General features: G+C 48.0%; 4 protein-coding genes across 9 annotated transcripts; 1 reads left to right on the top strand and 3 right to left on the bottom strand.

Annotated features, from left to right (window-relative positions):
• Window positions 1-432: 432 nt before the first annotated feature.
• si:dkey-89b17.4 (zinc finger protein 646) lies at window positions 433-23,925 on the bottom strand. The gene is made up of 5 exons (XM_004556496.4): window positions 23,510-23,925; window positions 12,507-15,301; window positions 10,865-11,974; window positions 9,011-9,873; window positions 433-3,290 (listed from the first exon to the last, which is right to left on the bottom strand). Exons 2-5 carry the CDS (start codon window positions 15,080-15,082, stop codon window positions 2,866-2,868), a joined length of 4,974 nt encoding a protein of 1,657 aa, XP_004556553.2. The 5' UTR covers window positions 15,083-15,301; window positions 23,510-23,925; the 3' UTR covers window positions 433-2,865.
• Window positions 23,926-31,336: 7,411 nt separating this feature from the next.
• thoc6 (THO complex 6) lies at window positions 31,337-35,713 on the top strand. 3 transcript variants are annotated; one of them, XM_004556495.3, is made up of 13 exons: window positions 31,337-31,496; window positions 31,965-32,056; window positions 32,130-32,194; window positions 32,749-32,852; window positions 32,933-32,970; window positions 33,117-33,165; window positions 33,536-33,607; window positions 33,878-33,980; window positions 34,312-34,361; window positions 34,449-34,511; window positions 34,846-34,956; window positions 35,039-35,167; window positions 35,500-35,713. In XM_004556495.3, exons 1-13 carry the CDS (start codon window positions 31,482-31,484, stop codon window positions 35,578-35,580), a joined length of 972 nt encoding a protein of 323 aa, XP_004556552.1. In that variant the 5' UTR covers window positions 31,337-31,481; the 3' UTR covers window positions 35,581-35,713. The 3 variants fall into 3 exon arrangements, with proteins under 3 accessions (XP_004556552.1, XP_012776000.1, XP_076739616.1); XM_012920546.5 differs by lacking the exon at window positions 31,337-31,496 and adding an exon at window positions 31,590-31,831; XM_076883501.1 differs by lacking the exon at window positions 31,337-31,496 and adding an exon at window positions 31,853-31,876.
• A 361-nt stretch (window positions 35,714-36,074) lies between these two features.
• Window positions 36,075-45,294, bottom strand: med15 (mediator complex subunit 15). 4 transcript variants are annotated; one of them, XM_024802288.2, is made up of 18 exons: window positions 45,122-45,293; window positions 43,203-43,296; window positions 42,717-42,768; window positions 42,150-42,173; window positions 41,818-41,982; window positions 41,331-41,611; window positions 40,178-40,471; window positions 39,726-39,839; window positions 39,287-39,409; window positions 38,991-39,091; window positions 38,671-38,798; window positions 38,326-38,460; window positions 37,758-37,821; window positions 37,420-37,486; window positions 37,178-37,335; window positions 36,938-37,104; window positions 36,748-36,846; window positions 36,075-36,401 (listed from the first exon to the last, which is right to left on the bottom strand). In XM_024802288.2, exons 1-18 carry the CDS (start codon window positions 45,187-45,189, stop codon window positions 36,265-36,267), a joined length of 2,271 nt encoding a protein of 756 aa, XP_024658056.1. In that variant the 5' UTR covers window positions 45,190-45,293; the 3' UTR covers window positions 36,075-36,264. The 4 variants fall into 4 exon arrangements, with proteins under 4 accessions (XP_024658056.1, XP_024658058.1, XP_024658059.1 ...); XM_024802290.2 differs by lacking the exon at window positions 39,726-39,839 and having other exon boundaries at window positions 45,122-45,294; XM_024802291.2 differs by lacking the exon at window positions 41,818-41,982.
• Window positions 45,295-46,978: 1,684 nt separating this feature from the next.
• Window positions 46,979-54,521, bottom strand: casc3 (casc3 exon junction complex subunit). Its single transcript, XM_004556489.6, has 12 exons — window positions 54,317-54,521; window positions 52,949-52,973; window positions 52,807-52,862; window positions 52,484-52,714; window positions 52,218-52,366; window positions 51,837-52,010; window positions 50,806-51,686; window positions 50,248-50,421; window positions 49,996-50,094; window positions 49,715-49,881; window positions 49,360-49,567; window positions 46,979-48,804 (listed from the first exon to the last, which is right to left on the bottom strand). The coding sequence occupies exons 1-11, from the start codon at window positions 54,500-54,502 to the stop codon at window positions 49,421-49,423; spliced, it is 2,289 nt and encodes a 762-aa protein (XP_004556546.1). The 5' UTR covers window positions 54,503-54,521; the 3' UTR covers window positions 46,979-48,804; window positions 49,360-49,420.
• Between the last annotated feature and the right edge of the window lie 6,427 nt (window positions 54,522-60,948).

Genomic DNA, 60,948 nt, shown 5'->3' with positions numbered 1-60,948 from the left:
TGGGGTAAGAAAAAGTTAGAGTATATTTATACGAAACGTGTGTATACTTACTGCATTTGATGTTTTATAACAGTGTATAATTCATATTAAAGGATGTAACACCTGCAAGTGTGTAAAATAACGGCTTTGATTTTGCCACCCTAAGAAATGTCTCTAGATCCACCCCTGACGTCTGGGACAACAGGGCATCCCCAAAACATATACATATGACAGGGGTACAGCCCCTCGGCAGGCTTCCAGACGCTGACCAACCCGCTTTATCAAATGGGTGGAAGTGGCAACAACAGAAAAGTCTAAATCTAAACAAGTAATTAATCACACTAATACTTGGGTTGAACCAACCTGATCTCGCGTGTTCTCACGGCTCTCTGAGGTTACAGCAGCACGTTATTTCATGTCTCTCGAACATTAGAAAACGGGAGTTCCACAAGGTTCGGTTTTGGGTCCACTATGCTTTAATTAGACATGAACGAGTTACCAGACAGCTGTAAAGACGCAGAGGGTCAACTGTGAATGTAAAACTGTAAAAACCGTGAATAACACAGCGCTAACGGGAGGAAATAGACACAGAGATACAGAGATGAGCAGGAAGTCCCTAAAGAATCAGCTACAAACGCATCACATCAGTACCGTCAGTGTTCTCCATCTTAGTTTGTGTCTGACAGTCACAGGCTTGTGGTCCAAACTCCAGTTAGTCTGACTGAAGTCGAGGGTGCACTGTTGTCTCTGCTTGTCTGTTTTTTCACTGATTTTCCTCAGAGACAAAACTGCGTGGCTCCTGACACCAGCTTCGTCCACAGAGGAAACCCACAGTGGCGTCCAACCTCTGATGGACGCGTGCAGGGAAACATTTCTGCGTTTCATCCGTTTCTCTCAGATTTATCACAGAAAAAAACCTCAAAATCCAGACGAGGAGATAAATGAACCGATATAATCTCACAAATTACTCTCCAGATTATCACACAGTATGACGTCATTTATTTCTCTAATAGTAATCACCTAAGTACCTATCAGAGCTTTAGTTTACACACCAGAGCTCGTCTACAAACATCTAAACCTAAACAGTTACTTGATGTTATAATTACAAAGAAAAAAATAGAAAACTTCACATCATTATAAGAAAAAAATTATTATTATTACGAGATCAATTTTCTCCTTTGAAGTGACAGCACTGGGCCTCCATATTTAACTGGATTTTATTTTGGGGACCAGGTGAGGAGGAAGGTGAACAGAGGCCTCCAGAAAGTTCACAAACCACACGTCAGATTTCAGCCTCCCCTCGGGGGTACAGCAACAGCTGAGGAAGATGATGAGTTTTCATCCTTAGCAATAATCAGAAACACTGAGAAAATTTTTTAAAAAGACCCACAATCCCCCTGGTGTCTGCTGCCGAGGAGCCAGAACATGCCAACCGTCAGAGAGGTCTGTCTGAGGCGGGGTCAAAGACCTGAGCACCGTTAGTATCGCCGGGGAGGAACTCGAGTTCCCACCAGGAGCAAAAGTCCGGAGAGGTCCTCGTCACACAGCAAACCTGAACACCAGCTGTGAGGGTTTCAGTTTCCTCGGACTTGCTTAAATCTGCTGCAGTTGGTGGACATGATGAAATATTCTATCAAAGAAACGCTGGAAATGCTAAACATTTAGTTTTACACTTCCTGGGCAACGCAGGCGACCTGCACTTTCTCTAACATCCACTAGAGACAACTAAACAGCTGCATGGCTCCAGTTTTATGTGGTCTGCTATGTATGGGGGCGTGGCCTCTTTGACTGACAGATGGATGGTGACACAGGCGGCTGTGGCTGCTAGCTGTCTGTGAGGCTTCAGACCAATAATACGTCTGCTGCTAAGAGACGGTCTGAGGAGGCGGGGCAAGAGTTTAGGTGCACAGTGAAATCTGAGATTGTTCATTGGATGTTACTGAGCACTGGTTAGCAGGTAACTCCGTCTGTGCGACACTCCCCAAACAGTCTGTGATAACAACCCAGCTGTTATTCAAATATGGCCACTTCAAACCCAACACGGCGCCAACAACGAGGTTTCAAACATTCAGAAACCAACGGACGACATCCATCAGTTATACACTGGCTAACAAAGATCATCAGGTTGCCTGATAACTACACAAACTACAGGCCGCTGCTTCAACTCAGCCACTTCAAATGTCATCAGGTTGTTAAAAGATCATTGTAAGTCATCGTGTGTGAATGTGTGTGAATGGGTGAATGACTGAATGTGTAAAGCGCTTTGAGGTCCTTAAGGACTAGTAAAGCGCTATACAAACACAGGCCATTTACCATCGTCACCACCATATTTACGGCTTGGCCGAGCCACGTCGTCCATCCACCACAGGACATCTGTGTCTAGCTAATCTAAGCTGAACCTCAGCCTCATCAGGTTTTGGTGCCCTAATCTCACCAGACAGGAACTGAAAAAATCGAAACCAGATGTAAACCAAAAGTCTGACACGGTTAGTCCAGCCAATCAATGAGCACCAAGCTCTCCGTTAGTTTAATGTAAGGATAACAGCCGAGGCAGCTAACAGGTACGTGAGGATCTCTGCTGATTCGCCCTCTGAACTGTGACATCACAAAATGATTTGGGGAAACTTTCCTGAATGTGGATCTTAGTTCAGATTTCAGCCGGAAGGATTAAATTGAGGTTGAATTATACGGTCATATTGTTTGTTACGCCCCTAGCAAGCCCCTAATCTCCTCAATGTGCTCAGATGGTGCTAATTGGCCACACCTAGTCCGGTGTGGTATTCGTCGCCTTTTTTATGTTGCGGCTTTTGAGCATGTTGGAGGAGACGATGCTGTCCGGGTCTGTCAGACTGGACGAGCTCGGAGGAGAACTGCGAGGCCGGATGGTCAGAAAGGTCTGGAGGAGACGGCAAGGAAGGCCGAAGACCGGCTTCTGGACAGCAGCGGGCTCTTCCAGTGCACCTTCATGTGGTGCCTCAGGTTGGACTTGGAGGAGAAGCGCTTGTCGCACTGCTGGCAGGAGAACGGCTTCTCCTTGGTGTGGATGCGGCGGTGACAGATGAGTGCTGTGGAAACCCTGAAGGACTTCCCGCAGTCAGGGCACTGGTAGCGTTTGGGCTCAGTGTGGATGCGCCGGTGGTTCTTCAGGGACATCAGGTTGGGGAACTCCTTCTGGCATGAGCTGCAGAAGTAGGTCCCGGTCTTGTGGCTGTTCTTGTGGTTGAGCAGGGAGCTGGCGTGGCTGTACGAGCGACCGCATTGGCCGCAGACGAAGCTCCTGGAGCTGCTGCTCGAAACCACCGGCCTCAGATCTGGGAGGAGAGAAACACGAAGGTTTCAGTTCAGGGTAACCCACAAAGGGTCTGTCGGCTCTGAAGCTCACTGTCAGATCAGCCAATCACAGAGTCGGAATATTATGTTGTCACTCCAATTTTCCAACCAGGAAAAGCTGGAAAACACCCCCAAAGCCTCCAAACTTCTCTTTGGAATTTTGAAACGAGCGGCTCGAGTGTGTCATTTATCAAGTCAGTGACGAGAACGACCGGCCGAATACGAAGCAAAGCCGGAGGGTTTATTTTAGGGAGTGTGCTGTGCAACCATCTCGAGCTTCCTTCAGGTAACACTGATGGGAAATATCTGAACAGTAACACCTGTGTTACGCCTGTCACGCACTGCCTGCAGCTCCTGTGATTGGCTGCTTCCGTACCTCTTATCTTGTCTCCTCAGCTGTCAAAGCCCTGCACAGGTGTGAGCCACGTGAACACATACATGGGTTATATATGCAGGACCATAATGAACGGCATCACGTTTCTGACGCTCGTGAGATTTTTCTAAAAAAGGAATTAAAGTCACAGGATGTGAAGAGTTTCATTATAAACTGATAAACTACAAACGTGTCACACGACTACGTGACCGATAAACGCTAAAACACTTTAATTACGTGACTATGTTTTTTAGTGTGAATTAAAGATCAGATTGTCATCATCAACATTAGACTGCAGAAAATAAACACATGAATTAAATCCTCAGATAAACATCAGAAAATTACAAAATCATTTCATTTAACAAACATAATTACTGGTGCCTTAAATCAGGGGTGTCCAACTCCAGGCCTCGAGGGTCGATGTGCTCAGGTTTTAAACGTGTCCTCGATCCACACAGATGATTTACATGTGTTCTCCAGAGGCCTGTTAATGAACTCATTTAATTCAGGGTGATATCTGAAACCTGCAGGACACCGGCCCTGGAGTTCCCCACCCCTGCCTTAAAACAAAAAACCCATTTATACGTCAGCGACTCGATCGTCTTTTAACCGACAAAGCTGTATGTTTGCTCTTATTATGAACTAATGATAACTTAATGATAACACCTTCGGCTGTTTCCTGGGGGAGAAGTGTCCAAAGATCCAAAATCATCAGTGATGACACAGAAAAACCTTAAAGTTTCTGTCACACATTTCATAACTCTGTGCTGTCAGCTTTTACATTAACAACATAGTGATGCTGAATTATCATTGTGACTCAGAGTAACTTATTAATAGTAATTAAACACATCTAATAATGAGCAAACATCATTTATGGGATAAAAACTGCAGTTTTTCCTTCAGTGAGTGAAACCTGGATTTTTATTACCGTACTATCTGCACTATAAGGCGCACTTAAAATCCTTTATTTTCTCAAAAATTGACAGTGTGCCTTATGTATGAATTCTGGTTGTGCTTACTGACCTTGAACCGATTTTATGTGCTACACGGCGCTCAAAAATCTGTCAAAAAAATGTTTTAGTACGACTTTGGTAGCTACGAAGCCGCACTGCTTGATGGATTGTTGGAGCCTCACGGAGGAATCTGGGTCCTGGGTCCTTGGGCTAGCTGGTATATAATGATGTGCTACATGATCGCTAGTGAAACAGCTATGTTAGCATAAACACAGTGAAGCTGGAGGATGAACGCTAACTTCTTTCCACTCGATAAAAGTTAATGTGAGGGTTCCTGATGGTTAGAGACAAATGCAATCACATGGCAGGATGCTGTAAACGGACCAAACTTCAGTCAGAACAACTGAGATTATTCATCCACAATACGAGGTTAGTCATTAATTTACTGCAACAACACGGGAACAGAGCTGCTGTGATAGAATACAGCATTAATGAATCAATGGTACAGAAGTGGAGGAAGCAAGAAGAATGAGTCTGTTTTGTTTCGCTTAATGCGCCATATAATCCGGTGCGCCTTAAGGTCCAAAAAATAAATAAATAAATAAAAAATACGGTAATAGCAGCTGTGTGTGTCACAAACATTAGACTCATAGTCGTGTGAAAACAACTTTACTTCACTGACGCTGTAAAAACCTTCAGACCGTCTGCACTCTGATACTAAAAGCTGGAGATGCATTCAGCAGGTTCTGCACCAACTTCCTGCCAACACCAGTGAAGGTGCCGGGAGAGACGTCGATGTGGACGGAGTGAAAACACCGAGTGTCACTGTGTTTTTCAGCTATTTATTTTCAGTACTCAGCAGTAGGGTTATAGTTTATGGACAAGATCTTCTGTTACGAAATGAATTATCAAAACATAGTTTATAAAAGTGTATAGTAAGCATTACATATATATGCATGGAAACCAAAAGTTAGAACTCAAACAAAAGAAAAAAAAAAGGGGTGGGGGTTGGGGGGGGCGGGGAGTAGTAGTTGTGCCAAACCAGTCCTCTTCTTCTTCTCTACAAACTAGTTGAAATGCAGGCGGAAAGTGTGACACAGAGAAGAGCAGGCATGGCGAGGACAACCAGACGGAGGATGGACATTTATTACTTCTGTGTTCTAGATCACACGGACTCCTACAGCACTTGACGGTCACTGCACGGCTTCACTTTTAACTTTTCTTTTTAAACTAGCACCAGTGCTGAAAACACGCACACACACACGCTTCCCAAACAATTAAATAAAAAGGAACAAAACACCAATAAATACAGGAGGTTACCATAAAGAGGAACAGAAAGGTCGGCGAGCACACCGAGGCGTCCCTTTCAGTCTGATTTGATGAAGAGGAGGAGGAGATAAATATGGAAGAAGAGAGGGATGAAGGAGCGTCACATCATCACTCGTGAAAGAAGGCAAGAAGAGCGTCTCCGGCGTGTTTCAGGTCCTCAGTGGAGTCCACAGAGAGGGGCATTGTGGGTAAAAGGAGGGCGGGGTGTTTACATCAACACAGCTCTAAACTCACATCCTAAACACTAGCGCTGTCCATTACAAGTGTTAATAATAATGATAATATAAATAAATGAATTACTACATGATCTGTCATCTTTTTTCCTTCTTGCAGAAACGTCGAGTTCGTACAGCCGCTCGCCTCCCGCCGCTCAGGCCTCGCCTTTTTGTTTTATCATACTTACTGGGGCTGGAGAGAGGAGGGGAGGGGTCACTTCCTGTTCATACGTGTGGACGTAAAGCGCGAGAACGGACAGTTCAAGGTGGAGCTGTTGGTTTCCGGAAAGCTTTTTACGCTGCAGTTACACCTACTGAACACCGGGGGCAGGGGAGGGTCGTTTTCACTGCAAACAGCAAAGAGGTCTGAGTGTTGTCATGGAGATCGATCACAGGGGATTGTTTTCCCTCGTGTTTTTTTAATGAAAGTTGAAGGATTTTTATTGGTTTTTGCTGAGATTTCCACTTCCTGTGACCCGCAGGAATAAAAGCTGCTCGTAGCTTCTGAGTTTAAAAAGATGCCTTAAAACTGCGCTCTACATGATGACCACCAGGAGGCGACACCTGCAGACACCAATAAAACGTTCTTCTTTCCTTATTAAACACCTTCGGTTCAGATGGAGGCGAGGCAGCAAGAAAATGGGTGACATCACACCGGCTACGTTTGCTTCTGGCTCGTGGCGCTGTGACATCACACTCACAAAAATGTGTCTTACTAAAAGAACTGTAAAAATGGAAGTGAATCTACCGTCTCGAGGATTTCTGCCTAAAACCAGACGAGTGCTTTTCAGCTCCACAGTCTCATTTATTCTGGAAGAGCTCGAGAGCGCCCCTGTGAGACAGGAAGTCCATGGGTTTGTTGCGTTAATGCCATCTGTTAAAAACAAATCCTTCTGGGGTTGAAAGAGTGGATCTCGTGAACACGATTATTTAACACTAACTCGACATGTCTGTTTCCAAACAGCTGGATTCAGTTTCACTCTCTGACACGTTTATTTTAGCGTCCGTCGTGAGGTCGAAGGTCGTTTGGAAGCTCCGAGTCTTTTACTCACTTTGAACCGTTTGACGCATTCAACCACCAAAACGGTTTTTTTCCCCCTGCACTGAAAATGAAACGACGCCTAAAACGAGAAATAAGGGAAGCAGCCGTCATTCCTGCTGAGGTTCCTGAGTGTTTCCTCCAACCTCCTCCTTCAGGAAGTCTCTGATCTATAAATCTGTAGGAGCTCGAGCAAAGGAAGCAAACGTTTTAAAATACTGACAGTTAATTAACCTTTAATATTTAACAGTGAAAGGATAATTAACGATGTGTAGTGATCGGCTGTGTGTAGACCAACGTTCTTACACAATGACACAGCGGCACCATTAACCTTTGTTATATGATTTTTGTTAAACTACGCTAACTTTTTAACGGTTCGTGAGGCTGACGTGGAGGCAGACGAGACCCAAACTATAACCGAAACATAACGTATTACTCTCGACTTGGTGCAAATGTCTGAATACATTCAGTTAGTTTGGTGGACTTGGACTTCCTCCGTGTTGTTTTATACTTTGATCGGGTTGTTTCCTGTTAGTGTCATGCTGTCTGCTGATTGGTGAGGAAACGTAATGAAAGGAGGCGATTCTCTCTTTTCTTTTTTGTTGCTTCAAAGAGGTGAAATTAAATCAGGACACTTCGCTGCATGTACAGTTTCCTAAATGAAAGCTCGGACCAACCCACGAACATCCCCGTTTAAATAAAGTTTAAATAATATAAAAAACTGGATATAAAATCAGACTGAGGTATGAACTCTGCTGGTGTGATAAGACGGAGGCCTGAGGAAAAATATTTAAACGCCAATCAGCTGATGATCAGATTAAAAGGAGTCGTCTTGTGATTCTTCATCTTACACAGACGCCCTGTCGCTGCCCATTAGTGGGCGGTGAAATGGTCCACGACCACTCCAACAGTCATTTTCACATGAGAACGTTTGGTTTGAACATATGACACGTGTTCCGTTCACAGCATTAGCGTGTTCACAAACAGGACGCGCTACAGGAAGTCTGAAAACCCTCTTTTTAAAAACTGATCACGTCTTTAATCAAACTTCAGGCGCTACGGGAGAAGGGCCATTTTAAACCGCACGCAAGCCACAGCGGTCTCTCAGCTCCGGGTCCACACGTGTGAACAAGAAGTCAGGAAGTGGTCACCGCTGCAACACACAAGAAGACACGCACACATACACACACACGTTTAAAGCAGTCCCTCTGAGTCCAAAGTGTCCATGTTCAGTCCTAAAAGTTCCCACAAGTCCTTGCTGCCTCCAGGCCAAAAGGATAAAGGTACAAAACACGAATCTGGCCTGCACGCTGTTGATCAAAACAGTCTCTCCAGACCAGATTAGAAACACTGTGACGAAGGCCACGGGAAGAAAACGTCCTGTAAACACCATCAGAAACAGGACCAATCAGACTCCCGCGCTCCATCTGGGTGCAGCTTGATGGCTGCGGCCTCGTGGTGCACCAGTCCGTGGCAGGGAAACATAACAAGGCAACATGCAGCAGGGGGTCAGTCCAGTCTGCCTGTCAGTCAGCGTGCGGGGCAGCATATTGCTCTGTGAGGGTGTGTGCGTGTCTGTGTGTGCGTGCGTGTGTGTGGGGCGTCACGTCAGTCTGTCCTCCACACACACCACAGCCACACATGGTCAATGAGGAAGGCTACGCTACATTTTTGGCACCTCCACAATCTTCGGCATGTGACCCCCCCCTCCCCCAGCCCCACTAAGACCATCATCACCACCACCTCCCCCCCCCTCACCCTGCAGCTTATATGAAGGGGCCGCCAGGCATACCCAGGAAGTTGGGCGCTCTCATGGACATGGGTGGAGGCGCCGATGAGCCGCTCCAGTGCACCTTCATGTGGTGCCTCAGGTTGGACTTGGAGGAGAAGCGCTTGTCGCACTGCTGGCAGGAGAACGGCTTCTCCTTGGTGTGGATGCGGCGGTGACAGATGAGCTGAGTGGACACCCTGAAGGACTTCCCGCAGTCAGGGCACTGGTAGCGTTTGGGCTCAGTGTGGATGCGCCGGTGGTTCTTCAGGGACATCAGGTTGGGGAACTCCTTCTGGCATGAGCTGCAGAAGTAGGTCCCGGTCTTGTGGCTGTTCTTGTGGTTGAGCAGGGAGCTGGCGTGGCGGTACGAGCGACCGCACTGGTCACAGACATGGGACTTGACGACCTCGCTGTTGCTCCCTTGGCCGCGGACTTTGGCGACGTTGCTGGGATTGAGTCCTTGCTCTTGCATCAGGGTGAGGTCCAGGCCTGACCCCCAGCCCAGGTCCTGGGAGCCCCCTGGGCGGGGCTGCTGGGTTCTGGGCTGGCGGGGCTGCGGTGTCTGGCCATGAGTGATCTCCATGTGGAGCCTGAAGCTAGCCTGCGTGGGAAAGGCTCGCTGGCAGGACCGGCAGGTCAGCTCCCGCTGCTTCTGGTGTACACGCCGGTGGTTGTAGAGCTGGGAGGAAACTCGAAAGGCCTTTCCGCAGTCGTGGCATCGGTGGCGCCGCGTCTCAGAGTGGATACGGCGATGGTTCTTCAGGGCAAGCAGGTTGGAGTAGGTCTTGAGGCACACGGCGCAGTGGTAGATGCCGACAGTATGGGTGTTCTTGTGGTTGAGGAGGGAGCTGGCATGGCGGTAGGAACGGCCGCACTGATCACATCTGTGCAGGGACAAACAAAGAAGAGGGGTGGAGGAGAGAGGAAGGAGATTAGCAACGGAACATGGATGTCCGATTTCAATGCTGTAGCCAAATTCATCTGGTTACCACTTTTTCTGGAGAAGTATTTCAAGTATTTTTACTAGTCATCATCTAGGATGTTGCACATACAGGTATATGATCTGAAATCCGGCTCAAAGCTTTCAAAGAAGTCTACAAAGTGGTGTACCATTAATGATTTCTACACAGGTCATAGGGGAGAGGACTGCTGGGTGGGTGAGGGAGGGAGGGACATGGGAGACACTATGGAGAAACAAGTGTAGGGAACTGGAAGGTATCTGCTGCTCCCTGCACTGCACAAATAAAACAACCTTCTGTCTCAGCCTTCTTTGGATACTGAATGTAGTGATGAGAAACCATCAAACATGCCCAAAGAACCACTACCATGCATCAAGACTCCTGTAGGTGTTAAGACTGGTGACCTGTGGACATGTGCAGTGCAGCTAGCTCCAAATACTTCCTAATCTTCCCTTTCAGAACATCAAAATGCAACAGCCCCATCACATAACTGCAGTTCCTAATCTATTAGCTAACCAGTGTCAGAATAAACACAAAGACTGCAATCAAAATCAGAACAGAAGCAAGGAACACACAACATCAACACTTCAATATGCTGCACACAAAATACTACTTAAAGAGTTCGAAAAAAACAAAGCATGTAAACAGTACATCTGAACATGACATGTTTGACTGAGGCTAGCCTAAAAATGTCTGATATATGCTAACTGTAAGCAAACGGGGTTGACTTATCTGGTCTCTCCACTAATTCAATTTGTCCAAACTTCAGAAAAATCCGAATTCCGGCACGCGTATGGTCCCAAGGAAGCCGGATTGGAGATCATATACCTGTAATAGACATGTAGAGACCTAAATTTATCTTCACTATTTGTTTGTTTCAACTTCGAAGAATCACAAACAACTGACGAGAACTCACGTGTACCGACACTCTTCGCCCTCTCCCGTGGGTGCAGTGGCCTTCCTCCTGACTTCCATGCCTACCTGGTTGTCCCCGCAGCGGTGCCTGGCCAGACCGGACCTCCCCTGGAAACTCTTCCCACAGGTGGGGCAGCCAAACGGGGTGGCGCCTTCCTCGTGGACTTTCTGGTGGTTGCGGAGGAACCGGGCCAGTCGGAAGGCTTTCCCACATGTGTGGCAGATGTGCTTCTTCCGCTGCGTGTGGATGCGCATGTGGTTGCGTAGAGCCATGTAGTTGGTATAGGGCTTGTCGCAGAAGTTGCACCTGAAGTTTCCGGTCTTGTGGGTGTGCTTGTGGTTCAACAGGGAGCTGGCGTGTTTGTAGGCGCAGCTGCATAGGTCGCAGGCATAGGGCCTCTCGTCAGAGTCCATGTCTACAGAGTTCTTCTCGGTACTGATGGTTGTCGAGGTGTTGGTGGAGGACGATGAAGGCAGGTGCTGGGCTGGACAGTCATGAGCCGCGAGCTCGTCAGCTGTGGCAAAGCCTTCGCAGCAGCCGTCGCACTCGAAATCCATCTGAGCGCCAGGGCCTTGTGGGCCTTTGCACAGGCCGGCTGTAGTGTGGGTAGCGAGCTGCCTTTGGGTGCGGAAGCCCTTGCCACACTCTTGGCAGTTGTGCTTCTTTTGGGCAAAATGGAGACGAAGGTGGTTTTTCATTGCAAGCCTGTTCGGATATGTAGAGTTGCAAACATTGCAGTGGTACTCTCCAATTTTGTGAAGGTTCTTGTGATTGGCCAGGCTGCCCGCATGGCGGTAAGTCTTTCCACATTCTTCACAGGCAAACGGCCGCCGTGCACTTTCGGCAGGATCAAACTTCTGGGGTCTGGAAGTACCGGCTGACGAGTAGGGCTTTTTGAACCCTTGGTGGCTGTATTTGACCCCCATCACCTGGCCCTTCGATGGCTCCCCTCTCATAGTCTGCATTTGAGATGGGTCAGGCTGCTGGAAGCGGGAACCGTTTGGGCCGGTCCGAACAAGGCCTTTGGCTCGGTGTTCTTCATGGAGACGGAGATGGTTGATCAATTGCTTTTGGATCTTGAAGGCTTTGCCACATTCTTCACACTTGTGCCTGTAGCAAAAATAGGCAAAGGTAAAGAAAAAAAAAAACAAAAAACAGCAATATCTCTTTCAGTACATTTCAAAAGCAAAATGACACTTTGTAGGTATTTCTAGGGTGGCCTAAGTCAGATTCTTAATAAGGTTAGCAGTTCTCAGCAGTTTTACTAGCCTCAGACCCCTACCTACTTTGGCAACAATTCTCCTGTACTTCAAAGTTTAGATGAAAACCAATGAAAATGTTATCCATAAATCTTGCCAACTAAAGTCAAAAAACTCACTTTGACAGAATGAGATCTTTATTAGCCAAACAGTTTTAATTTGTCACATGCCTCAATTGGTGCTCAGTACCTATAACTGTAAAATAGCTACAAAATTTATATAAAAATAAACAAAACTTTATTAACGTCTTTACTTTATTTACAAAACAAGAGTAACATGATAATTTTGGATTTGACCTCCAGTAGGCACTACCATTAACTGTTTCTAATGTTAACTTTTTAAAGAATTTGTTGAGAGACATTCGAAACTGGCAGAAGACCTACCTCTTTAAGTCAAAGTGGGTCCTTTGGTGATTCTTGAGAGCCAGCAGGTTGTAGTAACGTTTTTGGCAGACAAGGCAACGGAAAACACCGGTCTTGTGGGACTTCTTGTGGTTAAGGAGAGAGCATGGGTGTCTGTATCCTCGCCCACATTGGTCACACTTGTGGGGCTTGTCACTCTGATCGACCATTGGCCTACGTCCATCTGCGCCAACGTCACAACTTCTTCCAGCGACACCACCGCCAACGCCCTCTCCTCCAGACATCCCTTTGGCTCCATTTAGGCCGGGCTTGTTCATCGAGTTACCTCGATTCTTCCCAGGGCACAGGTGGGTGATCAGATGGTGGCGATCGGCGAAAAACATGCCACAGTCAACACAAATGTGGCTCCGGCCATCCATCTTTTCGTTGCCGTTGGCTGAACTCCCTGCAATACCCTGTTGCTGACCATCTGGCCTTTGGGGCCCATGGATTAACTGATGATTCAGGAGATCCTGCTTTCTGGCAAAAGTCTGGCCACAGGTACAGCAGATCATCCTCCAGTCCTGCTGCAGGTTGGAGGGTCCTGGCCCTGTGGGGTTGTTGGCATGACTACGCAGGTGACTTCTGAGAGCTCTCAAACTAGCATAGTGGTTGCCACAAACTGAGCACTGATACACCTCTCCATCATCATCGTCATCTTTGTCATTGCTTCCCATTCTCTTGCCTCCACTTTGAGGATACTGTCGTTGACTGCCGCCTTCTTTCAGGCTGCTGGAGCTTCCAGCAGGCAGCGAGGTTCCACTGGAGCTATGGTAGTTCATATTCCCCATAAAACCATTGGACATATTGGCCTGCTGCTGCTGCTGGCCACGGCGGGGACACATGTGCGACTTGATGCCAGACACATCGCCATACATCTCACCACAGTCGGCACATACGTGTCGGTCGGCTTGCCGGTGAGCAGAGCTGCTCTGGGAGAGTGAGCTGCCATCAAAGCGATCATGGAACTCAAGAGAGTCTAGCCCACTGCTGTGGCCTCCATCTGGTACAAAGTGGGCAGCTTCGCCGAGATTTCCTGGCAGGGAGATTGGAGTGGTGGCACCACTACCTTCCTGGACGTAGCTCTGCTGCGAGTCCAGAGTCAGGGGCTCTGGGGATAGCCAGTCGTTGCTGTCATTGTTAATGGGCTGATTGGAAGGACGACCCTTGTGGCTTCGTAGGTGGCTATGTAGTGCTGCCAGGTGAGGGTACTGCTTACAGCAGATGGTGCACTGGTAGTGGCCCGTTTGGTGGCAGCGTTTGTGGTTGACCAGGCTTCCTGCATGCCGGTAACTTTTGCCACACTCCCCACACTTAAAGCGCCGCTCTTCATCATCTGGAGAATTAGCCTGGGGCACACGACCTCCTGACGGGGAGGCCACCGAGCTCTGGGATCCAGAACTTAGAGTCTCCGAGTTGAGGATGGAGCTGTCCTGACTATGGGAGGGAGGGTGGGGATCATGAGTTAGATAATGGACTTTCAGTGTCTCCAGATCTGGGTGTCCTGCGCCACAGTATGCACATGTATAGATGGGGTTGTTGACTGGAGGGCCCATAATGGGGTCATAGGGGCCCCTCTTCTCAGTCGGCACTGGTGGCAGAGGCAGAGGCAGAGGGTCCCCCAGCGCCGGCGTGTATGCCGGGGATCGAACAGCACTCAGATTATGAGGCATGATGCCTGGAAAACTCCGTGGCAGGCTGAGGGTAGGTGAAGCAGTGTTGTGCAGCAGAATGTGTTCTTGGAAATCTGCCTTATTTGGCAGCGCTACCTGGCAGAGGTGGCAGAAACAGGTGGTAGTGTCTTCACTTTGAGAGGACTGAGTGCCAGTGCTGCGCTCCGAGTCGTGGAGGCTGCTGCTGCTACTGCTGCTGCTCACCATTGAGGCCCCAGGGGTCTTGAACTTCGAGTGAGTTCTCTCGTGGCTGTTTAAGGCAGCCAGGTTGCCAAATAGTTTGAAACACACAGAGCACTTAAACGTTCCTTGTTGGTGACACTTCTTGTGGTTCACCAGGCTACCGTGGTGCCGGTAAGTTCTGTCACACTGATCACACTTGAAAGGTCTGTCCCAAGCGTCGTCAGATTCAGGGGAGCCTTTTTTTCCGTGTTCGTCTGTCTCGTGGCTTTGCAGGACACTATGTCCCATACCACTATTGTTCAAATGGGAGCGCCCAAACCCGTCCGAGAGGTCCTGGGTGAGACCGTAGTCCCTCTCGTCGTGGCCGGCTTCTTCGGGCACTTCCTCGCTTTCTTCCTCTGTGTGTGCACTACTAGGGGATAAAGTATGGATCCGTAAGTGATTTTTCAAAGCTACTGCGTTGGGCAGCGTACGTGTACAAACAGGACACTGGAATGATCCAACTTCGTGAGATTTTTTATGATTGGCTAGACTAGCTGCGTGTTTATAAATTCGTCCACACTGTTCACACTCAAAACGACCGGTCTCTTCTTGCTGATAATGTGCTTTCATATGTTCTAGAAGACTTGGAGTACTCGGGCAAACCATATCACATTCTTTACAGGGGAAACCCTTGGCACGACTCATATCATGCATTGCCATAGTACTCTAAAGCAAATCGTTTGGAGGGAATCACGGTTCACAACAGAGCAATGAACAGTGATGTTGAGGAGGTGGGGGAGGAAACTGTAGGGCTTAGCTCTTTAGCTGAAGGCAGCAGTGGAGGCCATTTTCTCCCTGGGAGCCGTCAGCGGAGGTCAATCAGGACCCACCCCGGGAGGTGGCAGGCCTGCGGGGGTCACACCGGCCAATGAGGTATCACTGTGGAGAAACAAAAGAAGAAGAAAAAGAAAACAGGTTACTCAAATACCTACTTATCTTTTGTTAAAATCTCGAAGTTCAGTCCAGGTCCCTCAGTTTAAGTTTCAGCTATTTGCTATTGATTATAACAGAATCTCAAAATGACTGGGATATTCAGGAAAGCCCTACAAAGATTATTTAATATAAATAGTTTGGTCCTAGGTTCTGTTATCATTTTAATTTTCTTTATTATGCTTTTGCATCACAAATTTTATAGCTGGATATAGAAATTGTGGATGGTGATCTTAAGGATCAGCAATAGTCCGAGTGATCACTAGCAGCTTGCTAACCACAACAATTAAGTAGCACAGTTGCACAAGCATCAGCTGTAGCTTTAATAAAGTGTCAGACCAAACATTTCAAATTAGTTTAACTGGAAGACTCTAGAAACAAAATATAATTTTTTTTTATTATACCAATAAATGACCATTAAATGGATGTAACTTCTTTGTCAGAAAAAAAACAAGGCAGTGGGTAAGTGCTTTAAATCTTCATGTTATCTGAAGGCCATCAGACAGCGATACCTGTGGTTGCAAAAACATTTCCCATCTTATAGAAACTAATTTCTTAGCTTATCTCTAAAAATGTCTTGTAGTTCATGGTCTCAGTTGTTTTGGGTCATACTGTTCAAAAGTGACTTCTATCTTGCGAATTTTGGACAGGACGATCCGACTTGTGAATGGATCGGCCCACGGTCAGGTAAACCTGATCCAGTCCTAGTCGCCACAGCAGGGTGAGAGCAGAAAACCACCTGATCTGCACGATGATAACGGAGCAGCAGGCCAAACTTTAGGAAACACGTCAGGTGTAATTCAACCTCCTGATTTATTTGAATGTGACAACTTGTTAAAACTTGTGTAACCCCTCCAATGTGTGAGGCAACTCCATTTATATTTTAAGAGAAATATTCTGAAACTATTTTGATATTTAAAACATCAATTTCCAGTTTGAAAAATGTGCTGCTTTTCCGTGTCAGTAACGGTTGGATCACTTTTATGTTCTGAGAAGGGAAAAAATGTAAAAGTTTATTTTTCACTCATTAGACAACAGTTTGATTAAAATCTGCCTCGATCAAATAGTTTGTGTTTTCTGTTAGGACCCCAGTGGGATGCAGTCTAACCGATCAGAGACCGAACCTCTAAAGTCCAGATTAGTTGGACTTTACATGTATGACTGAAAAACCAGAATATCAGTGATGCAGGACCTGATCCGCCTCACTGTGCATTGCACTGCCTATAAAACTACAAACGGGACCTCTGCATTGAGCACAATGCGAGTAAATACCCACAAATATTCACTGTTGTTTGGATTAAATTCAGACCCATCATGCAGGAGGAGGAGTGGATTTTGTGAAATATGGATGGATGGCAGCATGGCACAAACTCAATGCTTCTTTGGCCAAGTGTGAGAAGAAAATGAGACACTTAAAGAGGACAGGCTCAGTCGGTTAAAGACAAGAAAGCAGTCCAAGCGGACGTGCTGATGCTGCTGATGAATCGGTCCTGTTTGGGTTTGCTGGGACTGAAAATGCTCCGGTTTATTGTATGGTTCCAGGAGCAGTTGCTGTGTTTCTGCTGGTTGTGGAGGCGTGAGATTCAGGTTTGTCCAGACATCGCGTGACAGTGAGCGCTGCACCTGTCAGCGAGTTTCACTGGGAAATAGAGAATTCCCTTATTTTCCAGATTAAAGAAGCACAAGTGGAGGAAATGTCGGTCAGCTTGGCCTTCAGGTGTCGCGTTTTGTTCCACCGACAGCTCACCGACAGCTCAAACGTCCTCACTCTACAAAAGCCACAGCTCCACTTCAGAAACGACTGAAATTTAACTACAGCTCGTTAAAATGTGCTCTCCAAAACCACAACTCGCAGAAATATACAAAAGTATATCTTAAAAAATAGTTTAAAATGCTTGTGATTATTTTTCTGAGTGAGACATTTGGTGGAAGTCTGACACAAACTGATCAGGAATCAGTTCAACAGATCCTTCAGTGGGATTAAAGTGTCTGCGTCCTTTTTAACAGGCTCATGTGTAATCTGTAATCTGTGGCAGATTACAGCAGCCGTTCGTGTTCATCTTATTACACACAGCTGGGTTCAAACACTGGCTCGAGGCCCGCTCAAAGACTTTCCAGGTTTCTCCTGATAACACAGATCCCTATAAAACTCCAACACGAGCTCATCTCTGCAGGTTCAAGCCTCGGCCAGTGTTTGGCTTAAACACCGTTCATAACGTCGGTGACGTCAATAACCGAGCATATGAACAAATCTGAACATCATGAATCACAGCAGAGACGCACAGATTTAGATTTTCTACAACTGACGCCTCAAAGAATTATTCTTTTTTAAGAGTGAAAATGTAAAATATTGTTTCTTACGTTTTCTGGGGGAGTTAAAGAACTGTCACTTGGCTGTCACTTAAAATCTATGGGCTCAAATTGTGGTCAAAATTCGTACTTGTAACTTGAAACTTGAGTGCAGAGTTTCACACGTATTTTTTGGCTAAGTCCACACACAAATCTTTTTTACACATACAAATCCTGATTTACAAGTACAAAATATTTATGACCACAATTTGAGCCCATAAAAATCATTTAAAATAAAGTCCTCCAAAGCCACAGTCCAAACATCGTCTCCGTGTGCAGGACTTTATGAAAAGGAAATATATACATAAACCTACACAGTTTGTGTATCAGGCTGTTAACATGGGGGTCAATGGGTACGGGCTCTCTGCTGCCTCTGCTGGATGTCAGAGGAACTGAAGCGTTTAGAACACAAAGGGTCTCATGGGCAGATTTTCTGATGGCATTACAACTGAACCAGCCTTTGCTTACGATGGTTTTATAGAACAACGTCTATAACGACTGATCTGAGATTTCAGCTTAATTTAAATGTGAGCAAACCGAGAGGCTGAAACCTCCTGTTAGACATAGTAATGGACCGCCGAGCTGGGTCCTACGTAAACATCACCACCTCAGCTTCAAACTGCCGACTGTGATGCAGCAGCAGACAGTATAAATCTTAAAGCTTAACTTTATGGACCACAGCTCAGGCGTTTCGTGAAGAAGGAAACACCCAGATTTGTGTTAAATAACATATCACAGTTATGTGTGTAGTCTCCACTGGAGAATCTCTATGAGCAGGAAAAGGCCCGGAATACAGATGTTGGCTAACGGGAAAAGAGCGTTGACAGGAAGGAGGATCAAACGGTTTACAAGCCGTCACGGGCGATAGCGTCAGCACTACGAGGACACCACCTGGTCATCAGGTGGGATTTAAGGTCTCGGGTTTGTGTTTATGTTCTCTTTGGCTGAACAGAGAGGAATTATGGGAATTCAGCTAAACAAACTTGCTCTAAAACCCAACAGCACCCAGTCAGCAGCGAATATATCAGCGGTGAGGCTAAACTACAGGACTGATCAACACAAATATACCCAATCAACCACGGATGTTTGATCAGTGCATGTCTCATTAAAGGTGAGCTACCTGTGAGAGGACAGAGGTCACCCGGGTCTCAAATGTGGTGCTGCAGGTTGGAGCTTTAAGTGATTTAGTCGACAAGTTGTTGGATGTTTGTTAAATATAAAACATGAGCATGAAAACCTGAGCTGAGCAGCACAAATCGGTCCAGGAACTCAATTAAAACGATTCAAGAGGAAGCAGAGACGGATTGTCTGCGCAAGAAAAACATGCCAATCTCCACACAAAAATATTTACCGTCGTACCGTTATCACCACAGTCGTTTCATTAATGAGCAATTAACAGATTCACCGGTAATGAGCGAGAAACAGAAGAACAAAGAAAGAAAGGAAGGAAGCAGGAAACGAGGTGAGACACGAGGGGAGGCGTGGGGGAGGGGAAGGAATGAAGGAAGGGGAAAAACAGAAAGAGGGGGAAAAGGAGGGGTTGGGGTGGGGGGCTGCAGTGGAAAATAAAGGTGTGGAGGAGGATTTGATTGGCAGGAGAGGTAACCTGAGGAGGAGGAGGAGGAGGGGAGGCGCTGACGAGCTGCAGTCTGACAGGCAGGAAGGCAGCAAGGAAAATAAACAGCAGCAGGAGCGAGTGAAGGATGTGAGGGGAAACTTCCTCTACATCTCCCTGCAGAGCTTTTACCTGCAGAGCCCCCCACCTCAGCCCACAGGTGGCACGATGCCTTCACCAGCGGGGACACAAGAACCAGATCGGTGCCTTTTCCTGCACATAACCCAGCATCATCGCCTCAGAGCAGGCGAGTGCTGTGTTTATCAGAGCTGCGGTGCATCAACGTGTTCAGCTGACTTTGTTATCTTTATCATCCTTCTTGATCATTATGAAGCTTTTCGTTTGTGAACTCGGGCACTTTTCTGTTTTTTGCTTCTTGTTTTTTCTCCTTGCAGTTCCTCTGGGGTCCAGCAGAGGCAGTAGTGCCTCAGTCCCCATAGACTCCCATAGAAGTTAAAACTGTACAGCAGAACATAACATGTTTACTGCAGGATAAAGACGACAGCAGTAGCTGCTAATAAAGTTTGGCACATCTGTAAGGACCATTTACTGATGAGTCGTTACTCAAGAAAAAAAACAGCTGAAAAAAAGACGACTTTTTCAACGTATTTGTCAGACTCTCAGTAGGAAACGGAGCATCTGATACTGCATCGCTGACGACTTACTGTCCACTCTGTGTGAGGAAGTAAAACACATGACCGACATGTAAAGGAGAGATGGACTTGTTACCAGCCACGTGTTTAAAACCAGCCTGCCCATTACTTCCTGTCATGTGTCTCCTGCTCTACTGATGGATGTCCATTTTAAACACAGCCAAGTTAATAATGAGCCTACTGTATGTACAGTAATCCCTGAGAGCCCCAAGTTCAGGCTGCAGACTGATTGACACTCAGTTTATCAGTGTTTTCATGCCATTGCATCTCTACGAGGTCACAGAGCTGTCCAGCTGGGACAGCCAAACAGAAGATGTGGACGCATTTCTATTATTTATTTATTTTTTTAAACCTAATGAGGCAAAAATTTGCTTTCTAGAAATCGCTGAAAATTCCCCAGCTCATTTACATTAAGACTTTTCTCTTACAAATTTAATAAAATCTTTTATTCTAATATGGCAGCGAGACATTTTCTCTGCCTAAATATGTGCTGGTTAGGATGAACGCAGACACCTGAGCGTGTTCTGTTACTTTCATGTAAAGGAAACGATCGAGGAGAAGATAAGACATGAAAGCGTGAAGCCTCCCAGTGTGTTAAACAGGGACTCTGTGAATCGCGCTGCTGTAGCAGAGTCCAGGAATAAACGGAAACGAGCAGGTCGCCCTTAAATGCCAAGGTTATGTTCAGACCGCCACTGCGACGAGTTTTAATGATGGAGAGGAGGAGCGGGGGGAGTAAACAGGGAGGAGGTGCTGCATTCGGCCAGATGTTTGATGTGAGGACAAAGAAAGCCCACGGCAGTAGCAGAGGCGACAGGAGACGCCACCGGCGAGGGAAACAGGCCAGTCGTGATTTCATTACAGAGTAACCTGGCGTTCATTTCCTCGCTGTTCAGTCACACAGACCGCAGATTAAAGCGCTGCAAATTTATTTCTCCTTTACAAACAAGAACAAATCACACACTCCATTTAAATATCAGTGATTCGACTCTCCAACGCTCACAGAGTGCTCATGCTTTATTGGCTGCGGCTGAGTGTCGAGGCGAATCTGAAACACGAAGAGGGACCTGAAATTTAAACCGTCTTGTTAGCGCTCTGCCATCAGCCACAGGTAGGCGCAGCTCTACCTGTGGCTCGCATGAATCAAACAGCTGAAGTGTGTGCGGTCCACGGTGGATCTCAGATCCTCACTGAGCTTCAGTTTCTCTGACTAACTTAAAGGAGACGCTGGAATATTTCTGTAATACACTCAGATTACTTCAAACTGCGCATGATCGAGAATAAATTATTTCAGAATATCTGCATTTTATTTTTTAATGCATTCTGCACGTTTACCTCCGAGTGCTTCACAGAATAATCAGAGGACAAATTTACAGAGACTACACTGAAAATAATCACATTTAATCAAATTCCTGTAGAAAAAGTCAAATTCCCTCTCTGCTGCTTTTCCGTCTCATACATGATCAATAAAGTGAATATTTGGAGGCAAAGAAATTGATTTGAACACTTTCAGCTTTGAGGTTTTTTTTAATGAAGTAACAATGAACAACCTACCTAATGAGAATAACGGCTAATACAGCCCTCATGTTTGACCATGTGGCTTATCTTACAGTATTCAGATTTGCATATTATTAAATAACAGTTAAACACTGATTAGAGCTCAATTACTCAAAAGAAAAATCAGCAATTATTTTTACAATGCATCACTTCCTTTTTCAGACAAAAAGACTGTTTTTCTCTCGTATATGATCAATAAAGTGAATTTATGCAGGACCAAGTCAAGCAATCTGCTTCAAACCCTTTCAGTTCAACAAAATCCAATTAAAAGGAAGAAACTGTATAACAAAGAGAGAGAGAGTTATTTGAGATTTTAGTGTCCACATTTAATTTTCCTGCTTTTGCTTTGCGTCTCTGAACTTATAGTTGAACCAAAGATTTCACCTCCGTCCCACGAGCATCGCAGCTTTAGAAACTTGTGTTTTCATGTTACAGCAAATCAAAAATATCTGATATCTTCAGGAAAACGAAACCTTTTCCCCGCCCGAGTGACTCTCAACATTTCAGATCCTATTCAGTTTTTTTCCCCTGTGTGAAAAGAACAAACTCATTTTCTTCATGTTGAAACAGAAAATATCTGAATAATGACACAAATGAAAGTTTAAAAATATACCTGACACTCAGGCTCATACAGTTTTTCTACACATGGATTCATATGATGTCACACAGAGTGGACAGAAGCTCCACCCAACTTTGTATCATATCTAAACGTTTGTGTAGTTACACACCTCTCCACTAAAAGTAAAATAAACAACTGAATTTTTGTGGGCCACCCCCCTCTCACCCAGTTTGTACAAATAAATAAATAAATAGATAAACTCAGCGCCCATCTGGTGTTTCACTCTTTAAGGATTACTCTGAACTGCAACACATTGTTAACACTTAACAGAGCCGCTTTGTGGCTGGGAGCCCACGTACGGACCCGAGGCTGCTCACAGAGACGTCCACGGCGATAATGTGGGTCAGGTTTTCCACACGAAGGGTCTCATTCACACTGGGATGTGATCGGGCCCGGGAGCGGCAGCCAATCAGCAGCCTGTCACTTTTTCCTTCCATCATGTAAACAAACCGCCCTGCTTCGTTAAACTACCGCAGGATCAAAAGAGCCGCTGCGCTCGCTCCCGCCGCGGTGTTCCCCGCTCCTCTCTGCCCGGCGAAGGCAGGTCTGCCTCCAATGTGCGCAGCGGGGCTCCCTGACCTTGGCTTGTCTCCTCTCGGTCGGGATTTGCTGGGACAAAGCGGGGCATCTTCTCCTAGACACCCGGCCGACATTTCCTCCTCCAGACCGCAGCTTTCCGCCGCTGGAGGAGGACGGGGTGAGCGATGGGGGAGACGCCTGTGGCTGTTTTCCTATGTGATGCTCCCAACAGAGCTGGTAGATCACCGGCAGCCATCAGCCCACTTTCACTGAGACCCCATCTCACTCGGAAAATGGCTTTCGAGCAGCGAGCCATTTTCCCCCAGCTAACGGGGGTTAGCTCGCGTTTTAGCCCCGCAAACGGAGCCCGCTGGTGGTCTCCAGCTGCGGCCGAGCGGGGCTCACAGAGCGAAACACGACGCAGATTGACGGCGGAGTGAGTCCCGACCGTCTCCGTCTTTGTATAAGACGCATTTTGTAGAGAAGAGGCGCTGAAAGCACGCGCACGCACACACGCACACACGGCCGAGCTAACGCTAGCGTTAGCACGCGGCTAGCCCGTTAGCAACCCCCCGCTATGACAGAAAGGGGGTATAACGGAAGTTCAACACAAGAAAAGCACAAACAGACACACAAAAACACCGTGGCTGGGCCGCACACGCCACCGAGAGCCCGCACTTTACTCACAAGCGAGGAGAAGCTGCAGGAACTCGCAGGGGTTAGCGTCCCAGCTAGCCTTAGCAACCCCAGGCTAGTCCGGAGCGACACAAAGATCTCGACAAACACACCGCGGCCCCCTTTGATGGAAAACCGCGTTTTCGAGGCGTTTCGCAGCGCACACTTACCCCTCAAATGGCCTCTGCGCCCGCAGGGTGAACGATGCACGGCGCGGAGATGCAAAATGAGCCACTTTCACGGATTAGGCATGATTATTTTTCCTCCCCTGCTCATCACCGACTTTTGGTTGTTGGCTCGGTCCCCCTGCCGCCGCTTCAGCAGCGTACTTCCTGCCGCTGCTAGCCGAGCGCAGCGCCGCTCGGTCGCACGCGCGTCATCACACGCACAGTGAAGTCCTCGCGCCGCTGTAGCGGCACGGCGCGCTGGCGGCGCCGGGCTCTCAGGGCTCGGACTCTGCGGTGTCCATTTTGGCGCAGACACACCGACCGCAGCCCGGCCCGTCAGGGAAAAACAGAACCGAACCGAGGGACTCGTTCAGGCGCTCACACCTTGGGCCCTGCAGCCGCCTCTGTGTCGGTCCCTGTGCCCACTAATCAGCCGCCAATTATTATCCCACTCAGTGCGGCACCGATCACACAGGTGAAGGTGAGGCCGGTCTGCATGACGCACAGACTCGTGCTCAGGACTGGGAAGTCTGCAGTGTGACCATTAAATACTCACCTGTGCTGTTCTGTCCCCGCAGCAGGTTCACACACACCTGAAACATGCTACACTCTGCATCATAACGGTAACTTTGGGACTTTTACACACTGTAGTAAACCTTGCTCAACAAACCCAGGTGATATGATGTTATATATGGTGTATAATATGTGATACAGGTGTCACAGGTGTAATGGTTTCTGGAGATGTTGCTGCAGCACGTTCCTGCATTGCTGATTGTCTCCCAAAACAGGGATGGACAAAGAAGTCTAAACCAGCCTTCTCGGTACAGCACATCATTTTCAATCATTCATACATTGTAGCTGAGATGTTGTGTCTCTGGGGTATACAGATGGCTCTGAATCTCTGAGCTGACTCCCTTCAGTAAGAGCATGCTCACATTTCCCACAAACTGTGTTCGTCCTGCAGATCCTTCATAAAAACACAACATCAGACAGCACCGATGCTTTGGTGTCAAAGTTCTAACAAACAAACCAGTGTCGAGTCGTCATTTTAAGATGGAGCATTAATGCGATCCCGAGCCTGCTGTGAATGAAGTGGGCCAGCAGCTCTCCCCTCACAGACTCTGAGGAGGTCCTTCATTAAAGTTATACAACAGCTCCATGAAGCACCAATAAAACGTCATGAAATCAATAAACATATTGATCTGCAGAGCACGAGGATCAGACGAGTCCCTGCAGGAACAATCAGTGTGAATGCAAACCTCAGCTGGTCCATTCATCAGTCAGCTGACTGTCAGAAAAAACAAACTTATACCAGAATAAAAGAATATAAAGTAATCCCAAAAGTCCCATCAAGTAATACTTCACAATAAAAGTCTAATCAGATCTAATCGACATGTTTCAGTGTGAGATGGTGGAAAAACCAAAAAGTTTTAAACTGAAACAACATTTTATCAGCACTTTTTCCCTTTTTTGTACAAACTTTCCCGCATTATGAAGACTGAATACTGTTTATCTCCCTTTTGTTGTCTTATATTTATTATTTTCATAATATCACAATGTCTCTTAACCCAGCCACATGGGGACCACGAGCCAGTGTAGTCCTGGTTCAGATAAACTGGGAGGGTTTTATCAGGAAGTCCATCTGATGTCAGAGCAAACATGCACATCGTAAAGATGAGATGGTCAGGTTAACGAGCACCTGTGCTCTGTGTGGAGCTGATGGATGAAGAGCAGGATGGAGGAAGTGAGGTCAGCCGAGGTTATCACAGCTAACTGAAGCCAAGTGTGAAAAATCCTTTTAATCAACTCAAGTAAAAATTGAATTATTTTTGTAAACTTGCAAAACAAAATAAAACAAAATAAAATAATAATAGAAGGAAAGTTTGGTGAAGAGGAAATGTTACTATGTAAATATTGCAATGAATTCTGTCCTGACTGGTTTCTCTCTACATCCAAAATCCTGTTTTATTTTACCTGCACTGACTCATGCCAATAATAATACTTAGAAAGACTAAAAGTAAGAAAAACTTGAACTGAATTGAAAGTCTTTATTGTCATTATACATAGTATAATGAGATGCACTTAATATAAATATAAATACACAGTACAGTACTTGATGACAGAGACCGACAGGCAGAGAATTGATGATATTTCAGTGCAGATTACTTGTGTGCAAGCGAGGGCGTAGATTTGGTTTTGGCGTTGGTGGAGACGGATGATTCAACCACCGACCCCTGCCCCGTTTCTTCTTTTTTCCTTTTTGTTTTTGCTTCTTGATAAAATAAAGGAGAAATATACTTCCCTGCATATGCTATTCTACGTGCTTTTAGACCATTTAAAATTACAATTCATAGTTTTATATGTGAATTATAACTATGACTAAATGACTAAGTATTTTAGGCTACGTCCACACGTACCCGGGTATTTTTGAAAACGCAGATGTTTCTATGCGTTTGCATCTTTCGTCCACGCGTAAACGGCGTTTTCGGTCACTGAAAATGGAGATTTTTAAAAACGCCTGCCAGGGTGGATATTTTTGAAAACTCAGTTTTTGCATTTATGTGTGAGCGTCAAAGATGTGCGCCTTTTTTGACGTCACACTGTGCCCATGTTATTGTTGGGGTGAAATGAATTTCTACAATACTGTTACTGTTACTCTCTGCAGTGTTTAAATGCTTACATATACACACAGTTACTGTCCCTCCACACATACGACTCGGTTCTGCTTCTATGCCCCAGCTTTGTTTACTTTTTCCCACCGAGGCTTCTAGACTTCTGATTGGCCAACATTTCTGCACGGTTAGGAATCTAGCGCCACCTGCTGCTTTGGCATGTTCATAGCAGCGTTTTCCTTCGTTTCTGCCTTTATGTGTGGACGGGATTATTTTTTAAAACGAAAACGGAAAATCTCAGTTTTCAAAAATACCCGTGTACGTGTGGACGTAGCCAAAGACTAGTTTACTTCAGTCATATTCAATATAAATCAGGTGTCATACAAACATAAAAATAGAGTCATGACAATAAAAGAATATGACTTTAAGGACTTAACAACATTACTTCAGTTACACCAACATCTCTGACACATCAGCACTAAGGGAACACTGAATGACCTGCTGGGTTTTGTCCATAAAACTACTCATCTAAGATTACCACAAAAGATCTCTCAGCAAAATGATGCAACATTTTAGGCACTGTTGCCCCGATCAACTCAGTGAGCTGGGATTTTTTAATTCTAAACATGAACTACTGTTACAGCAACAGACATGGACTACATGTCCCACACAACAACTCAATGTCCACTATGTGAAGCAGCCAAACACAGGCCTGCTCCTCTCACTAACTGAGATAAACTGCTGGCATATTGGTTTTACATCTATACTGTCCAGTCTCTCCTGGTGGACAGAACAACAGTAAGACATTCCACATACATGCAGTCACACATGTGCTTCAAATACAGTCATGAACCAACAATTCAATTCAATTCAATTTTATTTATATAGCGCCAAATCACAACATAAGTCGCCTCAAGGCGCTTCATAGATACAGAGAAAAACCCAACAATCATATGACCCCCTATGAGCAGCACTTTGGTAACAGTGGGAAGGAAAAACTCCCTTTTAACAGGAAGAAACCTCCGGCAGAACCAGGCTCAGGGAGGGGCGGGGCCATCTGCTGTGATTGGTTGGTGTGAGAGAAGGAAGACAGGATAAAGACATGCTGTGGAAGAGAGACAGAGGTTAATAACAGATATGATTCAGTGCAGAGAGGTCTGTTAACACATAGTGAGTGAAGACGAAACACCCAGTGCATCATGGGAATCCCCGGCAGCCTACGTCTATTGCAGCATAACTAAGGGAGGATTCAGGGTCACCTGGTCCAGCCCTAACTATATGCTTTAGCAAAAAGGAAAGTTTGAAGCCTAATCTTGAAAGTAGAGATAGTGTCTGTCTCCTGAATCCAAACTGGAAGCTGGTTCCACAGAAGAGGGGCCTGAAAACTGAAGGCTCTGCCTCCCATTCTACTTTTAAATACTCTAGGAACAACAAGTAGGCCTGCAGAGCGAGAGCGAAGTGCTCTAATAGGGTGATATGGTACTACAAGGTCATTAAGATAAGATGGGGCCTGATCAAGTCATCATCCAATTCCACCTGTGATCTTCTGTCACCATTACTCTCTGAGCTCTGTGTTGGTTCTGTCACCTGACAAATAGGACATACATGACAATAAGAATAAAATGTGTTTCTGTCACTTTGTGCAGATCTTGACTCATCAGTAATGTTTGTAGCGTGAGTGCATTTTTAAAACAATTTGTGCACACTGCACTACAAGGTGGAATATTTGCAAAATCAGGACTACCTCATGACATTTTGTCTCAAAAATTAACCCTATGAATATGTCAGAGCCATTAGGATAAAATTATTGTGTCACCAACATTTTAACGTTAGACATATAATTTTAACAGCCTCTGTAAACTAATATCCTGGCTCGCTCGAGGCTGCTGTTTTCTCTGACAGTTTCAATCAAAATTAGAAATGCTGCTCTGAGACTGAGAGAACTAATAGTGCTGCATGTTTCCAAAACACGTTATTCATGGTTACATACAGTTTCAGACTGATGTGGGCCAAAGCCTAGCACTTGGCTTTAAGTGATTTACAGTAGAGCAGGGCGATATGATCAAAAATATTTATCACGATATACATTTGAAAATTTGCGATAACTGACGATATAATTGTCACAAGAAAAAATACTTTACAACTCCACAACTTTATTAGTGCAAAACCCCATCAATGTATTTTCACTTAAACAAGCAGCTGTTTTTTGTGCAAACTCCTCGCTGACAGTTTAACCAAAAGGCATTTCCAGTGGAAACTGGCCGACACATCCTCAGCATAACCATGTATAACATCCACAAAACTTAAAGAGGTTATACACACACACACACAACACTGTAATATTATGCTGAAGCACAGTACGTATCACTCCACGAGGCTCCGCCTACGACAGCCGTAACGCTCCGACAATCCATCAAGCGGTGCGGCTTCGTAGCTCAGCAAAGTCGTACTGAAACATTTGACAGATTTTCGAGCGCCGTGCACATAAAATCGTTTCGAGGTCAGTAAACACAACCAGAGTTCATACATAAGGCACACGGGATTATAAGGGGCTCTGTCGACTTTCAGAGAAATCAAAGGATTGATTTTAAGTGTGGCGTATTTTCCAAACAACACGGTAATAACGACGGCCCGCTAGCATGCGCTACCAAAAATAGTGCTTTGTTGTGTATCTGACGGACGAAAGCTAAACCAGTTCCACACCAGTGAAGCTGCAGCATTTTTACAAACCAGTTCTGGTTCATCGTTTCATTCAACGATCGGCTTTTGCTCTTCTCGTTCTCCGTCATACTTTTTCCGCCATGTGCGTATGAAAACAAAGGCACAGCGCATGCGTGTTTTATGGATTGCATTTATATAGCGCTTTTCAAGGCCCTCAAAGCGCTTTACAATGCCACTATTCATTCACTCTCACATTCACACACTGGTGGAGGCAGCTACAGTTGTAGCCACAGCTGCCCTGGGGCAGACTGACAGAAGCGAGGCTGCCATATCGCGCCATCGGCCCCTCTGGCCAAGTAGGGTAAAGCGTCTTGCCCAAGGACACAACGACCAGGACAGAGAGCCCAGGGATCGAACCGGCGACCTTCCGGTTACAGATGCGATTCCCAACCCCCTGAGCCACGGTCGCCATACTTCATTTTCTCATCGTTGCCCAACATCATACCGGTATTACCGTGAACGGTATGATGTGGCCCAGCACTAACTTACAGGTTTCTTTGAAAAATACTTTCTTATATCCAGGTTCTTCCTCTTTGCTGCCATCCTCGCAGCGCAGGTTTGCCGCTGCTAAAACTAAACAGAGCTCCCTGAAAGGCTCAGCCAATCATACTGGCCATATTTGTCACATGAGGTAGGACTCCAGTAGAGAACTAATTTCACTCTTTCTGCACCGCTGGGTGAATGAGACGTTGACAGATCTTTTTTTTCCTTTCTATCGGGTTTGATTTCTCTATTGGTGGGGACAATTCAATAATCTCTAAATCTACGCCCTTGTGTGCAAGTTTGAGTTGAGTATGGTGATAGCTTTGGGGAAGAAGCCTTCCCCGAGTCTGTTTGTTCTGGCCTGAATGGATTTGAAGCGCCTGCCAGAGGGCAGTAGGTTGAAAAGATGGTAGGCGGGGTGGGTAGTGTCCTTTGAGATGTTTCTGGCCCTGCTGAGACAACGGGAGTTGTAGACAGCAGACAAAGAGGGCAGGGGGCAGCCGATGATTTTTTGTGCTGTGGACTGAACCAAACCGAAACAAGAAAATGTGCTCTGGAAACTAAAGCGAATTAAAAACTCAAAATGAAATAAAAATAAAAAATCATTTGAGAGTATAAAACTATGATAACTTTGAGAGCAGCTAAGACGAGGGTGGAGAGTGGAAAGGCGACTGGTCCAGATGAGATCCACCGTTCTGCCATGAACTCCAGTGAATATGATGTCGGCCCACCGTGTGCAGCTGGACGTCTCCTGGAAGGATTTCCTCAGGTTCAGGAGTGTTTATGGGGAGTGTTGATCATTCTTCCAGAAGCACATGTGTGAGGTCACGCTGGTGTTGGAGGAGAAGGCCTGGCTCACAGTCTCCGCTCTGATTGGTCCCAAAGGTGTTGGATCAGGATGAGGTCAGGACTCTGTGCAGGCCGGTCCTCGTGATCGTGATCGGTCAGTCCGGCGAACATGCCGCAATTGTTCTAGAGTCCAGTAGTGGCGTGGTTTACACCACTGCATTAAACACTTGATGATGTAATGCTTGTATGCAGCTGGTCGCCATGGAAACCCATTCCAAAAAGCTCTCTGCGCACTGTTGTTGAGCTCAGCTGAAGGCCACGTGAGGTTTGGTGTCTGTAGTAACGTACTCCGCAGAGTCGGCGACCTCTGTGCACTCTGCGCCTCGCACCACGGTCGACCACTTCATAGCTGAGCTGCTGGCGTTCCCAGTTGTTTCCACTTTGTTATAATTCCACTAACAGCTGACTGTGGAATGTTAAGTTGTGAAGAAATTCCACAGCTGGACCTGTTGCACAGGAGGCATCCTATGGTAGCGCCACGAGGGAGTTCCCTGAGCTCCTGAGAGCGAGCCCTGCTTCCACACATTATTTCTGCATGCCTAGCTGCTGACTTTAAACACCTGCGGTCATGGAGGTCATGGAGGTGACTGGGACACCTGAATTCAATGATTTGGATGGGCGAGTGAATACTTTTGGCAGTACAGTGTACCTCTGTGGGTGTGGAGAAGTCTAGGAGAGAGGATGACGCTGGTGAGCCACACCACCAACATGTGGCTTTATGCTGAGGAAGAGCTGTGACGTTAGACCTGATGGAGAAATGTAGATGAGAAGGAGCTTCTGTGTGTTTGTGGATCAGAGGAAGCAGATGACTGACGGTACTGCACGAGGAACCATGAAGGAGTATGTGAGGGTGGTGCAGCATACGTATGAGGACAGCGCTGAGGTGGCTGAAGGTTTTGGTGGGAGTACATCAGGGATCTGCTCTGAGCCCCTGCTTTTTTGCAGTACTGATCGACGGGATGGCTGATGAGGCCAGGCAGGCGACTCTGTGATCTGCAGGAGGAAGGAGGGAGGATGAGACGGTCCAGAGGAGGGAGGATGATGATTAATCTGATGGCAGGAAGAGAAGAGGAAGAGCTCAGAGAAACTTCGTGGATGCAGTGAAGGAGGACGAGCCGCTGAGGAAAAGAAGCGTCTTGCCGCTTCTACACTACATCTCCCAGAATCCTCTGGGCTGGTGTTGGTGACGTCACATTCCCTCGCCCCGGTCCGCTCTTTCCCTCCTCTGTTTAAGTTTTGGTTCCTTTGCTTCTGTTTGGGTGTTTGTGCCTGTTCGTTTTAAAGGAGCTCGGTGTGTTTGTGGGAGCGGCATGGGTCCCGTGGAGGTGAGGCTTGCTCCGTTTATCTCACCGGAAACAGGAAATAGAGAAACCGGCTGATGTTTGAGAGTAAAGCGAGCTTCGTGCTGAACGATAGAAACAAAGAAGTGAACGAGCTCGGATTAGTTCCAGGTTTTACCGGAAAACAAACTCCGTTAAAAATTCCACTGAATTTAAATTCGAGTCTTTAAAAAGTTTCAGGCTGAGGTGAATGTGATGTGCGATAGATTTACTGACCGGAAGTGATCAGTATTAATAACAACCTTTGTTCCGAGTCATCTGTTTATAGAGACATGCACGTTCATTCACAAACTGTTTATTTAAAGCTGATTTACACTCAGGTGAATAAAGGTGACGTCACATGACTGAATGTCCTACAGCACGTGGTAACTAAGTGTCCAGATGTCCCTGCACAGGTGTGGCTGCTCACCTGTGTTGTGGCGCTTGGACTAACGCACCTGTCTGTGTCTGCAGCTGCTGCACATGTCCGTGTTCTCTCAGAGTTTCTCTCCCTGCGGCCGCTTCCTGGCAGCTGGAAACAACTACGGCGAGATCGCAGTGTTCAGGTGAGTCAAACGCACCTGGTTCGACTCGGCTGCGAGGGCCACACCTCTTATTTGTCACTGCTGTTTTTTTCAGTTTGTCTGCAGCTCTGAGTCCAGACGCCACCGCGCTCAACCAGAAACCTGTTCTGACCTTCACGGGTGAGTGTTCGGGCCAAAGGTCGCCCTAAACCATCCGAGCCTCTGCAGTATGGCGAGGGCGTCACAGGTGTACCTGCTGGTGTTTTACACCTGCAGACTCGAACAGTGGCATAAAAAAATAACAACGTGATGAGAACCCAGGAAGTCTGAGCTCACTCACATGAAAACACACTCACCTTTCCAGCCTTTTGTTTGATAGATCCAGACATTTGTCTGTTTCCCGTCACACTGGACGCTCTTGTGAGGCGCTAAAGCGTCAGTGTGTTTGGTGACAAACATCTGCGTCATGCTGAAAACACGCTGGAAATAAAGAATCAGTGAAAACGTGAAGGTTCCAGCTGATTTTAAACCAAAACTCTGGATTTAGCCTGCAGGTGGAGTTCCAGGTGTGTTTGTGAGTCAATATTTTTGAGGCTCATTTTATTGTGATTTTTTATTTGCTGCCCTGTGACGAGTTCTGGTTTCATTGGGACTTTAGTGGCCGTTTATTGTGTCCGTGTTGATGTTGGACACACTGTCCTCACAGATTCCTTTTTGGTCTTTTTGTCCTGCAGCTCATGAGGGACCGGTCTTTTCCCTTCTGTCCACTGACTGCCACCTGCTGAGCGCGGGAAATGGCGAGATCAGCGCCTGGAGCTGGAGCGAGCTCACCAAGAAGGTAACCTGGAACGTCTTCAGGGACACATAGATGGAGAGGGAAAACGAGTTTGCCTGATTTTTGTGTCTCTGCTTCCTCAGAACGTCAAACCTCTGTGGACCCGAAGACCGAACTACAAGTGAGAACCAGTCTTCCACCCCTGCCTCCTGTCTGCCTCCTGTCTGCCTCCTGTCTGCCTCCTGTCTGCTTCCTGTCTGCCTCCTGTCTGCCTCCTGTCTGCTTCCTGTCTGCTTCCTCACTCACGCATCTGCTGTCTCCTTACAGATCCAGCCTGGAGATCCCAGAGATCAACTCCATGACCATCAACCCCAGAGTGAGTACAGCTCCACCTGTCTGCTCTGCTTCTCTTCATCGCGTTAAAGCTGGCCCGCCTCTACAAGCAGAAAACACTCGAACCTGAAATAAAACACAAACCTGTGACAGTATGAAGAATATTCTCCTCCTCATCATCCTCGTCGTCAGAGCCACCCTTTTACTAAACCTTTATTTGTTTTTGGATGTTTTATTGAGGTCCTTTTATTATTCTGACTTCTTTTCATTCTTTTTGAATGTTATTTAATTTTTTGCTTGTAGAAGGGATGCAGCTGCAGTCGGGGCCTTTTCTCCGATGATAATGAGGATAGTTGTCTTTCTGTCGGACGTGTCGCTCCGACGTGTAATGAGGAGTTGTGTTTGTGTGTCAGGATAACAGCCTGGTGGTTGGAGGAGGCGATAACAACATCCATGTCATGGACCTGGAAAACGGTGTGTTCAAGGTGAGTGGGGAACAACGTTGACTCCATGTTTTCTCCTTACAGCACGTCGCTGTCGTGTGTGTGTGTGTGTAAATGCTGACTTCTGCTGTTAACGTGTGAGTCTGTGGGGAACGACTCACTGCTGGAGCCTCTGCTGGATGTCAGAGGAACTGCAGGTTTTATGCCTGGACGTCCGTGTGTGCACTGAACTGTTTCAATCTGATTTTCATGGCAGCGTCTGTTGGGGGAGTTCTGTGTTTCCATGGTGACAGGTTTGTGTTTTGTCTTCAGACGGTGCTTCAGGGTCACTCGGACTACGTCCATTGCGTGACTGTAAGAGAGAGGGAGGCGGAGATCCTGTCCGGGGGAGAGGACGGAGCAGTGAGGCTGTGGGGTGAGTTCACAGGAAACATGGGGCTGTCGGGAGGATGATGATGGTGAAGATGGTGGCGAGGAGTAGGGGTGGGCGGTATAAACAATATACAGTAGAAACGATATGAATTTGGCCAACGTGGGGTTTTGACTATACCGCTCTACCGTGATGGCGCATGTTGATGATCTCATCAAGCTGCGCCTATATATCGTTACCGCACATGCTTCAAATTATACCGCAATATGGATTTTAGGCCTTATCGCTCAGCCCTAGTGAGGATGATGATGATATTAGTGACGATGAGGATTTTGGTGATGGAGGTGATGATGAAGGTGATGTGTTGCTGTTGCAGACAGCAGGACGGGTCAGTGTGTTCACTGCATCGAGGTCTACAAGTACGAGGTGAGTGCCAGAAAGCGTCGCAGACTTCCTGTGATGATGTCACTTCCTCTTTATCTGAGGATAAACACAGGTGTGTGTGTGTTTCAGGTGTGTGCGCGTCCTCAGTACGGTAAATGGATCAGCTGCGTGACCACCGACTCCGACTGGATGGTGAGAAAACGTTTCCTCGCATCGCTGTGACTCCTCCCCCTCCTTTCATCAAAGTTCACTTTGATGAAAATGATGTCATCTTTGATCTTTGATCACAGCTTTAACCGTGAAAACCTCTAAAGATGAAAGTCTTATTTCTGAGTCAGACTGACTCTGTGAGGACTCGTGTTGTGTTAGAAACAGGTGATGGACTCCAGGTGAGTTCAGGTGATGTTAAACTGCGAGATGAAACGTTCTCCTTCGTTCTTGTTCTGAGGTTTGTTGTTTTTACAGATGTTTCCTTAGATTCCAGATGTGTAAGATTCTGAACATGTCTGACTTCCTGTTCTCACAGCTGTGCGGCGGCGGACCGTCTCTGTCTCTGTGGCACCTCCGCTCGCTGTCACCGACCTCCATCTTTAACCTGAGCGGGTGCCAACGACAGTCCACCTTCCATCAGGACTTGGTGAGGAAGACGCTTCAGTCAGTGTTTGTCCATCTGTGCCGGTGCTCGCTCTGGTTCACTTCCTGTGATGCATTTCCTGTAGATCCTAACGGTGGGTGAAGGTGCGTTCGTGTCGCACTGCCTGCTGGGCGGCGAGGTCAAAGCTCAGATTCCCTGCACGCCACAGAGCCTGAACACGCTGCAGCTCAACAACAACAGCACCGAGCACCGGGTGAGACCCTGAATGCAGCACGCACATCCTCACGCAAACACGGAGGTCACATGACACGACAGGTTCACGAGTGAAGTTTAACGCGTTTCACACTTCGCTATTTCAAAAGTCCACATATCACACCTGAGCCGTGACAAACTGAGCGTGTGCAAACACGGCGGGACAGTACAATGTGGCTCAGTGCTGATTGGTTGAAGCTGGAGAAGACAACCGGAACATCCTACACATTAAAAGTCAGCAAGGGGTGTGGCCAGAAGAGAGAGGATGTGAATGAAGACAGAGCGACGTCAGGTTTTTCCCCCCAGTGTTAGTGAACGTGTCGTGTGTTTCAGGTGCTGACGGTCGGCGGCAGCAGCGACCGTATCGACGTGTTCACCAACCTGTCCTACAGAGCGTTCTCCCTCAGATTCTGAACTCTGAACTTCATGAGACCCCACGCACGATAAACTGTCTGTTCATTTTCCATGTTTTTATTTGTTTTTGGGCGTTTTGTATCAGCTGTCTGTGAGCTTCTTTAAAGAATAAACATATGAAAATAAAAGCACACCACGCTTCACTCTTCTTCACCAGCTGAGCTCTGATTGGTTAAACCAACCAGCGAAGAGCCCACCCTGTGATGAACAATTGAACTTTGATGTTCTGATCACAGGTGTGCGCTCATGAAAGTGTTCCCAACTGAAATCAGCGCTGTGACGCTCCTACGAAAGCTTTTAGATAAACTTTATTAACACAGCACACACGCACACTCTGCTGTCAGTTCACCGGTTTGTTTCTGATTAGTCACATGCTGGAAACTCCGCCTCTTTCACTGACACAGATGAACCTGTGAGTGAACAGGAAGTAAACGGCTGATTGACAGGTGTGTGTTCACACCTGCAGCAGGTAAACAGAAAACAGCTGATTGGACTGAAGTGAACACATTTTATTTAATACAAAAAGACGTCATACAAAACAGGGACTAAAACTTTATTTAAACTAACAGAAACAGACTCATGACGCATTCAAGGAGCAGCAGAGAAATCGGTAATGGGTTTCGGCTCTGATGACGCCCATCTGCAGGTCTTACCCAGCATGCACGGGGAGCAGTGGGCGGGGTCTCAGGCTGCAGACAGGCAGGCCTGCTGGACGCTGCGAGCCCAGGTGTTGAGCAGCTCGGTCACCGAGTGTTTGTCGGGCAGCTGCAGCAGTTTGGACGTCATGTTCCTGTGAACTGTCTGCAGGAAGCTGTTCGCACCTGAAACGCACGCAGTCGATGATGTCATCACCACACGTTCCCAGATTTAAGTTTGAAGACAAAAACACTTTAAATGTCCGACGGCCATCTGATAGAAACGTTTCTACTCTGACTCTATCCTCCCTCTTCAAGGCCACGCCTCTGTGTGGCATCCTGATTGGCTGCCCCTCACAAACGCTCTTATTTCCTGCTCTAATTTAGACTTTTGTGAATTTATGCTTTTAAGAGTGTTTTCACCTATTTATCTGCATTTTGTTTATTAATACTTTTATTGAGCCTGTGGACGTCTCTGTGGATGTGCGGCTCTATTGGGTGATGAAAGATGGCGGTGGTGGGCGTGTCTTACCGTATTGCTCTCCGTCATCGGCCCAGTGCGGACTCTGGTCGGGATAATCGGCGGGAACACTGAGCTGCAGCGGAGGAACGCTGGGAAGGTTTTTATCGTCTGAAAGAAAAATCAAACACCAATAAGGTTTCACTGTGTGATCTGAAGTGGGCGGAGCAGTGGGCGGAGCAGTGGGGGGCGGCGTTCTCACCCAGCTTGCAGATGAGGTGCACGGTGCCGTTGTTGCTGCAGTACGCGGGGTCGAGGTTGACGAGGAACTTGACGTCGAGGCGCGCCACCTCGCCCTGCAGGATGTTGGGGATCGTCTGCCGCTCGTCGTCCTCGTGCTTCCTCTTGCGCCCGGAGATGTTCGGCCCCCTGAGGAGGACGCGACGCTGTGAATATGACCTCTGACCTGTAAAGTGTAGCGCGACGTGTGTGTGGTACCTACATGATGGGTGGTCCGTGGATGGCACTCATGGCGGGGGCGAAGGATCGGTAGAGGGAGTGGTTGAAGACGGGCGAGCGGATGTTGGCCATGACGGCGTCCAGCAGCGGCTGACACAGGTACTGTTTGTTGGTGGCCACGGGCGGGGGAGGGGGCGTCGGCTGAAAGGACAGGAAACACAAACAGAGGCTCAGACTGGCGTCGACCCTCTGAAGATTAGAAATGAGAGGAGGCGCTCGCCTTACCACCGCCATGTCGTTCTTCAGCTTCTCCAAAGCGATCTCACATTTCTGCAGCGTCTTCAGGGGACACCTATAGGTCAAAGGTCAGGAAAAGGAGGTCAGGAAGTGTAGCGAGGAGCAGCAGCTTCAGCTGTGAGCTTGGAGGCGTGGCTGACATCACTTCCCATATCTACAGTGTTTGTGTTTTCCAGCTGTGATCACGCGACCACAGCTGGAAAACGCCGGACTCCTAGTGTCTGATGCGAAGACGTGGAGCAGGCTCTGGGTGGAGGCGGCTAACCACGTCAGCCGAGTTTGGATTGTTTCACGCACAAATCGAACCTGAAAGGAATGAATCCCACCTGGTGCTGGGGTCGGTCAGGATGTTCAGCAAGCTCTTCATCTTACTCAGGTCCTTCTTCCTGTCTGAAAACACAGAAGAAAGCAGCTGAACTTTAACCACGCGTGGATGCGTTCAGGACGGGCACCGGATCAAACCTAAACGATACGCATCCCTGTTTAGGAGCAGAAGTTTCCCTTCTTTCGAGCGATCTGCTGATTCTGTGACTTTGCAGTGGACTCGTGTTTGAACATCATCAACATGAACGACTTGATCATGTGTTTCTTCTTCTCCTCACTTCGTGTCACATGACTGCCCTTCTAATCATGAGCTCCTCGCTTCCCCTCCACTTCCTACCTCGACATCGTCTTCCTGTTCATGTTTCCTATCAGAACATTTTTCCTTTCCGACTCTTCCAGTCATGATCATCGTGCTTTCGTTTCTTTAGTAAGAAGAGGAGTTATCCTTTAAATCTCCAAGTGTACCATTACCAAAGATGAACTCCACGAACCTCAGTTTGGGAACCCGTGCATGTGTGTGCTGTGGCGCCTCGGAAGGAGGTTGTGATGTCAGCGAGGCGAGCGGCTCACCTTCGTTTTTGTCGATCTTGTTGATCATGCGGCGCAGCGGCTCGATGTACTTGGAGAGCTGTTTGAGCTTCTCCATGTACTGCTGGTCCTCCAGAGACGTGGGCCCCGCCGGACTCATCACCGAGCTCGGGTTCACTGAAAGTTTCACAATAAAAGCCGGTGAAACTCTGAGGAGGGAAAACAGACGTGTGTTTCACCTTCTCTGACCTCAGTGTGTGTGTAGCTGTGATCGAGGTGCACACGACTGCGCCGCTCAGCGGCGTGGTCAGCGAGCGTGACGGAGCTGCTGCGTTCACGTTATTCTGAGCTCTGTGAAAAGTTCCTTCCAGATGTTTGTGGGGTTACCTGGAGTACTGAGTGGCCCGGGGGAGGGCACGCCGTAGTTCTGGGGGGTTCTGGAGTTGGCGGGGCTCGGCGACGGCTGAGGAGACGGGCTGGGCTGGAAACCCCCCGGAGACGGAGTGGGACCGGAGCTGTGGGAGGAGCCAGAAGGAGTTAGACTCGCTGACAGACATGTAACCTGCGCCGATTCTGTCCTGTGACACCGAGCGGGTCAGAAACCAGACGCAGACGTGAATCTGAACTCGCCTCAGCCAGAGGCTGACGACTGGCTGACCCACTGCTGTCCTGAAAGGTCAGCGGTGTGGTCTATTTACTGGACGTACCTGGCCGAGTTGGGCTGTGAGGTCGGGGGTTGGGGTGACGGCTGCGGAGGAGGCGGCATCGACTGAGGAGTCGGGACCTGCACCGGTGAGGGCGATGACATCTGCTCGAGGTGATTGGACAGACAAGGAAAGACAAACTAGCCAATCAGAGCACAGAGGGGAAGGCACGATGTTTGTGTGCGTGAAGCAGCTCCATGAGGTCGTTAGAAACTGTCTCCACCTCATGAAGCTGCTTCAGACTGAAGAAACATGAGGACGAGCAGGTGAAGGTCAGAGGTCACACTGGGGATAAATACCTGCGGTGTCATGGCCTGCACTCCCACCACGCCAGCTGCAGCGGTGGTGGCGTTTTGAGGAGGGATGGGGTTCAGAGGTGCTCGAGGTAGCCGGGCTGGAATCTGCATCCCAGGACGAACCAGCTTCAGAAGAAACAAAGCACAGGTGAGCAGAGAGGACAGGTGAGACCTCCGTCTTTCTACACCTGTGAGGACCAGCTCAGATGTTCCTGCAGGTTCAGCTTTGTGACTTGAGCAGTGAGAATATCAGGTGTGGACAGTTTAACCTACAGTTAACAGGAAGCGGTCGCCCCGGAGCAGGCGAACCTGTCATTTTGAGTTTCCTGTTTCTGCTGCCGTGAAGCGTACTCCCGACACCTGCTCTACAATCTCCTGCCGTTTGTCTGATCGTCTAAATAACTCAGAGCTGATGAACCTGAGTTTGTGGCGGCGTCCTCACCTGTCCCGGCATGGCGGCTGCAGCGGCGGCTGCGTTGAGCTGTGCTTGCGCTGCGGCCTGCTGAGCTTGCTGCGCTGCCTGCTGCTGCTGCTGCTGCTGCAAGGCTGCACGGGCCTGTTCTCACACACACACACATAGCAAAGCATGCAAGCAGAGGAAGGGAGCACTGAGAAAATTCAGACCACTGGAGCAGGAACTGCAGACTGATCACAGCCTCTGGTCGGATTTTCATTACAGACTTCCTGTTTTACTTTGAAAATCTGATTCGCTGCTTTTTCAGGCGTCCAGTTTTTTAAATGACAGCACTGAGTGAAACTGTGCTAACTTATGTTATGAATTACAATCTTAAAAACAATTTCTCTGACTCGATTTGGACTTTGAACGCTGAGACACCGACTGTCTGGCTGTGATTCAGTCGGAGTTACAGAACCAAACCTGCAGTTCTGTCTCACCTGGAAGGCCTGCAGCCTCTGCTGCTGCTGGTTCAGAGAGACGTGCTGGGATGGCATCTGTCCGGCCAGAGACTGAGACACCATGCCCGACTGCTGCTGCTGCTGCTGGGAGTGAGGAGGCATCTGAACCGGCTGAGTCTGAGCCTGGACCTGCTGCTGCTGCACCATCTGCTGGATGGACTGGGCCTGGGCCTGAGCCTGGGCCTGAGCCTGGGCTTGGGCTTGAGCTTGGGCTTGAGCCTGGGCCTGAGCGTGCTGCTGGAGCTGCATAAGCTGCAGCCTGGACTGGTGCATCTGTAATCAGACAAACACAGCTGATGAGTAATGAGAGGAAAGCCACTCGTCTCCCCTCACAGCCACTAGCGATCAGAGCGGTGGTTTCAGGGTGGCCAGATCGCAGCTGTGAGCTCGGGGCACTAAACTTATCCTCTGTAAGGCAACTTAAGGCACCGCTGGAAGGTTAGCTTTAAGTTGATTTTGCAGAAACTGTTGATCACTGAAAGTCAGATTATTTCTTTATGTCTTTAAGACATTCCTGCAGTTTAACTCATTGGTGTGTGTTATCTGGCTTCATGGACAGATAGAGCTGAGTGTCATCTGCATAGCAGTGTAAATGTATGCTATGTCTTCTAATGATACTGCCTAAGGGAAGCATGTATAATGTAAACAGAATTGGTCCTAGCACTGAACCCTGTGGAACTCCATAATTAACCTCAGTGTGTGAAGAGGACTCTCCATTTACATGCACAAACTGGAGTCTATTAGATAGATATGATACAAACCACTGCAGCACAGTACCTGTAATACCTACAGCATGTTCTAATCGCTCTAATAGGATATTATGGTCGACAGTATCGAACGCTGCACTGAGGTCTAGCAGGACAAGCACAGAGATGAGTCCACTGTCAGAGGCCATAAGAAGATCATTTGTAACCTTCACTAAAGCTGTTTCTGTGCTGTGATGAGCTCTGAAACCTGACTGAAACTCTTCAAATAAGCCTCTGCAGATGATCTGTTAGCTGTTTATTTGCTCTCACAGTTTACAACTCATCCCGTCTCTGGATAGAGCTGATTTATGCAGAGAGGATCGGACTTTAATCCCGGCACCTACGCAGCATTTACTCCGCCTGCAGGGAGTATGACCTGGTCTCACCTGGTTCTGCTGCTGCTGGTTCTGGGCCTGCTGTTGCTGCTGCTGCTGCTGTTGGAGCTGCTGCTGCATCTGCTGCTGCTGTGCCCTCAGCTGTTGCTGCACCTGGAACTGCTGCTGCTGCTGCTGGATGGCGTTCTGCTGCTGCTGCTGCTGTTGGATGGCGTTCTGCTGCTGCTGCATGGCGTTCTGCTGCTGTTGTTGGAACTGCTGGAACTGCATGGCGTTCTGCTGCTGCTGCTGCTGCTGCTGCACCAACTGCTGCATAGATCCCGGTCCGCCGACTGCAGGGGGAGAGAGAGGGGGAGATGAAGCAGCGGGCCAGCGTGCGAGGCCAGCTCTGGACTCTCAGACACACACCGTGCTAAAGCAGAGACTGAAAATCAGGCCGGCTCTGACGCCGAAACGTGGCATGTAGACGCAGCCAGCCTCCACCGAACACTCGGAAGATGTGCATTTACAGCAAACACCACATGGAGGAAACACTCACTGGCTTGTGGGTTTCCAGCCACCCCTGCCATGGCATGCTGGCCTATCTGCATCGGCCCCATGGCCCCCATGCCACCCACTGGAGCACCGGCAGGGCGAGGCCCCATGCCAATGGCGCCAGGACCCCCTCCAACCCCTGTCAGGGTATTCAGGGCATTCATGGGATCTAGCAGAAGGGTAGACAACAGACCATATTAAGCAGCTCCAACATGCACAGCAGAAATCATGAACGCCATGAGTCCGGTACAGACCGGTCCAGCAGAGGACAGAACACAGCAAAGAAAACAAATGGGGCGGGGGAGGGGAGACCAGAGAGACACGAAGCCCACCTACCTGAACCTCCATGAGCCTTCTTATCTGCAGAGAGGACACAGCCGTCAATAACTCTGATCAAGGATTCAGGGCTGAGCAGCAGATCCACTCAGCTAAATACACAAACAACTCCTCTATATGAATGTGGAGACAAGCTCCGCCCCTCTCTGAACAGCACAGGTGTGAATAAACAGCAGACATTTACAGGTTGCTGTATGAGCGATGTGAGTCAAAGTCACGTTTGCTGATTTGAAAAAGCGTTTGTACCCACAGGAACGAGACTTCCTGCTCACTCTGCTTTTGTGGATGGAGTCTGTAAAGACTCACTTCCTGCCCGCCGGCAGGTAAATCAGTGAGGGTGCGTTCTGCTCTCAGACCGACTGCTGAGCACATTGTCTTTCTAACATGAAATATAAAATTGTGTTTCTTGTTTTTCCTGAATTTGATGCTCAAATGAATCAAAAGCAACAAACGACCAGATTAGTGCGTGACTGTGACCTGCAGTCCAACGCCAGCTTCACCCATAAGATCGGCGACAGGTCATTGATCTGCGATCACTAAGGCACGATGCGCTCCTCGGATACTCACGGATGTCTCTGAAGTGAATGATCAGCCGGGCCACCAGAGATAAATACTCCTCCTGAGGAAAAACCAGACACATGGTGCAGAATTTACATTCACTGAACGACGTTCGAGGACATTTCAGGAGAACGGCGACATTCACGGCTTCATTTAAATACTTCAGTGTGCATTAAACCTGCTTCTGTTATTCTGCATTTTATCGTGATATAAAAAATGCAGCTCTCTAGCTTCAAACAACCTCTAAAACCAGTGATCTGCTTCCACAAATAAGGCTGATCAAATAACTCATAAACGGTCCCAGTTTGTAGTTTAATAACCAGTCTGCTGGTGCGATCTGGCTCTCCTGTGTTTGTTTTGTCCCCTCAAACCTGCCCAGCAGGTGGCGTTAACACTGGTCAGTAACAACTTTCACTTCTTTTGTAAGCCAATCATTTTCAGAAAGCAGCGTCAGCAGTAACTAATCCAGACGCGGCGGCGGTGGGCGGGACTCACCCTGGATTTGGCTTTGACGTAGACGTGGTTCTCCATGTCCGTGCCCGACTTGTGCGTGGTGTTCGAGGTTCCTGCCTTCCTTATGGCCTCTTCGCTGCAGGAATCACACTCATCGTCACAAACACACCTTGATATCTTCATTGGTCTCTGCATTCACCCCCACCTCCCCAGTTACACTCATTCATTCACCGTGAGCATCACATGCATAATTTAAAACCACGACGCTGCACATGAACCGGACCTGTGAGAAGACAACACAGAAACGACTCTAAGCAGCGAACACGTTAAGTTAACACGGCTCAAATCGCAACGCTGAACCAATCCTGGAACACCACAGTCTGCATGTGGATAAGGATCCTGACGGATAAAGACTGTACGGGGACGTCAGGATCGCTGAGCCGGGGAAACGTAGCTGAACGGGAAAGGTGTTTTACAGGAAGTTATTAATGTATTAAAATGTGTTTATTTTGTTACAACTGCGAGGGCAGGTTTTATATCTTCTTTATTGAAATAAAAGCACTTGTTATCCAAATCTTCTTCTACAACAGTTAAACTAGTCACACGTGCCAGCTGTTTGCTGTAATCTTTGTATATTACAGGTTCTGATACCTAATAATGAAAAAAAGTCTAAATCATGATGAAAAATAACGACGTAGCTTCTATAAATGACCTGTTTGCTGCTGCTGCTGTGGGACAGAGTGGAGGTTCCTATGCTCGTATATTTTGGTCCGACGTTACATGTTCGGATGCTTTCAGACCTCGCTAACTTTTTGATTATTGGCAGAAAGGACATGTCACGTCTTTCCTAAATGCAACAAAAGCTTTTGGATCTTTCCCACCGTCAACAATAATGTTCCCTGTTCTGCATAAAGGAAAAACGGCACAGGTGGAAAACAGCAGTGGACCTAAAGCAGAGCCTTGTGGTACACCGCGAGGAGCTGTTGTTTACATCGACATACAGATTTCTTTCCACTAGAAATGACACGAACGACCTCACAGACTCCACAGCACTGAGTTTGGATGAAGACTATGATCTGCTGCTCTGCTGAGCTCTATTGCTTCTGTTTTTACTCGGACAGTACATCAATGCACTGTATCAGAAGCCTTTGGAGGACAGTTCAAACAGTGTGCCCACTTTAAACCTAATCTGAACCCAGGATCAACAGAGTATCCTGACTCAAACTTTCATAACACCTCTTTCAGATTATTTAGATTCAGGTCTGCCTTTTTTCAGCGTTCCTTATAGGAGTGAATGGAACATTGTGACAGTGGATTTGAACCCATTCAGCCTGATGAGCAGCATTTCTCTCTATAAAGATGGGGACACTCTAATCTTTATTAAAAGGACCTCACTGCTGTAATCCGCTGCTTTCAGGAATTAATCCACACATGTTCACGACCCACCTGAAGAAATCCTCCGGTTTCGAACCGGCGACCTTTCCCGTGTTAAACCAAAGCAGCCCTGAGCTGCTTGTTTTTTACTTTCCTGACTGTGTACGAGCAGAAGAGCGGGAGCGTCACGTGATCTCACGCTGACTGTAGCCGCTTATTCACACTACACAGCCTGACTTTCAGTCATGCAGGTGAACGTTCTCACAGCGCAGATAACTGTAACTCATTAGCTTCAGCAGCTAATGGTGCTAACAATGAAAGTTGACAGAAATGATCTGTTAGCGTCATTTTGTCCATTTTCTCTTCGCCGAATAGAAGCCACCATCCGGACCTTTCGTCCTCTGTGTCCCGTCGTGTCATCAGATCCGAGCTCGCTTTGCTTTTTTACCGGTTTTTCTTAATTTAACGTTTTCTAAACGCCTGCTCAGACATGACGCATTTTCTAACAGCGCCGCCTTTAGCTTAGCCTGAGCGGCTAACACAAACCAAAACAGTGACATTAAACAGAACAACAGAGACTTTCTCACATCTGAGCCACGACTTTCTGTCGGAACTGTGGGCTCCTCCAGTCGCTGTCCGCTCCCGACATTTCCATGGCGCCGAGGAGGTTTTTCAGGAGAACTGTGGCAGAATTCCTGGATGCTTCCCCTCTGTTCTTCCTCCTTCTACTACGGGATAATGGCGGCTTGAGTCAATACGCGCTGCCGCCGCCTGCTGGACGGAATAGTTACTGCACCGAGGAAAACTGGGGCGGCCACGAGGACACAAAGGGCCCAACGAGACCCCCCAAACTCCCACTGAGGAGCCTGAACCCCAGACTGCAGAGGGACAGCTGTGATGTCCATTTTGATCATTTTTCACATTCACTTGCTTCTGTCTGAGATGTTTACCTCTTTACAGGTGCTGATTGACACCTGACTCACTGCATTGCTCTCATCATCACTGTTATTCATGGAAAACAAAAATCTAAATAAATGAAACAAAATATGTGAATGCTGGCTGCAGCAAACAAAAGACAAACACTGAGGCTTCAGAATAATTAGTGCAGAGTCAAACACTGACAGCACGCTGGCTACTTTTTATATAAGTCTGTGATTTTATGATTCTGCCTCATTGTGGCTCTGCCCATCAGCCGCTCTGTCCTGAACACCTCAGCGACACCTGATGACACCAGAGTGGACCGACAGGATGTGAGCAGACTGTTCTGGATCCACCGGGCTCGCCCAGGAGGCGTCCTGCTCAGATGCTGGATGATTGATTTGAATACATCTGAAGAGCTGCTGGTGCTGAACCCAAATCCCTCCTGAAGCTTCTGCTGGATTTAAAATTATTTAAAAAATAAATAAATCTAAACAGTGAGCAGAAACATGTTTTAGGTTCTTTATTGACCCTCTGCGTGGACGACGACGTTCTCCACATAGAAACAGAACCAAATCAATGCAGTCATCATCATCACTGTAAAACAACTGCGGTCACAAGGTATGTCCCGATTCATAGGCCGATTACATCACAGCCAGGTGACAAAGGCTGTCCCGATTCGAAGACTCCTCCAAACGAGTCCTCCTTTTCCCCAGATTTGAAGGATGGATCGGGTGTGTCCTTCGTGGCCCACCTATCCCAGAATTCAGTGTGGCCCAGCCAATTCCAGTTTCCAACAATGGCGGCAGCCTTTAGCGTTAATGTTACTCTTATTAATCTTTCTGGGTCACAAAATAAACATTTAACATATTTCCTGGTGAGAACGTAGCTGTGTAAACTTCAAATGTCTGCTCTGTTTATCAAGACACCACATATTTGCAAAAGTGCTGCGACGTTTTCAGGGATGTCTGTTACCCACCAGCTCGATCGCTGACCGGGAGCTCGAGGGTCACTGGAGCCGCCCAGACTCCCGGCACATCGCTTTCAAACCCCCCGCGGTCTTTTTTCTGCTCAGGTTAAACGTGATGTATGAGTCACTTAAACAACCTAAAAATGTTGTTTGTTTTTTTCAGTGTTTCATTTGTTTGTGAGTAAATCGGTGTGGCTGAGATTAAAGTTCTAGTTTTCACACAGCTGAATAAACGTCAAACGGAAAACTGATAAACAGGAGTGTGAGACGGTCGAGTTTCCTCCGGTGTCCTGTTATATTTTAGACAGCAAGGAGCAGACGGCGAGTTTATTAAACTCCACCCAGACAGCGGTGACGCTGATCTGAAGGTTCGACCGTCCCGTTTCACAGCCGCTCACTTCAGGCTTTCTCTGAAGGATGCAGCCTATGAATTGGGACATAGCTACAGTGAGCAGTGTGGGCGGCTCGGGTCAAAGGTCACAGCAGTCAGCCCAACTCCAGCTCTGCAGGATTTATTTGAGAGAAGAAAACAAAGAGAAAGACCCAGAGAACAGGAGACGTCTCTAAACTTTATTGAAACATCTGTGGACATTAACGGTTGGAGCTGAAGCTACCGTCACAGCCGAAGGCCTCCTCTTCCTCCTCCGATGAAGGTGAACGAAGATCAGAGCGGTGTCGTTTCTGATGCAAGCACCAAAACCCCGACTTCCTCCCACTGAATCCGAGCCCCGCCATCAGAGGAATCCCCCCAATCAAACATCAGCACGGGGATCAGGAACGATTAATGTTCCTGTTAAATTCAACCTGTTTTCTCCTGACGACCCTGCTAACGGGCTGAACGGCAGGCGTTTCTAACGGCAACTCGCTTCTGTCCTCACCCATCAGTCAAACAACTCCCCGAGTTTAACGAGAGGAGGAACGCTAACGTCCGACCACGAGCTCCCAGAACACGGAGCGCAAACAAACAGAAACATGACAGCCTGGCGTTCATCATCAAGTTTTAGCTCGAGCTTCCTGTGTGCAGAAAACAAAGAGACGAGGCGGCACGCACCCCCAACAACAACGATAATAAACCCAAAAAAACAGACGTGAGAACAGAGGAAACCAAACCCACACGGCCGCTCTCCATCATCCATCGATTCGCTCGAGGTCCCTGCCGAAGCTCCTCTAAGCCTATTAGAATGTTTCTACTCTGCAGCTTCTATTTACACGTGCGCCTGCACAGCAACACGAACCGCCTCCACCTGCCCCAACTCCCCATCACAACAGGAAGTGACACGTGTACGCTCAGGAGGGCAGACAGCCGCACGTTAAAGGGACGCGGCGCCGTTACAGGACTCGAGGCCTTCATAAAGGATGAAGGAAAGTTCAGCTTAATTCAACTTAAACTATCTGATGTTTAATCTGCTAATTATTCTCTTCATTTATCACAAAGTACATAACTCTTCTTTTAATGCTGGACCCTAAACCCCGCCCCCATCACAGGTCTGCAGTTTGAATCTTTACGATAAGGAAAAACGAGAAGCTGGAATTATTTTCCTGAAGCTCAAAAACACTCAGAAATGTCAAAACCATCCGTTTAAACAGAAACAAGTCGCTAAACTCAGTTTATTCACGAGTCTCACGCGTCTGCGTCGCACGTGTGAGACTGTTCTGATGGAACACAGCAAAATATCCGGATTATAAACATTCAGGAATGTTTGAGTGCGTTTAGCTGCAGTGATGCTGTCAGAGAGAAGCTCTGGATTTGATTCTAGCTGTTTTTGTTTCCTCCAGGTTTGAAGTCTCGTTTAAAGTTTGAACTGCAGTTTCACTGAACGCTGAAACACACGCGACGTCTCGCTAAACTACGGCCGTCCGAACACGGAGGAAGCGATCTTTGCTCTACCTGCACCTCTGAGCGCCCACGTGAGTTACCGCACCTTTATAAAGTGTTATTAACCGTTTATTACATGTTTATCTGCTGATTACACGTTAAAGTTAGAGGAATGAGCACTGAGCAGAAGCCAAAACAAGCCGAGCTGTCTTCAAACTCTGTAACTGCGACGGATGGACCACGACGCGTCCTCCTGCAGGAGGAGCGCCTGACGCAGAAATCCGTTTCCAAGATTCAACAGAAAACAAATAAAAATACTCTGAGAGCACCGACAGCGCCGAGGTCGACTCCTCGTCAACTCGTCAGTCCCATTTTGCTCAAAGATACAGCATCGAACCGCCGACCCGCCCGACTGCTACACGGGCTAAACAAAACAAAAAAAAGGGGAGAAAGTCTGAATCCACCAGTGATGCTGTGGGCGGAGCCTGTCTCCATCCCGCCCTCCCTCCTTTACCATGGTGGATGTTTTTGGACCGCAGCTCCTCACCGACCCGCCCACCTCGCTCCTGCGGACAGAGGGACACACGAACATCAAAGAAACAAGAATCATGTTTGTTTTTGTTTAAACGACTTGATTAGTTTAAAGCATGAAACTTTGATAACGAGTCCTGGATCAGTTCTGTGCCTGCGCATCGTTTCGCTCGTTTCTCCTCCGTCACAGTTCTTACTGAGGCTACGTCCACACGTACAGTTGGGGAAAAAAAAAAAAAAAAAAAAAAAGGATCTGCGTCCACATCTAAACACAAAAAACGAAGTCAAACGCTGTGAAGAACACGCCACAGCAGCCGGTGGCGATATAATGCAAACCGTGTCAACACGTTGGCCAATCAGAAGTCTGTAAATTTGACCTGAATCAGTGGTGCACATGTTTGACGATGTGCGGCTAACCCTACGTTTTCCTCGTCAACACGTGAACCCAAAACGCTGTTTACGTGTGGACGTAGCCTGAGCCTACAAAGAATGACCTGTGCACTTCCTGCGCCCACCTGTAGGGGGCGGCGTTCCTCGTTCGCATTAGCCTCCTAAAAACACCCACTACTCCCCCCTCAGGTGTTACTCACCTACAGTTTTTGGACCAGAGCGAGGCTGAGATGGAGTGGCAGGGAGGGGTGAGGGGCAGAGTCACTCTGAGGCAAAGGGCACCTCTGGAGGGGGGGGCTTGACGGTGACGGGCTGGGATGTGCGGCGGGGGGGCGAAGGCTTGGGCTGGGCCTGCTGCTGCACCGTGTCGTAGTACGTCACGCCTCCGTAGGTCACCTGGGTCTGACCCTGCAACCAATCAGAGAGCTCCTGGATCAAACTTTCACTCTATTGTTCCTGCACAGAACACGACACTGGCCACAAACTGAGGCTCAAAGACAGGAAGACAGCCAATCAGAGTGAATTCCACGCCACCTTTTAAACTGACATCAGTACCTGTGGGTTTGGGTACATGGTGGGGTAGGGGAAGGTCATGACCCCCGGTGGAGGGTAGAAAGGCGGTGGCAGCAGTTGCTGTGGTTGCCCTGGTGAAAGAGACACTGGTGGGCCTCCGTATAGGGCGGGGTTAGCGATGGGGCCTCCTGATTGGTGGGGATGGAGACCTTAACAGAGACGAAGACATGAGGTCACTGCGTGACAACATCCATTGACCTCCTAAGACCCGAACTCTTTCATGCATGTTTCATTTCTCTTTGCTATTTGCAAACTCCACCTACCGGGATGCGGGATGTGCATCTCAGGCTGCACCAGCATGCCCTGTGGCGGCATGGGGGCGGGGCTATCCCCGTGGGCATAGATTGGTCCCTGGTACGACACTGAGACAGAAAATGACAGCAGGTTAATCACAGCGAGGCGACGTTTTCTTCTCCAGCAGCTCGTTTTCATAAAAGGACGCTGCGGTGTTTCACAACAGCTGGAAACTGATGTGACGTAGCCATGTGGTGCTGGTCACGTGATCTTAGGCTTACTGGGCTCATAGTAGTGTCCCTCCATCACTCCCAGGTGCATGGGCGGCGCCGGCTCGGGCACGGCTCTCTGTCGCTGGGAGGAGTAGCGTTTGGCCCGGTTGTTGCCGACACCCATCTCCTCGATGCTGGAGAACTGCGGCGGGCCGCTGGGCATGTGCAGGGGGTTAGGAAGGCCTGCGGTCAGAGAGACTGGTTTAACGACAGACAACCACACGCGCTCAGGGGGCGCCAAATAACAGGGCCCAACATGGAGCCACATTCATCATCAACAACATTCAAATGTTGACTTTTATGGAACACGTAAGATTTAGTCTGCATGAGAATTCAGAACAATGACAAAGTTAGAAAAAGCCAAACATCTACAGAGAGAAGAAGAATGTGAGACATCAGGAAGCTGCAGGTGTTTCAGCCTCACAGGGACCAGAGATCACTGAGGTGTAAGACTGCTGTAGATATTTGTTTTGGCGCCGCCTCAGGTGAAGCTGTTCAGTCAACATTTAGCATGAACCACCTGACTCGTGAGCGCCACCTGTGAGGTGACGGTGTAAAAGCGCTCACCTCTCATCTCAGACCGCACGTACGAGGTCGGGCTCCAGCTCTGCCTGGCCAGATTGAGTCGAGCCACGTCCTGGTCCAGCTCCGTCACACCTCCTCCCGCCTGGCTCGGCGCGTCGCCTCCACCCGACCAGCTCTTTCCCCCCACGTTGCTGGGAGAAGAGGTGTTGCCCCCGGCAACGGACTCCTCCACAGACGCCTGTTTACTGCCCAGGTCTGCGGGACGCGAGCGAGTCCTGCGAGCCAGCGAGTAAGACTTGCGCTCCACTGGCCGCTCGGCGGGAGGGGAAGCTTCCCGATTGGTCGCTGCTGCCGACTGAAGGGAGGGGTCGGAGCCGGAAGAGGAAGCGGCCAATCCTGATGCAGATCTGTCCGTGCCGCCTCGCTGCTCCTGCTGGCGTCTCGGCGATGTGGACTGGTAACCGCCCGGCTGTGGCGACGCTGCCGGCGTTACGGCGCCAACGCTCAAGTCCTGCTCCGTGGCCCCTCCCTGACTGACTGTAATGTCCTCAATGACCACAGAGGGCGCCCTTCCTCCTCGCCCTCCTCTGACACCTCCCCTTTCCCCTGTAGGCTCCGCCTCAGCCCGAGGACCCGGCCGCTCTCGGTGGTGCACCAGGGGTGCGTTTGATTCATTGTTCCTGTAGTGAGACGAAGGTGGGGGGTGCAGGTTACTCTGGGGTGGTCTGCTACGGGAGGGAGGCGGTCTGGAGGGGACGCCGCTTCGCTGTGCAGAGGATGGCGACGAAGAGGAGGGGTGGACAGATGAAGGTGGAGGAGCTCCTCCTCGGTTCAGACCTCCTCCCCTGTTCTGCCAGGACCGGACGGGCCGCTCGCCGCCTCCATCTCGCCACCGTTTGTCTCTGCTGGGAGACAAAGTCGGTCTGCAGGAGACAGAGACGGAGGTGAAACATCAAACCAACAGCGGCTACGCTCGTTACAGGAAGTGTGATGACCTCACTCAAAGTGACCCGCGGACGTCCCAAAGCTCGCAGCTCTGGAGACGTTCAACGTTCAGCCGACACGCCGCTCACCTGGGCCTCCGCTGTCTGTACCCTCGGTCTCCGGGGCCGCCGCCGTTTCGGATGTCGTAACCATAGATTGCGATCAGCTCCTCGCGGCTCTTGGGCGCCTGCTCCTCCTCCCTGAACTTGTCGTGCTCCCAGCGGCCCTCGTCTTTCCACAACTTCCTGTTTCTGCCTTTCGGCCTGAAGACAGACGGAGAGGACATAAATGACATCACATCGATGAGGTAACAGCAGAGAGGCTTTAAAAACGAGCCCTAACCTGCGCAGAGTTACGACTGACCCGTGCAAGCAGTGACGCAAATCTGTGGGCGGAGCGTTCCAGCCCGTCTAACTCCTCCCTAAACTCTCAGCGCTTCAGTTTGTCAGCGTGCAGCACGTAGCTATTACCTCTCCTCCTCCTGAGCGTGCCCTCTGACGTCGTGTTCGAAGAACAGACCCTTCCTCGGGATGTACGCCGGGTTCTTCCTGTCCTCGTCGTCGTCCAGCTGCTGCCCCGGTTTGTCCCCCGCCTTCGTCTCCGGGTCGTCCGTCGACTCCTGTATGAAAGTTCAGATCAGACCAATCAGATGGCAGCAGGTACCGTCTTTAATCCCTCCCCTCGCTCTTGTTACCCTTCTGCCTGAGCAGAGGCTCACTTCCTGTTCCTGTCTCACCTGTCCGTCTCCGCTCTGTCGCTCTCCTGCTAGGTTTCCCTTCTCCTCTGCTTTGCTCTCCTCTTTGCTCCGCCCTCCAGCCTCTTCTTCCTCCTCAGCTTCTCCGCCCTCCTCCTCCTCTCCCTGCGCTCCCTCCACAGGCCCGTCTGTAGTGGGGGGCTGGGGCTCGCTGGCTGCTGCTGGAGCTTCCTCGTCGCTGTACTGCTCTGCTTCCTCTTCCTCCTCCACTCCCTGAGGAGGACACAGTTTTAGGAGAAACACTCCCTAAAGAGGCTAAAACGTGACGTCACAGCCGAGAGGAAGCGGCGAGTCGGCGGTCGTACCTCTGAATGCGAGCCGTTGTCCTCGGGGTCGGCGCTGTCGTAATCTGAGAGGACGGCTGAAAAACAAAGAGGAGTGAAATCACCCGACAGCGGCCTGATTTCCCAGATTGTGACTTCAGAGTGGTGCAAAGAAGCAGCTTACCTTCTCCAACGCCGTCTTCACTCTCCTGCAACGACAAACAAGAAAACCAACGTTAAGCTCCAAAGCGCCGAGGATCAGACGCGGCTTTGTGTCAGAGCTCTGCTGCGAGTGCGTCACAGAGCGCCGGGCACGTTATTCAGCCGTACAGACCACCAACAGCACAGCTCGGATTACTTCAGCAGAGTCTGAACGCAGCTCAAAGATCAAACGTCTCACAGAGTCAGTCTCTTCAAACCGGCGCTCGGTCTGATCTCACGCCAACAGCCAGATTCACTTTGTGTCTGTGCATCCGGATAAAAAACAGGATTTACCAGAGTGAAGAGGAAGGTTTATGAGAAGGTGGTGAGACCTGCTGTGATGTTTGATTTGTAGAAGGCAACTGAGCGTCAGAAATGAGCGACAGCTCGGAGTCAGAGAGCGTCTGAGCATGTGCAGAGGAGGGAGGGCGGATGATGAAAATGGAGCTGCCAGGCAGGAGGAGACGAGGTTCATGGATGTAGTTAAGGAGGACATGCAGAGGGGTGGAGTGACAGAGGAGGATGCTGGGAAAGGAGGAGGTGGAGGCAGAGCTGCCGTGGCGACCCGAAGGAGAGCAGAGATCAGATGAAGCAGAAGCCCGGAAACTGGGAACCAAAGTAACAGCGCTTAAACACAGCAAAGGTCTGAAATCACAGGCAGGACTCACATTTCACTTCAGCACACTCATCAACAAGCCTGCTGCTGATTGGTTCTTACTAATCTGCTGTTTGTTGTCATGTAAACATCCTGGAGCCAGTAAACCCGCCTCAGGCTGCACTGCGCTCGGACTGAATCGGTCATGTTTCCCCTCGCTGCGGGGACCAAAAACGGCAGCCAAACACCACCACAGGGGCCCGGGATGATCTCAGACAGACCCACGGCCACAAAATGGAGGCTCAGCCCAGAGCCTCTCTCAGACCTCGGGTCACGCGGAGGTGCGTGATGCAGCCAGCCCGGGGGTCCCGGACATCACTCTCACACCTTGGTGTTGTGTCACGTTTGGTGTCCGTGTTAGTTTGAGCCTTTCCGGTTCGGACACAAGCGCTAAAGCGAGCTACTCTGTCTGTTCCAGCCCGAACCGCCAGGCTGCCCGAGGTCATGGACCAGAACCGTCAGACGGAGCCGTTACCCGTTTCCTTCGAGCTAACGCCGAACAAACACCGAGCTGTCTGTGGGACTCGAACACGTCACCTGCTGTTTTATCCAGGGTTCATTTCCCACAGTGACCCGGGCCCGGAGCGGGTCTCTGGCCCGGAATAAATGCTCTAACGCCGGAAAGCTCGGCTCTGATCTCCCGCCCGGGACCGGGCGAGCCCTGGGAGCTAACATTAGCCGCTAGCTGGTACTCACACACTCGGACTCCACGTCGCTCTTCGCCGGGACCCGGCTCGCGGCCGGCTCCGCCGGGTCGGGCTCCCGTCCCCGGGGCTTCGAGGACGGGGACCCGGACCTCCCGCTGTCCGAACCCGACCCGGACTCGTCGTCATCCTCGCTGTCCTGGGACGCGCGCCTCCTCCTTCGCCGCCGGTCCGCCATCTTAGGACTCGAATGGTTGGAAACGGAAGAAGAAGAGGATTATGGGTATCCGAGTTCTTCTTCAGTGAGACGATTAAGAGCTTCTTTTTCTCTCTACCGCCATCTACTGTTTGTAAACTTTTACTAACACGCTTGAAAATGCGACAAATAAATAAATAGAAAATAAAACGTAACTTGTACAACAGAAACGAAACAAAGTGGGTAATAAAAATCTAAAGAAAAACAACAAACAGAGTTCTGCGGGTCTGACTTTAGTAAAGTAAATGTATTCAGGTAAAAGCACTCAAAGTATTTAAAGTATCTGGATGTGCAGCTGATGGATGATGCAAAGCTTTAGCAGGATTTTTCTGCAGGCAGGCGGTGGTTCTGAAACGTGAGCGTCTCCCCTTTATTTTATTTTATTTTATTTTATTTTATTTTATTTTATTTTATTTTATTTTATTTTAACGTTTAGGTCACGCTTATATCATGTTTGGCTTAAAGCTGAGCTGTGAGTTTCAGTGTTGTTGTACTGTAGTAAGATCTACATGTTTGTAGTTTGACACAGCAACAGGTGACAAGCAAAAGGTGATATTTTACAGGTATGTACCGGAACCTGAGGAACAGGTAAGACGTCAGAGTAGCGCGTTTCCGTCGGTCACCACTGGACGGCGCTGCTGGCTCAGAGCAGAATAACCTCTCCACAGTAAGTCCGAGGCCTCAGGGAGCCCAGCACTGCATCTGTGCTTTTTAAGGGCGTGCCTGTTCCAGGTTTAACCTTTAGTTTGACTTCCTGTGTGTCCGACCGTCTTCACCTGCGTGCTGTTCCCTGTCTATTTCCTATCCCCAGTTAGTTCCCACTGTTTACACAGACCTGAGTTCCCTTCGTCCCTGTCAGTGTGTCCTGTTGTACTCTCTGTTAACCCTGTGATGCACATTTCTCCACACGTAGGACACTTCTGCTGTTGTTTCTACAGTTGAGTTTATTAGGAGAGTAAATCATCGTGCTAATAAGCTGAAGGGAGACAACAGTTTCACAGCTTTAGCTCATCGATAACGTCCAACAGATAATCGAAGGCTGTTGTTTTGCAAAAGTGTAATGTTGAAGGATCCTGACCATTTCCTTTAGTTACCTTTCCCCCCTGTAACAGAACCTTTACTTTGAAAATTAGGAATTTCCTGACACTCTGTTCCTCGATTAAGAAAATAATTGGCCTTTCAGTGACCCCAGAATACATGCTGGTGTTTGTCAGCTGGAGTGACAGAAACACAGACACTGACAGACTCGTGGATGACTGGCTTTAAATGCGAGCGGGTTAACTTCAGTCTTATAATCATAATTAACCACACACGTATATTTTAACACAAAAGGAGTGAAATCACGAATCAGGTGAACTCCTGCACACTAGGTCGACCGGTAAATTGAGAGCTTCGCTTTTACACTCAGCTCCCTCTTCACCACGACGGACCGGTGCAGCGTCCGCATTACTGCAGCTGCAGCCCCAATCCGTCTGTCGATCTCCGGCTCCCTTCTCCCATCACTCGCGAACAAGACCCCGAGATACTGGAACTCCTCCACTTGGGGCAGGAACTCATCCCCGACCCGGAGTGGGCACTCCACCCTTATTCGGCTAATATTTTATACTCTCCTAAATATATATTCATTTAAACATTCTCGTGCTTATGTAAAGCACTACATGGATTACAGTGTAAAAAAGCCCAGCAGAATATTTCACTCTGCAATCAAATACATCAGCTTTCACGTGGCTCTGAACAAGAAAGCTAGAGGTTGTGATTCAGCTTAACAGTGAGGTCAAAGCTGTGAGTGACTGATGTGGTCACAGAGCGTGGAGCTGATGCGCTGTCCGTGGTGCTGAAATGATAACGCTTTATTCTGAATGCAATGAAACTTTCTGTTTTATGAGAATGTATTAAGACGAATGCACGATGAGAACAAAAGCAGCAGCACAGTTAGAGCAGAACATAAAATGTGCCTGACGTCCACGCCTGCGCTTCCACGGCCTGTGGCGTTCAGAGTGTTTCAGGCACCAAAGCTGTGGACTTGAAAATGTTTCTGTTTAACGAGACTTCCTGTTGAAATTCTTACTGATTATAACTTTCTTTCTTTTTACCTTCTGTTCTTTCATTCTTGTCTTGTGTGTTTAAGCTCAGTTTGTATTGCGATCAATTGCATTTTCATATATGATCGTTTGCTGTGATTATTCTGAGCTTTTATTTCTTTGCACGGTGCTTTGTTATGTCAAAGTGTAAAAATACTTTATAAAAACTTTACTTAGTAAATGTGCTGAAATTGTTCTAAATATAATATCAACAAACTTCTGTCGCGGACTCTCTGAAGCTCATCTTTGGAAACGTTGTGATGTAGTGCAGCAAAAACTATGATAACTATTAACCATAAAGATGAAAAACAAACCAGGTGATCGTGAAACAGGACTTTTACAGGTTTGATCCCCTGAACCCGAAGAACAGCAAAGACGTGACACTTAATTTTGGTGAAACCACCACTAGATGGCGCTGTGGCGGCGCTGCTGCTGTTTTAGACGAGAGCAGCAGAGTGTTAGGATGCCTGGGTCGTCGACCCAGGGTTTTTGAGTTTACGATATTATTTATACTGTCTAGTTTTTGGTTTCTTTAAGTTCTGTCTTATGGCTTAGGTCTCTGTCTTCTTTAGTTGCTCTGTCTCCCCTATCACCTGCATCCCCTTGTCTAGTTCGCGTCTATGTGTATCCTAAGTTCCTATATCCCCGTGTTCAGTCAGTGTTTGTGTCTGCCCTGTTCCCACGTCTCTGTTCCCTTTGTAGTGCCTGCATATGAGTCTGTGTCTTTGTTCAGTCTGTGTTATGTGTTTCCTGTTTTACTTTGAAAGTCCATGTCTGATGTTAATGTGTCTGGTTTTGCTTCCTCTTGTCTCGTTAGGCCTGATTTGCCCCAGCTGTGTTTCCCTCCTGTTACCCATTCCCTGATTGCTCCCTCTGTGTATTTAAGCCCTGTGTTTCTCTGTGTTTGTGGTGTGATCTACCGTTTACCAAGCTGTGTGTTCTGTCTGTCCTCCGGTATTAGTTTATTTTTTTGATCGGTTCCAGTTATGTTATATTTGAGTTTAACATTAAAACGGTTTTTGAGTTTACATCTGTCTCTGGAGTCTGCACCTTGGGTCCTTTTCCTGTCTGCACACAGCCGCACCTAACACAGAGAAGCTGCAGACTCCAGACAAACAGCTCAGAGTTTTGCACTTTAGTGTAAAAGTCAGTTCGACATTTAACAGATTTTTTCTTGTAACTACGGATCAATTATTCTTTGTTCATTGCCCATTAAATCACCTGCTGAATAGAAAAGTGCAGTTCAACCACCGATATTAAACAAAAACTGTTTAACACTGAAATTATCCAATAATCTTTGCAACATCTATAAAAACGAACATTATGGTGCAACAGAGTCTCCTAACAAAATCCTCAACATTCAGGAAAATGAAGAAGTGCAGAAAAAAGGTTTGACAAACTCATCACAGTGTAACTTAAAGCACAGTGCTGCCTCTCACTGAGGTCAGTCAAGTCTGGGTGAAACGGGGTCCATGCAGCTCGTAAGCATGTATGCCAGGGGTGGCCAACCAGTCAGAGACCAAGAGCCACTTTTTTTTTACTGTGTTACCGCAAAGAGCCACATCATACGCATGGGCACACATGAACATCACCAATCCTTTTTTCTCTCTCTCTCTCTCTCTCTCTCTCTCACACACACAAAATACACACATCTCTGCTCAGCCAGATTTATTGTAAATGTCACACACCAACATGATAATGACAGAAATGGACTCCTACAGTACTAAAACCACAGGCCAGTCATTTTCAACAATGAACATTGTGTGCACTGTCTCACACACACAAACTCTCAGTTCAACCAAGTCCACAAACAAAAATATAATAATCTACAATAGCATTTACTTTTATAATGCATGTTGTTTAGTGGGACTTCTGGCATTCCTTGCCTTGAACAATCCTCTTTAAATCTGGCTTGTATTCCGTTGTTGTCACTCGAAGCAATTCTTTCACATGTGTGTCAGTCAGAACAGATCGATGCTTTGATTTCACATGTTTTAGGGTAGAAAACACAGACTCGCAGACGTATGTTGACCCAAACATTGACAGTATCTTAAGCGCAGCCCGTTTGACATTGGGGTATTTTTCCATTGGCACACTTTTCCAGAACTCAATGGTCCCTTCCCTTAAAGCAGGTTTCAATTGGTCCTCTTCACAAAGATCGATCATCTCCAACTCAGCCGCAGCTTCATCTGTGACTAGCGAGACTTTCAAACAGCCGGTCTCTGCATTAAATGGGTCGACGAGGAACGTAATCTGTGGCCTTTTCAATTGTAGATCATGGAACCGGGTCACGAAGCTTTCGTGCAAGTTTTCAATCAGCGTTGCATATCTGGCTCTTTGCTTACTCAGGGCAGCACTGGCGACTTGCCCGCTGGCTTTTAGCAGAGTGGGAAAATGCGTTAAATCTCCCTTTTGAATATGTGTCTTGAACAGCTTCAGTTTGTTGACAAACGCAAACACACTTTGCACTAAGTCAGGGAGCATTTTTAACTTACCCTGCAGGGTCAGGTTCAGTCTGTCCAAGTGACACAGCATGTCGACCAAAAAGGCCAGATCCATAATCCACTTGAGGTCCGAGAGCTCGGGATAGTCCTTGTCCTTCTTTTCCATAAACAGTTTCACGGCATCCAAAAGCTCAAAGAAGCGAGAGAGTACCCGGCCTTTTGACAGCCACCTCACAGTGCAGCGGCAGGTCACCTGGAAGCCCTTGGTCCAGCTCAGCGATGAGATTCTTGAATTGCCTGTGGTTAAGCACATGTGTGCGGATATAGTTGACGATTTCCATCACAGGCTTCGTGACGTTATCTAAATTCGATGATTTAGACACGAGTTGCTCCATGTGGATGATGCAGTGGAAATTCCAAAAGTCAGGAATAGTTCGGTCAGCTTTGCACAGCCCCACAAGCCCGTTCACAGATCCCATCATGGCTGGTGCTCCATCCGTGGCGGTGCAGTTCATTTCGTTATGGGCAGATTTGCTTTTTCAAATGCAGCCATCATGGTTTCTTTCACATCTATGCCACGGGTTCTGTCTTTTAATGGCACAATATCCAGGAGCTCTTCTTTGATCACACAATCGTTTGAAACAGACCGTGCAAATATTGCCAACTGAGGCTTGTCTTGTATATCACAACTCTCATCCAATGCGACACTAAAATACTCACATGCTTGAAGGTCAGAGTGCAACTGTGTTTCAATAGCCGTGTTAATGTCCGATATTCTGTGTTCAACAGTGTGGCGGGACAGTTGGACGTCTGATACCATGCGTTTTAATTTGTCGTTTTCAGGAGACAAGATTTCAACAACGTCACTGAGGCATTTTTTAACGAACTCCCCTTCATTGTATGGCTTTTTAGCCCGTGCAATGTTCCAAGCCAGCTGATAGGATGCGAGCGTTATGGTCTCTGACCGCTTCGTAAATTTTTGGAAAAACTGTATCTGCTTTTCTGCCTGACTTTTCAAAGTGGCCGACTCGTGCTTGCGAAGTTCAGTCCCTTTTGGAAATTCCTGGTCGATGTTAGCATGGAGTGAGCTGAAGTGGCGCTGAAGATTTGAAGCTTTGAAATGCGCTAATGACGTCTGACATATAAGGCAGAATGGCTTGCCATTGCGTTCAACAAAAAAATATAAACTCTCCCACTCTGTTAAAAACGTCCTGTGTTCATCTTCATATTTTCTTTTTGCTGTGCATTTTTTTCCTGCCATTTTAAGGGCGAACTTGCTCCTACTGGGAAACTTTGCGGTATTTTCATCTCACACACATGCGCATTTGATGAAAATACCGTATTGAACTCAAGCGAAGCGAACGCGCACATTTTAAAACAACAACATAAAAAAAATCAAAACACAAACTTTGATATGAACGTAAGAGCCGCATGAAACCAGGCAAAGAGCCGCATGCGGCTCGAGAGCCGCGGGTTGGCCACCCCTGATGTATGCAAATGTTCATTACTCAGTTGTTTTTAATCATGCTAACAGTTGAGAAGACTGATTCACGACTGCATGTGGATCAAAACATGGTTAAGGCAACAGCAACTTTGGTAAGTCCTGGAAACGTAGTCTTTGGCACAGTCTGCATCCAGAAGGCAGCAGGATCAGACGCTGCACATTGCTCCTGTATATCAGCTTGGAAATACACAAGTCCCATTTGCAGAGAACCTACATCCACCCATTTACAGGCATTCCTGTAAGAATGCAGGGATATTCTTCAACAGAAAGGGATTCTTCATGAAAAGGTGGAGCTGAGCTTCCAAAGCGAAGCCATCAAAGTGATCCTTAAAGTTTTCCGTCAGTTTTTGTGCAAATGCAGCATGTGAGGTGATGTTAGCACCCTGGATTTCTTTCCCT

Source organism: Maylandia zebra, linkage group LG4 (genome assembly GCF_041146795.1).
Source record: "Maylandia zebra isolate NMK-2024a linkage group LG4, Mzebra_GT3a, whole genome shotgun sequence".
Taxonomy (NCBI): Eukaryota; Metazoa; Chordata; class Actinopteri; order Cichliformes; family Cichlidae; genus Maylandia; species Maylandia zebra.
Note: the sequence above shows the minus strand (reverse complement) of the source record. Positions and strands in the feature narration are given on the sequence as shown.

Excerpts from the sequence above, each read along its gene's own strand:
- casc3 (XM_004556489.6), bottom strand. The coding sequence starts at position 54,502 with ATGGCGGACCGGCGGCGAAGGAGGAGGCGCGCGTCCCAGGACAGCGAG. Across the intron at positions 52,715-52,806 it reads ACAACGGCTCGCATTCAGAG|GGAGTGGAGGAGGAAGAGGA; the intron begins GTACGACCGCCG and ends TGTCCTCCTCAG. Across the intron at positions 52,367-52,483 it reads GACAGAGCGGAGACGGACAG|GAGTCGACGGACGACCCGGA; the intron begins GTGAGACAGGAA and ends ACTTTCATACAG.
- thoc6 (XM_012920546.5), top strand. The coding sequence starts at position 31,784 with ATGCACGTTCATTCACAAACTGTTTATTTAAAGCTGATTTACACTCAG. Across the intron at positions 32,195-32,748 it reads ACCTGTTCTGACCTTCACGG|CTCATGAGGGACCGGTCTTT; the intron begins GTGAGTGTTCGG and ends TTTGTCCTGCAG. Across the intron at positions 33,608-33,877 it reads TGGAAAACGGTGTGTTCAAG|ACGGTGCTTCAGGGTCACTC; the intron begins GTGAGTGGGGAA and ends TTTTGTCTTCAG.
- med15 (XM_024802288.2), bottom strand. The coding sequence starts at position 45,189 with ATGGAAATGTCGGGAGCGGACAGCGACTGGAGGAGCCCACAGTTCCGA. Across the intron at positions 39,410-39,725 it reads CAGCCGCCATGCCGGGACAG|CTGGTTCGTCCTGGGATGCA; the intron begins GTGAGGACGCCG and ends TTTCTTCTGAAG. Across the intron at positions 38,799-38,990 it reads TCACAGCCCAACTCGGCCAG|CTCCGGTCCCACTCCGTCTC; the intron begins GTACGTCCAGTA and ends CTCCTCCCACAG.
- si:dkey-89b17.4 (XM_004556496.4), bottom strand. The coding sequence starts at position 15,082 with ATGGCAATGCATGATATGAGTCGTGCCAAGGGTTTCCCCTGTAAAGAA. Across the intron at positions 11,975-12,506 it reads ACCCACTTTGACTTAAAGAG|GCACAAGTGTGAAGAATGTG; the intron begins GTAGGTCTTCTG and ends TTTTTGCTACAG. Across the intron at positions 9,874-10,864 it reads GGCGAAGAGTGTCGGTACAC|ATGTGATCAGTGCGGCCGTT; the intron begins GTGAGTTCTCGT and ends GTCCCTGCACAG.